At 46.6% G+C, this 69,682-nt stretch overlaps 1 protein-coding gene and 1 long non-coding RNA gene across 3 annotated transcripts; one reads left to right on the top strand and one right to left on the bottom strand.

Moving 5' to 3' along the window:
- Nucleotides 1-9,883: 9,883 nt before the first annotated feature.
- FOXF1 (forkhead box F1) lies at nt 9,884-13,950 on the bottom strand. Its single transcript, XM_061477351.1, has 2 exons — nt 12,742-13,950; nt 9,884-11,245 (listed from the first exon to the last, which is right to left on the bottom strand). Exons 1-2 carry the CDS (start codon nt 13,799-13,801, stop codon nt 11,085-11,087), a joined length of 1,221 nt encoding a protein of 406 aa, XP_061333335.1. The 5' UTR covers nt 13,802-13,950; the 3' UTR covers nt 9,884-11,084.
- A 1,096-nt stretch (nt 13,951-15,046) lies between these two features.
- LOC133281627 (uncharacterized) lies at nt 15,047-47,189 on the top strand. Of its 2 annotated transcripts, none has more exons than XR_009747556.1 (4): nt 15,047-15,209; nt 29,420-29,592; nt 31,893-32,065; nt 46,858-47,189. It is a non-coding gene; the product is annotated as an uncharacterized LOC133281627 (long non-coding RNA). The 2 variants fall into 2 exon arrangements; XR_009747557.1 differs by lacking the exon at nt 46,858-47,189 and adding an exon at nt 38,148-39,815.
- The last annotated feature ends 22,493 nt before the right edge of the window (nt 47,190-69,682 follow it).

The raw sequence follows: 69,682 nt of genomic DNA, 5'->3' as shown, positions 1-69,682 counted from the left end.
CAGAGGGTACTGTTAAGTGTATTTTGAGCGTGTTATTATGCCTCAAGGGTCAGACATTTCATACAGTATTAAATAAAAAGTTCTCATCATTATTATGTATTCTCTACACAGGGGCTCAAGGGAAGTGTTGCTTCAACTTTTTTTAAATAAAAGAAAGGTTTCTGAAAATAAATAGTGCCATGCTCTAAAATGGTCTCTTTTTCTTTAGCTCAAAATTATTTTCAGTATCACTTAAGTGTGAATTAAAACCTAAGTGCTGCAGAGTCCTCTGCTTTTTGTTTCAGTAGTTGTGCATTTCAAGGGTAAGAGTCAGAGGTTATGTTAATACTTATACATACTCATTGTAACATGAGCTTAGAAAGCAGAGGAAAGAAAGGAAAAAAATAATTATGTGTCACTGCCTTCCCCTTCCAAATGATGGCAAATTAAATAACATGATCATTTGATGTTCTTTTTGACTCTTGCAATCCTGCTTGATTGGGTGAAGACACACAGGTGACCTTCACAGTTAAGAAGTGCGTATTCTGCCAAAGAAAACTTCTAGTATCGCATACTTCCCCTGTTGCATTATAGATGGAACCAGCCTTTTCTGGTCAAATTTGTGGGAGTTTTATTCTCTACCTTATTTCATTTCTTAACAGTTGAAGTTTTAGTACAGATATATTTACATGATACGTAAATGCGTGATGTTGACTTGCTCTGCTCTCAAGGCTGTGCATAGTCAGGGGCCAGTTTTGTTCGGACAGGCATGTCTAGATAGTTTTCTGTTTGGAGCTGTGGTTCTGTGTGTAACCCACAGGGTGAGCTGCGTGAGGTCTGTATGCATTTGGGCAGATCTCCGCAGTGTTCCTCCAGCCTATCATGTATTGTAGGTTTCTATCATGTATTGTAGGTCCATTTTCACATATGCAGGGCCATGTAGGGCCATTACTATTAGCTTCCCAACAGGCAAGGTCCAAACCACTGCTGAGAAGATACTAACTAGACAGAGGTATGAGACTGTAGTTAGGCTCAGAGAAGATTCATTACTATAAGCTTAAGCTAATGTACCATTCATTAGCATTTTGAATGGAATAATAATGATGCTATGATAGTTGGATTTCCACCTCCTGGAGGCTGGAGTGAGAGCAGCCCTGTGGAGAAGGACTTGGGGGTGTTGGGTGATGAGAAACTGAACATGAGCCACTTCAGTGTGCGCTCACAGCCCAGAAAGCCAACTGTATCCTGGGCTGCATCAAAAGGAGCGTGACTGGCAGGTTGAAGGAGGTGATCCTGCCCCTCAGCTCTGCTCTCGTGAGACCCCACTTGGAGCACTGTGTGCAGTTCTGGTGTCCTTAAAATAAGAAGGACGTGGAACTGTTGGAACAAGTCCAGAGGAGACCACGAGGATGATCAGGGGACTGGAGCACCTCCTGTGTGAAGACAGGCTGAGAAAGTTGGGGCTGTTCAGCCTGGAGAAGAGAAGCTGCATTGAGACCTCAAAGTGGCTTCCAGTATCTGACGGCAGCCTGCAAGGATGCCAGGGAGGGACTCTTCATTAGGGACTGTAGCAATAGGACAAGAGGTGGTGGCTTTAAACTCAAACAGGGGAAGTTCAGGTTAGATACAAGGAAAAAGTTCTTCCCTGTGAGGGTGGTGAGGCGCTGGCACAGGGTGCCCAAAGAAGTGGTAAATGCCACATCCCTGGTAGTGTTCAAGGCCAGGTTGTACAGAGCTCTGGGCTACATGGTCTAGTGTGAGATGTCCCTTCCCATGGCAGGGGGGTTGGAACTGAATGATCTCAAGATTCCTTCCAACCCAAACCATTCTGTGATTGTATGATTCTATGACTTAAGAGTCTTGGTTGATGAGAAGCTCAACAAGACCTAGCAGTGTGTGCTTGCAGCCCAGAACCCCCACATGTGCTGGGCTGCATCTTCAGAGCAAGAGCAGCAGGTCAAGGGAGAGGATTCTCCACCTCTGCTGCACTTTGGAGAGACCCCCTTGCAGTCCTGTGTCCAGCTCTGGGGCAACAGCACAAGAGGTACATGGAGCTGTTGGAGTGAGTCAGAGGAGGCCACCAAGATCCTCCAAGAGCTGGAGCAGCTCTGTTCTGGAGACAGGGTGAGAGAGCTGGTCTGGTTCAACAGGAGTTTGTGCCTGGGCACACTGAAGTCAACACGATTTCTGTCTTGGACAGTGAGGGAAGCGGTGACAGGGGTGGAGCCCTTACTGCTGCTTGGGGAGCTGCTCATCTTTAGCTAAAGGACATTTCAATGAAAGACACTAAATTGCTCTTTAATTAAACAATGCAAGACTGCCCAAGGCGTGCTCCTGCATGGACTCCTGGTGTCTTCAGTTGTTTGATGTGGATTTCTTCTTATGGGCTGACCAAGTTTCTACTTGAGGAAACAGCAGATTTTGAAGAAAAAAGTGAATGGAGCAGTCTGTCTCTCTTAGATCTATTGTTTCAGGCTCTCTGCATGCTCAGGAAGACATCAGTTATACATGAGTCATTTCTGTCTTTAAATCCACAAAACTCCGAAGTGCAATACATTTGGGTGAATCCTTGGACACTGACCTCATAATGGACCTTGGGGAACTGAGGCCAGCTTATGTTTTAGTTTGTCCCAGACCAAGATATTTTACTGACAATCAGAACATGAAGTCTGAAGAATTTACAGGCAGAATTAACAAGTTTTATTGATGAGAAACTTTACTCAAGTAGTAGTTCTTCATTTAGTACCTGTTGTAGCTGTGGCCCTGCTGCTAGCACGTAGGTTGACCTTGGTTATGTCTACATGGACAGTTTGTGCCTCATTGAGGAGGATACCAACCCTTATGTTGTCTCTTCTTTGTTGTGACTTAAGGATTCCTGGGATTAGGAAGGAGTGAGATACTCTTCTATCTTAAGACTCATGCTGAAAACATCTACAGTGACAAAAAAGTGCCTGGATGCTGCTGAGAAGTCTGAAGCACTGGTGAAAGCTGGGGAGTCTGCTTTTAATAGGGGAACAAAATGATCCCGAACACAGGCTTGATTGCAGTTCACTTACAGCAGCAGAGGAGCTTGCACTTCACTGCTGTGTGATGAGAAGAAAAGTTCAGCAGTACAATGGGAAATACTTTACTGAGCCAACTTTGTTCAGAAGTAATTAAAAATGAGGCCTTTTTATTCTCTGTGCAGCCTGATGTCCTTGCCTGTCATGTGGTTCAGCACATTCTTTCCAGCTCCTTTCATGGCACAAACAAGTTGGGATGTTGTTATTGCACGCCCCTCTTTTTCAGGGTTCAGTGGGGAAAGATGCTGAACAGCTCCAGAGGCTGGTCAATGTGAGCAAACCCAGCTCCATGCTCCTGGCAGCAGTGTGGCATCCAGCAGCGACCACCCTAGGTGTTACATTGCAGACGTGAGCTTCCCAGGGCCATTCCATCCTTCTTCCTCCCCTCGCTTGTGGGAGAGATGCAGGGGGAAAACAATATCAGATGAACGGAGCCTCTGCCCGATCCTCCTGCCATTAGGCAGGAGAACACGGTCACTTCGGAGCGGATTTTGGAGGGGATTTTCTTTTGTTGAATATTATTCACAGCGTGGTGTGTGGCACAGTGCAGTGAGGCAACATGGTAATCTGCTAACAATAAAAGCGAGGTGGCGAAGTGCCACTCAGTGCTGAAAACTATACAGTCATTCCGGTTTTCCTTCAGACAGCTATGTCCATGCATTTCCTGGAACAAGGACAAGGCCACACAGCTTCAAATTCACCCAAGACAACAGCGAGTAAACAAGCTGTGTTGCTGTGTAGTCTTCTCCAAGTGAAGAGAGTCAGAGATTGTTTCCATAGAAAAAAGGGAGGATTAAATCTCAGCATCGGGGTGGGGAGGGAGAATAGCCCTCTTCTGGGTCACACCACCCTGTCCATATCCCCATCTCCATGCCATCAGTCCCTAGTCCCCTCCTATAAAGCAGTCTTCACAGACAGAAGCTTTATCCCATTATCTTTGGAGACCAATAGAACAGCTCAAGAAAGGGATGGTTAAATACTGTCTTCAAGTCATGTCTGCCTTTTTTTCTCATTGTCTTCTACTGCTCCTAAGGGAGAAACAAATGGTTTTTAGGGGAATGTTTCCATTGAGAAAATCTAGCACTGGGGCTGTGTTTTACTCCACAACTGCAGCCAGGGTTGAGGAAGGGGAGGGAAAGCATGTGCTGGGTTTTCTCTCATTCCTGTTCCTCAGGAGGAACAGCCCCATGTAGTTCTGGCTCTGGAGGAAACATCTGTGGCTTTGCCCATGTTACTCAGGCAAATATACCCCCTCCGTGAGGTAGGCTGTTGTGTACAAATGCTTTTATTTCCTCATTGCCATCTATTAAAGATTATCTCCCTACAAGAAAAGTGCACCATTTCCCATGTTTTCATGTGTAATGTCCGTGATGTCTGCTATAAACATCATTAAACCTTTCCCTGCCCCTACATTGACATAGGTATAAAAGTCACCGCTTTTCATCTTTCAAAGCACTGCAGAAATGTTTAGGGTCGTGTATCCTGCCATTGTTCTGGGCTGGGCATCCCACTGAAGTCACTGGGAGAAATTAGTTCAGGATACGGACCTATCTAGTCAATCGTTGCAGTGGCCCCAGAAACATCTATGTTTTACCGATGGGAAAGCTGGGAAGGCGGAGATGGCTCCTGCTAGACTGGATGCAACTGATAATTCCCAGCACTTTGGAAAACAAATGGAGAGAACAGACTAGAAAACCCATCAAAAGCCTTGGTAGCCTTTGGACTTCTCTATGCCACAGGTACGTCACGTCTCAGAAGGGCATCTTGTTGCTTCCCAGTGGGTTCTGCAGATCCCCAAGCTCTGGAGGAACCTTCCAGGCCTGGCACACAGCACCTCCCTCCAGTCCAAGGGACAAACCACAGCTGTTTTGCCCTGGGATACAAGGCACGAGAGAGAAACTGAGATACTTTCCCCTAAATGTGCCTCCTCCAGACGTCTGGCAAGTCACACAAGTGTGTTACAGTCCACCCATCCCATGCAGGAACACATGGAGCTTGAACTGGGGTGATTTTCTTTCTGTAAGGAAAAAGGCAAACATACAGGACTGTTGGGAAAAGGGAAAGGAGAGAAACATTCATGAAATGCTGCAAAAGCTTTGACATTTCTAGGCATTAGTGTATCCATTGCTGCCTCTCCGTATTTTTGAGCAACTAATTGTTCAGACAAGAGTAATACTTTAATTTTTCCAGGGGGATATCATGTTTTCAGAGCATTTCCAGGCACCTCCACTGCTCAGTCTCCAAAGTGTGGTGTTTCCATCTCTCTGAAGAGGTGATTACTCAGGTAGCTACTCTACAGAGGCTTTTCTTTACCGCCACAGAGGAACACAACTGCCATAGCAAGTTCTGCTCTAAGTGAACTCTTGGTACTGTAAGCCCCTGCAAGACTTTCCAGGCCATGTCATCTTGCTTTCCCAGGTGTGTTTGCTTATTTTTGCAGTAATTAGCCTGAAACTGAGCCACAGAACTGCACTTTCTATACCAGCCTGGCTTTTTCAACTCCTGATGGTTTAAATAAAGAAATGCCTATGTTTAAGCTCATATATGTACACAAGGGTAAGAACTACTGAAGTGGCGCTGCCAGTGTCCCCACATCTCTTTCCATGGTTAAGCAGAGATGGTTTGACCTCTAGAATTGTCAGTCACTCTCTGATGCTTGTCCCAGTGGCCTGCAGTCTTCCTGGGATCTCTCAGAGGACCTGTGGGAGGTATCCAAGAAGAGGAAATTCATGTTTATGACGCAGTGATTCACCTCAGTGAAATCTTCTGGTGGATTTTTACGAGGGCATGTGGTGACAGGACAAGAGGGAATGGCTTTAAACTGCAAGAGGGTAGATTTAGACATTAGGCAGAAGTTCTTCCCTGTGAGGGTGCTGAGGCTCTGGCACAGGGTGCCCAGAGAAGCTGTGGCTGCCCCATCCCTGGCAGTGTTCAAGGCCAGGTTGGACACAGGGGCTTGGAGCAAGCTGCTCTAGTGGAAGGGGTCCCTGCCCGTGGCAGGGGTTGGAACCGGAGGAGCTTTAAGCTCCCTTCCAACCCAAACCAGTCCGAGATTCTATTGTATGATTCTATGATCTGCATCTTCCTTGCAAAAATTTAGCTCACCTTAAGATTCCAGTTAAAATCAAGTTTATCAGAAGTTTGATGGGTCAGAGCAACCTGTAATAGTGGGAGTTGGTCTCAAAGAGCTTTTTATGAGCCTGTACAAATAGATATCCGGCCCAGCAGCTCAGAAAGGTTTATTCCTTCTGTTGTCTTTCCTTACTAATATTCTAATTTTAGTTTCTTACCAAGCAAGATGAATACTGGCAGTGAAAGTTACTTAAAGACCCAACTGAGCTGCATGCCTTTCCTCCTAATTGCTTCTATGAATATCAGCTCAGGATTGTGGAGCTGCTGCTAGTGCTTAGGACATACCCTGCTCACTGTGGGGGGGTTCTCCATTAGGCAGACACATGGTCACCTGCACCAGGTATTTCTTCCTAGAGGATGACTCCCAGTGGCAAAGATTTCTTTGGAATGTGTGAACACAAAGCCCAAAGAATGGCCTTTTCCTGCAGAGGTCGGTCTCAGGCAGCAGTTATGCTTGTAAATATGCATGGAAAGGGAACAAATGATCAGGCATGGTCTTCCAAAAGCATTGCAGTGACACAGAAATCAAAGCTCTCCTTTTAAACGTGACAAGAACTGCGGCATGAATTCCCCTAGGTACATGGGTCCCAAATTCCTTGGTTTTGAGAGAGGAGTCAGGCATCCAGTTATTTGAATGGATATGAAAATCTACCTGCTAACTAACCTACCTAACTCAGGCTTGGCTTTCCAAATATCCATTTAAGGTCCAAGGTGTCTGTTCTCACCAGTTAAGTCTCCAAGGAGCAGGTTTTCTGCTATTCTACTTAACCAGCCTCATCCAAGAGCATCATGTGCCAAACATCTGCATTCACACGCTATTTCCTCCTACCCCATGCCGAGTGTCCCTACCTGGGTGCAGAACAGCCCTGATCCAGAAGCCCCCCATGAAGCTGGCCTATTCAACCCCAAACATCACGATGCTGACTGAAGATGCGACAAAGGGACGGTCACCTTCAGGGTTCTGGATGCCGGAAGGGAACAGGAAAATAAGGAAAAGAAGAAAAGAAAGGAAAGATTTAACACACACATGCACGTAGGGATAGGGGAGGTCAGAAACCACCAGATCCAGCCGGGTTTGAAGCCCTCTTTTGGGAAGACAAGCGTCCGGGCGGGGGGGGGGGGGAGCTGTGCCGGTGCTGCCGGTCGCTGACAGCAGGTGGCGCTGCCTCCAAGGGAACGGCGCCGTCGGACCCCTCTTGGGATCCCCCCACATTCCCGAGAGGCCCCTCGACAGCAGCGCTTCCCTCCCCAGAAGGACCTCAGATTCCCCCCCATAAACGTGTCCCCACGCTGCTGGGGACCCAGCCCTGCATCGCCTGTTGCAGAGGCTCCACAGTGTTATGTCCCCGCTTCGAGGTGCCCCCATCATCCCCAAGCCGTGCCCCAAAGTGGTACCTTGCACCCCTCATAAACACACTGGGGGACACAAACTCGGCGGGGGTGGCAGCTGCCAACACGGGATCCAGCGCTGGGTGACCCTGTAGGGGTGGGAGAAGTCCCCAAAGGGGAGAAAAGGGAAGCATTGAGGCTGCCAATGCGCCCCTGCAATGGCAGGGCATGGCCCTGATCCCGGACTCCCAGTTGGAGGTACATCCTGCATCAAATCTCATTGGATGCACCAGTCCCTGTTTCTCACTATGCTCCAAAATTTCAGCCTAATTTCGTGGGCTTCCACAGGGCATCTGCAATAAGGAACTCTTTCCTAGAGTAAAAGTCCCCAAACCCCACAGAAAACCGTGTTGTTGTGTCACACACGGAATGGAAAGTGGGCGATGAGATTGCTGACACTGAACGGAGCCACAGCAGCTGACCACGGTCAGATCGGGGCCATTACATGAGAAAATACAGTGTTTCCGAGCAAGCCTATGTCTCATCTCCTTGCACAGGAGATTTCTGAGCGAGCTGACTTCTACTTGACTCCTGCTAGAGCCCCAGAAGATGTACGAGTGGAGCTTGTGCAAAGGGACTGCTGTGATAGCAGCTAGAGGTTTTTGCTATCCCTTTGGACAACATATACAAGGAAAAACTCGAGTTTGCATTGTGGAGAAGAGTTGGGGACAGGAGCTGGTAGGGTTTCATCTTCTCCTCTCTGCTGTAGGTGTCTGAGATGGAGAGCTGCCTGTTTAGACTGCGCTCACTGGCTTGAGGAATATGTGGCGTCCATGGTATGTGGTGGTTCTGTTTTTCCAGGTTTGGAAAACGACAGGAGGGAGAAAAATGAATTGTGTAAACCTTTGTTGGGAACAAACCCCTTCAAGCAGGACCTGAGGCTTGCAAGGTGCCTGCCTGACCTTTCCAGCCTGGCAACGGTGCCACACACAAATGGCCACATCCAAGATTAATCCTCGAGGATGAAGATGAACCTTAGGAGCAACAGTGATATATCAGCAAAGGAAGAACCACTTGGCAAAACCTGAACTCCTAAGCCTGGACCTTCCTCTCAGCCACACCTAGCACAGATATGTGCTTTAAGAGCAAAAAAAACCCACAGTTTTCAGCTTGGATATAAAAAGGATGGGAATGATGCGGCTTACCTCCAACAGGGATGGGCAGCAGTGCAGATGATGGAGGGATCAACCCATAAAGGCATAAAACCAGGAAAACCCCACTAAATACTGCAGGCTGATTGTTGCTGGCTTAAACAGATCTACCCTAAAAATAAAAATCCAACCAAACAATCCCAAAGTCCCCAAACCAACACCCCCCTTCCCCCATAAAAACCCCAAATAACAACAAACCCCCCACTCACTGTGAAAGGCCTCCACCAGCTCTGATAGAGCCTTTCCCACCTGCCTTAATTAAAAGAATGGTTAGACTTCTTGTTACCGGCTAACTTTGCTTTTAATTAAGCTGATTACACACAGCTGGGCTAATTACCGCGCACTAACCTAATTTCCCCATATAAAGGCAGAAACACACAGCCAACTAATCAGATTAATTTGCGTGCATCTTTCTTTTTTCAATATGAGTGTATAATATTCATAGTGTGAGCGCTGAGACAGGCGTATCGGACCACGGATCAAAGCGAAATTCCTTGGGTAGGGGAGGAACCTAAATTAGACAGAATAAACCCAAATTCTGCGGAAAAAGACTTATTTTTCTGATGAGCCAGGCTCTGTGTCCCCACTGCCTTCTCTCCTCTCGCTGAGGATTTATCTCTGCTCGGCACAGGACCGTGATTGTGCAGAACTCAATCGGTTTGAATATTTTCTTATTATTATTACTATTATTATTACTATCACTCTCCTGCGGCCGCTACCAGCGGAGGTTCCGCTGGGATGCGCGGTTCGGGCTACCCGAAAAATAACCGTGTCCCTCCCGGGATGGAGAAGGAAAGAGAAGGAGCCGCAGGCTCCATCCCCTCAGCGCCGCGCCTCGTCCCCGGATAAGAAGCAAAGAATAAGAGTCAAACCCCTCCTTTCGCTTTCTCCTTGGATGGTTGGGGGGGGGGGGGGGAAGAAGAGAATTTAATAGAGAGAGAAAAGCTTAAATCGCCTCCGGTTTTCCTGTTTTCCTCATCCTCATTCTAAGTATTTCCACGTTGGAAGCCGCCACCAAGTCTCCCCGTCCCCCCCCCAGATTCCCTTTCGAGCCCGCACCGAGGTGGGGAATCATAGCGCTTCGCGGAGCCCACGGACTCCTCAGATATAACTACGCGTGTTACACCGCATGCTCGTTTATTTGCTGCTCGTACAATCGTGAAGCTCATGTACAAGTAACATACATGTTTTATTTTGGTTCGATTTTTTTTTTTTTCCTTTAGGGACAAAACGTACAGAAAAGGGCAGGGAGAAAAAAAATAACCCCACGAAGTTACAAATTTATACAGTGCAGAAAGAATTAAAATAGGTATCACCGACTTGTATGAAGTCATGGCAAAAAGACAAAATACGGAGGGGGGGGGTGAAGGGAGGGGAATAATCCTTCATTATATATATATTTCTATAAAAACATATGGAGAATTGCCTTTACACAGAGACCACGATCAGCTTAAAATTTATAAAGGTTAACTAGAAAAAAAATCTATATGGCAAATATTGCCAACAGAGATTCACCGATTTAATACTGATCAACTGAGACTACTCGTGTCTCGATTATTAGCAACAACAACAAAAATAATGTAGAATAAATAACAGAATGAGCATGGCTGTCTCTTTTCAAAGTGCCTTTTTCTCTCTGCATAGGGTCTGATCCTGCAGTTTTTATGCAGGCAAAAAAAGTAATATTAATAGCTAAGAAAAATAATCCCTCTGAGAGATTTTTGCCCGCTGCGTGTTTGCTGGGTAAAGAAAAGGAAGATGGGGGCATTACTTTGAAGAATGGGCTCGAAATGAAGCGGGACCGAGCGGATCGAGCTGGGGGGCCCCGGGCGCTCCTCCCGCGGTGCAGGGCGGAGGGGCCGCGGGATGCGCCGGTTTTGGGGTCGGGAACGTTTACAGCCCCCCCAACCCCAGGTCGAGCCGGCTCCGCGCCCGCCAATTGCGCTGATGGCACTGCTCAATGCCAAGGATAAAATTGAATTAGTAATTGAACTATATTTTTTCCCCTTTTTCTTTTAAAAAGAAACATCAAACCCTCTTTTGTCGAATCCCTTAACGCAAACTCGCAGTCAGGGTTTTTCGCGGGGAGGGCTCTTTGCTTTCTTCTCAACCCAACCCCAAACGAAGAAGCAGAAGAAGGCAGAGACCGTCAGTGATTGAGGACCCGCATTGAAGGGTCCGGCCAATGCTCAGCTGTGGGGCAAGTTTAGCCCCTATCCCCCAACCCACTCCCGAGGAGCCGGGATCTCTCTCCCGGGCACAGTCTTTTCGCAGAGATCCCCCTTATTTCCATCGAGGGTCCGCGAGGGGGGGGGGGTCGAGGCTCGGGTCAGGCCTCGCCGCCCCCGGGAGGTGTTTTTTCCGCCCTGTATCACATAACGCACGGCTTGATGTCCTGGTATGTCACTTGTTGGTGGTAATAGGAGCCGCTGCCCGCTGAATGCATGGAGGAGGAGGCCATGGCGTTGAAAGAGAAGACGAATTCCTTTCTGTCGCACATGCTCGGAGACTGGGAGTGATACCGCGGGATGCCTGCGGAACGGAGAGGAAAGATCGTCAGCCATCGACATTATATTTAATGGGGAAGTTGAAGACGGGGAGAGTGGGGAAAAGCCGCCGTCTGGATTAAAAAACTCCAATAAAACAACCAAAGCACAAAACAACCGCAAAACCCATCCCAACCTCTCCGCAGCCCCACGGTATAGGGCGGAATTGGCTGTATTTCTGCGTTTTCACACAGATACACGAGTGCTCCAAGGGCTCCGCGGGTGCGGACAGGTGCGGTGGGGAAAACCTCCCGCCCGGCCTAAGGATGCTTCGAGCAGACGGAGTCTGGGGTCGGCTCGGGTTTGGTTTGCCCCCCATTTTACGCTCTTGAAGGTACCGGCTGCTTTTCCCATGGCTTCCGCAGGGTGCGAGGCAGGGAAGCAGGGCCGGCGGGAGGGCCGGGGTGGAGAGGCCGAAGGCGAAGGGCTGGGAGGACCGGAGCTGTTCCTGCGCTTTCTGATGCCACTTAGGGACAGAAAACCCCCGCTAAACTCGGGGTGCTCCGGGGAGGAGCGGCCGCTCGGAGCCCTGCTGCCCACCGCGCCAGCGCCCAGCGCCCGGGCGTTAAATCAGAGCGTTGCGGTTAGGGCAGCGGGCGGGCCCGGCGGCTCCTCGGGCTTGATTTTTGCTGTTTTTCCAGCAGATCCGGGTGCGATCACCGCCGGACGAGCGGCCCGGGGCTGTGCTCGGGCCAGGCCGCTCCGTCCGGCCCTGCTGATGCGCGTTTTCTCTCCTCTCCACTTCGTGGTTGTGCCCCGCTAACGCTCCCTTTCACACCCGTTTGTGCCTGGTACTTCCGCTTCCCCAAGCCCCGGGGTGATGTGCAAGGATCCCCAAACCTGCCCCTCCACCGGCCACAGCTCCCAGGCTGCCCCGTACACTGAGATTCCACCCCCGAGATGAATTTGGGCCGCAAGACAAAGCCCATCTCCTGCCTCGTCCCTCCTGAGGCCTCCTCCGGCCTAACCACCATCTCCCCGCTTCCAATAGCCGGGGCAAATCCCCTCCAGCAGCTCCACATAGGAGCTGGTGGCGATGCTGGACCGGGGATGCGGGGCACGGAGGCCCCCCGATTTCCGCATGGGCGGAGGGAAGCGATGGGCCTGGGAAACACAGCCCCGAAAGTAGCGGATGGAGGGGCTGGGAAGGTGCGGATGGCCGGCACCCTAGTGGGGAAATGCTCCCCGTTGTTCTCCCTCCGGAGCTCCCCATGTCCCCATAGAAGGGGAAAGAACCTTAACCCCGCAGCCCCACGGCTGGGTGAGCCCGGAGGCCTCGACAGCAGAGCGGCTTCCAGGGGTAGCACAGCCCCGGCCCGGCTGGTCGGAGCCGAGCAGTAGCTGGGCAAACCCGACGGCTGCCCGGGTGCGGTCGGAAGGGAAGTGAGGAGTGGATCCAGGAGGACCCACGCATGGCCATGAGCCCCCCTCCGACCCCCGCGGCGGTGGCCTCGGTAAGTCCCACGCGTGTCTGCGCCTTACCTTGGAGCTCGGCGGTGTTGTGGCTGTTCTGGTGCAGGTAGGACTGGTCAAGGGAGTGCGTGGAAAGGCTGGAGGACAGCGGGTTGGCCGTGGGGTTGCAGGGCGACAGGGGCTGCTGCTTGATGTAAGACGCGCCGGTGTTCAAGGCCGCCGAGGCGGAGGGTGCCCACGCTGAGGCCGAGCTGGAGTAAACCGAGTGAGGCTCCATCACGCCGCCGCCGGCGAGCAGCGGGGAGGCGGGCACGGAGCTCTCGTGGTGCGGGTATTCCCCAGCCGAGGAGCCGGTGCAGCCGCCCATGTAGGAGTGCCCACCGTTGGCGGGCAGGTGGGGCACGGAGTGTCCCGCGAGGCCCATCCCCTCCACGTTGCTGGACAAGTGCCCGTTCATCATCCCCAGACCCCCTTCAAGGGAGAGGCTGTTGGGGGGGCAGGAGAGCCCGCCGGCCGAGCCCTGGAAGCCGTAGCTCTCGGGGAGGTGGTTGAAGCTGAGCCCGTTCATCATGCTATACATGGGCTTCAGCGCTTGGCATTTCCTCCTGAACCCGCGGGGTCGGCGGCGAAACGAGCCCTCCTCGAACATGAACTCGCTGGCCGGGTCGATGGTCCAGTAATGGCCCTTGCCCGGGCGTCCCAGTCCCTTGGGCAACTTGATGAAGCACTCGTTGAGAGAGAGGTTGTGGCGCACCGAGTTTTTCCAGCCCTGGTAGGAGCCGCGGAAGAAAGGGAAGCGGCTCTGCAAGAACTGGTAGATCTCGCTGAGGGTCAGGCGTTTCGAGGGTGAGCTTTGGATGGCCATGACGATGAGAGCGATGTAGGAGTAAGGAGGCTTCTCCGGCCGCCGGATCCCCGCGTTGGTCTTCTTCGCTTTGGGACCGCCGCTGCCCGGGGCTCCACCGCTACCCGGGGCGCTGCCGGTCGCCCCTCCGGGCGCCGCGGAAGCGGTGTCCATGGCCGAGCTCTGCGGCTGCTTCTCGGCCACGGAGGACATGGGGCCGTAGCTGCTCTGCACCGGAGGAGGAGGGGGCTGAGAGGACAGAGCCTGCTGCGCTTCTGCAGTCATCTACGGCCGGGTCCTCGGCGGCCAGCCCCGGCCCTCCTCCGCCAACACCCCCCCCGCGCTCCCCCAAAAGGCCACGCTGCTGGGGGCTCGCCTCCACTCACCCCGCCTCCGGCCTCCTCCCGGCCCCCCGGCGGGGTTTCTTTCCACCGGGAGACTTCACCGCTCCGTGGATAAACAAATGGAAGCAACGATTCCCCCCCCCCCCCCAAGTCCCCCTTTCCCTCCTCCTCCCACTTTATCCCTAAATCCGAGCCCGGCTGCAGAAGGCGAGCGAGAGGCGGAGGGTCGGGAGGCGGGGGGCGGGCAGGGAAGCGGGATGGGGGGGCGGGTGGAAGCGAGTTGTGCTCGGCTGCTGCGAGAAAGAAGCCGGCGGCCTCCGCCTTGTCCCTCGGCGGGCCGGGCTCCCGGGGCCGCCGTCCCCGTCCCCCCCCTCCCCGTGCCCCGGCTCTAACTGGGCTGGCGCTGCCGGTGCTGCGGGGAGCTGCTTCCCATCGCGGTGGCTGTCGAGTCTGCCCCCGGCCCCGCTGCTCGCCTTTTACTCTATCTCTAGCGGCGTCGTCTGCCGCTCCTTGACAGACGTAAGAGCGGGGGGCGATCCCCGCCCCGGCCCGGCCCCCTCCGCGCCCGCTCCCAGCTGGTGGGCAGCTTTTAAAGGGCCCTTTCCACGCCACCCCTAGCGACACAAGGGCTGGGAGACACATCCCAGCCCGCTCCCGTGTGTATGTGTGTGTTTTGGAGGGGGGACTTGTCAACCGTGGCCGTGCCGCTGCGTGGGGCTCCCCCATTTCCCCCCATTTTCCCCGGCCACCCCTGCTAAAAGTCACTGGAGGGAGGTGGGAAGGGCCGTGGAAGGGGCCGGGGCGCGGCAGTGCGGGCCTGCGGGCGACGCGGAACTTCCGCGGGCGGCGCAAGGCAGCGGAGGTGCTGCCCGGCCGCGGGCTCCGCGCTGCGCGGAGTTTCACCCACTTGAAACCCCCTCTTCTTGCGCTCTTTTAAGCTCGGCGGGCCAGGGCAGGATGTTTATACTGCGCAATGTAAACACGGGCTCGGGGGTGCTTTAATAAAAAGAAATCGGCGAAAACTCCTGCTGCCTCTTGAAATGCCCTTTTCTGTCTTTGCCGCCGGGCCGGGGATTAGGAGCGGGCTTCGGACCCCTCGCCTGCTCCGAGGCTGCCTTAGGATGAGGCTGGGATGGGCTGGTTTTGAGGGAGAGTTACACAAATGTGTGCTGAAGTGTAGCAGGAGCCTTATGCTCAGCTCCGGCGGATGCCACGGGCACAAACGCGGGGTGGGGGGAAAGATAATAGGAAGGCAGGGGGGCGAGACCCCCTTATCCTCCCCAACCCCTTCAGAAATACCCCAATGCACCCTTTTGAGCATCGTCCCATCAGGAGAGGTATCACCTAAGGTAAGTCGCTTAAAACCTTTGTCACCTTCTTTTTCGGATCGCGGGTGGAAGTCTGTGCTCTGGGGGGGGGGGTGTGGGGGGTGTGAGGGTGGGTGGCAGGAGCCTGGGCTGCTAGCTGGGAGCGGAGCAGATGCTCTGCCTGCTGCTGCGTGTGCTCCCTTTCAAGACTGGGGAAAGGAAAAGAGAAAGGAATGGGGGTAAAAAAGGAGGAAGAGGAACCTTACATGCATACACCATACACCCCCTTTGCCCTTTGCAGGCCGCAGGGCTGTGGGTCTGTCCCCCTGCATCCCGTGCAGAGAGAAAGGAGGGGGAACCTTCCACAACCTCCCCCCCCACCCCCGTCTTCCAAATTCGCTTTCAAAGTTTTGCGATGATCATTTAATGCTTTTTAAAAGAACGATAGATACCGATCGGGTTGAGAAACTCCCTCCGCGTTATTCGCGGGCAGTTGTGAGCAGCCTCCGGGGCGCCTGTCACATCTGTGACACCACCGAGAGGGATTTCACATCAGGAGCTTCCCCCCCTCCTCTCCCTTCTCCTTCCCCTTTCCATCGTATGCCCCCTCCACGCAAAATGAACCTTCTGCAGAAAGCACCGGCCCTCACGTTCCCGGGGCAATCGGGGGTACGAGATGATGCGACATAGGGGACAAGCAGGGGGTAGTCGCTGCAAACAGACGCAGGCTGTGGACAGGTACATAGTGACGGGATGCAGGCAGTAATTTCTGGAGCTTCTTAAGGAGGAGGAGGGTGCCCGGGAAAAATCGTTTTTTTTCGGGAAGCGATCACCTTCCCCGGGTGTTACAGCCCCGGCGCGGCTGGTCCAGAATAAACCCCCGCTTCTCGCTGTATTTCTTTGTATTTTAGAGGGGGGAGCGCATCGCTGACCCTGATCTTTGGTCTGCACCGAATGCCCCTCCTCGGGCTGCCAAAAGGGTGTTTTTCTTTGCTTTGCATCCCTCTGTGACTGAATCTCCCCAGCGTGTCTCCAAAACACCCGGAGATGGAGCTCGAAACGCAATACAAAGAGTTCGTGTAAAAACCACGTTCAAAACCGTCCCACCAGCACCGTTTCCACCAGGAAATAAAATAGCTCCGAGCAAAAAAAATTCCAAAATAACCCAAAATAAACCAGCAAAAACACCCTCTCTGAGGAAATCAAACGGTTCCCCTTCAAAGCAAGTAAGTCCTTGCGGGAATGCCCTCTCCGTCCCTCACACTACCTTTTCGGAGTGTGAAGATTTGGTTTACGATGTATTACAGCCAGCGAACGTGAAAAATGCAAATATAATGCTCCGGGTTCGATAGGCCTAGCAGTGGGAATAGCAAAAACCTTGGAGGGTTTTAAACCGAGCCCGTGAATTGGGGAAAAGGAGAATTTTAAGGAGGAAAAGCCGGGCCGGGGGGTGTCCGATGGTGGCTGTGAGTGTGACCTGCCTGTTTGCTGGTGCTTTTTGTGCTTGAACCGATGGGGAGATGCTGGGAAGGGGGTGAGAGAAGAAGAAAACTAAAAGATGATCTAGAGCAATTAGCCCTGCAAATCCCAGCACGGTTTGGAGCCCGTTTTGCCGGCCCGATCCCGCTTATTCCCCGCGCCCACCCCCAGCCCCTCTGCGCTTCCTAACCGGCTCCTTCCCAAACCCTCTCCCCTTCTCTCCCTCCCTCCCTCCCCGAAACCCGGCAGTGTTTTGTGTAAAAATAGACAAATCCGAGCTTTCTTCCTTTTCCTGCGCCGAAGGTATTTTCACTAGCTAATTGCTTAAGTGAAGTCAACTTTGCAAAGCAGGCCGGGTGTAACCCGAGTATGGAAATGTATATAGGTGGTATTGTTATAGGCGGGCTGGGTGCTGCTCCGAGAGGGGCCGGGGTGTTCCTGCAAGCCCAGACCACCCAGGGCGAGGGGAGTGACCGCCTCATGTCCCCCTCCCCGCTGCCCCTGCTTTGCATTAACACCACCCGCAAGACCCCCCCCTCCCCTTCTTCTCCAGCACCGGCTCTTTTCCCTCGATGGGTTTTGCGTTTTAGGAGGTATTTTTTTAGCTTTGTATATATATATATATGTATTTTTTTTTTCCTTTCCTTCAGTCGCGGCCATCTCCGTGGCCTCTGGCCCCAGATCCGCAGCAAATCGATCCCTAAATATTTAAGGTTGAGGGGGTGCTTTCAAGCAAGGGGCTTAAGGCTGGGAGAGAGGAGATGTGAACGGACCGAGGTGGTATTGGGGGTTATTTAGCCCATTTTTGGGGGGGTCCACTACACTGAAAAGGCTTGCCCCAGGCGTGTGCGTGTGCCTGATGGCGGACGGGCCCTTTCCCGATGGCACCCGCGGCTCCGGGACCGAGAGGGACCTGATGGAGGTTTTGGGGGAAAAGAAGCCGAAAGCAGGAGCGGGTGCGAAGTGAAGCGCCCGAAGCGCTGGGGCGGCTGCGGGGAGGTGCGGGCTGGCTGTCAGCAGCCGTGCCTCGGGCACAAGTTCAGCCTTTGGTCAGAAACAGAAAAAAAAGGGAAAATCTTACACTTCCCCCCCCCCCCCCCGCCTTTTGTCTCCCTCCCCCCCCCGCCCCCCCGCCCGTCCAAAGACTCTCCCCACCCCCATCCCACATTTTCCATGACGTCCTTCGATGAAATATTGCAGCACAGGAATTTACAGCCCTCTTCAACACAGGATTTTTTAGGAATTTTCTGGCAGGACCCGGTCCCTGTGATACAAATCGGTTCCAGCGATAATAAGCCCCGAGTGCTACCACTTAGACACGATCGCTTCCCACAGAGATCTTCTAAATATCTCCGGGTATTTATATCCCTGCTCAGGGACGGATAGCTAGAATATTTTCCCCGGGGGGATGCTTTTTACTGGCTGGGATTATGAGTTGAGGACCTGGGTACCGAGGGAAACAGCGGTGCTGAATAGGGGCAGAGCTGGGAGCCTGCGAGTGATGCTCCCGACCACCTCTCCGCGAAGGAGCTCGCCCTTAAAGGCAGCCCGATTAATTCAGGTGTAAATCCAGTTGTAAATCCAGGCTGGTATTGCTGAGCCATCCATGCTTTCTCGGGCAAGTTTTCTTTCCTCTAGTGATGGGGCCCGGTGCTGGGAATGCCCTTACATTCTAAGCAGGACCCTCGAGAAGGGTTGCCCCCCTTTCCCAGCGCTTGGGCAGAGCACTGTGGCATGCAAACAGAATGAGTAGCCATTTCCAGCTTTTCTAGCCCCAAACTCCCCCGGGTTAGAGGTAAAACGGGGACAGCGGTGCCAGAGAAATATTTCTGTGCACTGAGTTTCGTGAAGCCAAAATCAGACCCCCTCCCCGACGTCTCCCAGAACGAAAAGCTCGGCTGGGCCGAGCAGGGCGAAGGTGGGCGAGGGGTTTCCCCGGGGTTCAGCCCTATTTCCAGGCTTAGTAACCTTTTTTCGTTGTTTTCTTCCCAGCTCTAAACCAAAACCCCGTCGAAATCGCACTGATGCTCTCTTAGTGCACGCAGGGAGGGACTTTTAGCACCAGGCAGGCGAGGGTAGCTGGCTCCCCGTTTCGGGGTATCACCTAAAATCCGTCTGCACGGAGAGGTGAGGAAAGACAAAACGGAATTGCCCACACCAAGGATTAAGGGGTTATTTCTTAACACGGGTACTGAAAGCCGAGGGGACGGCACATTGCGGGACTAAGTATTAACCAAGCTGGAGACTTCGTCTACTCCCAAATATTGCGGAGAGATGCATAAAACAAACGGATGGGTTTGGGGCATAATCCGGCCTCCCAGTGCTGTCCCTCGGTGCACAGTCCCCGGGACAACAGACCCTGGAAGGGACCGCCAGCTCCGGTGCCCTAGGCTGGGGATGCTGGCAGTAGGCTTCCCAAGAGGGGGAACTGTGGGTACCCACACGGTTTCTGCAGCCTTGCAGAGCCCCGGATAGGTGCCTGGTACTTCGGGAGCGAGTGGGCTCCGAGGAAGGAGAAACGACCTTCCCGGGACCACCGAGGCAGGAGCATCACTTCAAGGAAAGAGGGGGTGCCAGCACCCGGGTGTTCCCCAGGGCAAGTGCCCCCGGGGTGCCAGCATCGGTGTCCCCAGCAGCCACCACCGCTTGTCACCTGCAGAAAGGGGAGAAGAGATGGCAGAGCCATCCACGCAGAATACCGTGGTCCCCCGTGGGGAGGGATGCAGCGAAGGATGCTGAGGGCAAGGCTCCACTGGGAGACCCTTGACAACGACCGGCCGGGAGGCACCGACATGCTCGGGTGCCTGTACCTGACAGGGGGAGGACAGCCCTTCGGCTTACGGGAAGGTTCCAGCTGCAGCAGAGGGGATTTGTCCCTCTGGTCTCTGCCCAGGGGGCTCCCATGCCCTGGGACCGGCCAGGTCCGCACCGCTCGCAAAAGCTGGTTTTGCTGGATGGAGCCCCGCAGCATCGCTCTTGGGGTGGGTGAACTGCCCGTGGGCCTTTTCTCCAGGTCCTTTGCTGCAGGGAGTGTGGCTGCAGAAGGGCCTTGCAGTCCCCGGGCAAAGGGACAGCTCACGGCAGTCCCCCAAGGGAGAACTACCCTTCCCGGACAGAGGTCAGCCACCGCCTGGTCCCCAGAGATACCTCCTGCGTGTTTTGGGTTGCTATAATCTCTCATCTGAGCTCCATTCTCCCCTTCCCAAACACAAAGGCGGGTCGGGGCTTACGTTCACAAAAGATACCCTCAGTTCCCCTCTCCCTACTCCCCCATTTGCAGAGACCTGGGAGTGGTTTTCCTTGGAAACTCTCCCAGCAAATGCTGATTTCCATCGTTGTTGTTGTTAATATTATTACTATTACTACCACTATTGCTATTGCTATTACTATTAGTTACTTTTCTTACTATCAAACGAGTGAACTCCCGACTAAAGAAACACCGCTTTATTGGAGACCCCTAGCCACTCTCTTGTGGTCCAACGGGCTCTGGAGCAACGCTGCGGGTTGCTGCATATTCATGACACCCTTTGCTTTGCAGTTACCAGCGCAGAGAGTGAAAAGGCACCAAAAATTGGTTGATCATCTTTCCCACATCCTTAGAAAAACAGAGGAGCGCCTCGTAAAACGATCCCTTCTGTGCAAGCTGTCCCTAGTTAAATATCCTAAGCGGGGTTTAGTTTTGGAGATTTAAAACTGTTCGTCAGGAAATCGGGTTCTCGGTTGGCATTCCCAGGAAAGATGCTCAGTGGATGCCTGAAATACCCGACGCAAGGTGGGAAAGCTTTACAGATCCCTGTGGTTTATGCCCCAAAGTTGACCGATTTCTGCATTTGGGGTTTATATGTGATAATCAGGCTGATAACGGGAACGGGTCCCTACATCTTCCCATTGCGCATCTGGGATTCTGGGGAAGGAGATGTGCGTGTGTGAAAGACGGAGGGGAAAGGAGAAGAGATTGGTAAAAGAAACCCCCTAACCCTAAAACAAAATCAAACCCCCCAAAATCAAAACTTAGCGAAAAAAATAATAACCTCCCCGCAGTCAGACCACCAAAAAAACCCTTCACCAAAGCTGCACAGAACTCAGTAACAATTGCAGTAACGAACCCAGAAATGGTTTTGCTTTTCCCGTTTTCAGAACCGCTTGCTGAATTACAAAATGCCCCAGCGCGTTTCGCACAGCACCCTCAGCTCCGTGCCAGTAACCTCGCTTCAATTCTACTAATTAAAATAGACTATTTTTCATCTATTCCCTTTGTAATCGCTGAATGAGGGACATTTGTGCCCTTCCCCAAGGCACTGGGAGAAATCCCTTTTTTTCTCCAGCAGATTTTGCGGGCTACCTGTGCGGAAAGATGCTGCCCGGGGTTTATGTTGCAGCATCATCATTTTTCTTACAGGATTACCCCTTTCCCCGTTATAAACGATCGAATTTGATTGACTCTCTCAAAGCATCGCGGGGTCGAGGACTTTCCCCGCTCAGCGGTGTCCTGCACCCAAGAGCAGCCCCTGCCGGGACGGGACAGAGGCAACCCCGGTCCTTCGTGTCCTCCCAAAGGGTGAAACTAGGAGAGCCACGGGCTGTACCGTCGGGGCACGGTGCTGAGCCCTTACACCCTATCGAAATCTGCCTCGGGGAGGGAACGGGTCCTACCCACTGCGGGGTTCCGACCCTCCTCACTGAGGTTAAACGGCTGCGGTTAAGCCAAATATCGGCGTGTTGGAAAATCTTGAGCTGACAGAGCAGGAATTTTCCTTCCATCGGGAAGAGGGTTTGGCGCAGAGCTGAGCGGAGTCCTGGGTCTGGTTTGCCCCGCAGCCCCAGGAGGGGAAAGCAGAAGTGCCTCCAAATATTGAACTAGAGAAATGTGTATGGAGAGAGCCTGTCCCGGAGAGTAGAGGAGGGAGAATAGGAGTGTGCAGAAGAAGAAAGACGGAACGACGTGCAGAAATACATACAGAAAGACAGAAAAAAAAAAAAGACAATAGAGAGAAAGAGAGAAAAGAACGAGAGAAAAGAGTGTAAAGAAAGAGAGGAAGAACGAGAAAAAGAGAGAGAAGGGAAGAAATGGAGAAAGAGAAAGAAAAGGAAAGAAAGAAAAAGATATAAAGAACGAGAACTAGAAAGAAAGAGATTATGAAAAAGTGAAACAAAGAGAAAGGAGAGGGTGAAAGGTAAAAAATGAAAATAAAGTGAGAACAGGATAAAATGCACAAGAAAGAAACGGAGAAACAGGGAAACGGAGAGGCAAAATAGAGGGAAAGAAAAAAAAAGAAATAAATAAAAAGAAGGAGAAAAGTAGAAAAATTCGAAAAAGGAAAAGGTGGAAAGGAAGAAAGAAAAAAAACAGAAGAAAGAGTGAGAGGCAGAATAATACAAAGAAAGGAAATGAGAAAGAAAGGAACAGAGAAAGAAGGGAGAGAGGAAGAGAAAAAGAGAGATGGAAAGAGAAACAGGAAGAAAAAGAAAGAAATTGGAAGAAAAGAAGGAAAAAGAGGGAGAAAGGAAGAAAAAGGAAAAAAGAAAAAGGAGAATAAGACAAAGATAAAACAGGTAAAGAATAGAAAAAGAAAAAAAAAGAAAACAGAAAAGTGTAGAATGGAGGCAGAAAAAGCATACAAAAAAAAAAAAAGAAAACAACCAAAAAAAAACCAAACCCACAAAAATAGCCCCCCAAAAAATCACCAAACCCAAACATTAAAAAAAAAGAAGCAAACAAGTAAGTACGAAAAGGGAAAAATAAATTTCCTGCAAACCCAGTGCTAAGACACAGATGATCTGATTTCCCTGTCAGGCCGGGATGAGCCGGGGGGGACGCTGAGCCCCAGCCCGTACCCATGGCCGGTTCCTGCGTACCCCCGAACAGGAGGGACCCCCGGGCTGGGCAGCGGGGAGCGGGTGCTGCTCTCCCGCTTCCTTCACCCCTATCTTTCCTAGGGGTGGAAAACTTGGGGTGGGGGGTGGACGGGACACAGCCTCTGCACCCCCAGGGCAGCGACAGGAGTGAGAGCCGAGATTTAACCCCGATTTCAGCGTGGGTTTCCCACGCCGCTCCTGCCCCGCTCCGCTATAGTTAAACGCGGCTTCAAACCCGCGCTCGAAGCGGCGCGACCGGCTCCGCATTGACTTCAACCGGCTTGGTAGGTGGCCGTGTATATTTTTGTTGAAGTAGTGTTTATGTTAATGAAAAAGGCTGAGATTACAAACAGACCACTGAATGCCCGGGATGTTGCTGCCGGATTGGTCTAAGCTGTGTACTTTAAGCCTAATCAATTTTGGGGAGAAAATATGATTCAAAAGAAGAAGAAAAAATACCATTACTTTTAGCAGAAAGACATTTAGGATCTTTAGGGAGCCCCGTGCTGCTTCTGCCCTCCGGTTTGGGGCTGTATTTCAGCGTAGCGGGCAGGGATGGAGGAAGGTTGCAGTGCGAAGCGTCTCTAAGAATGATTCATAAAAAACAACGAAAACGAGCTCTGGGCTCCTGGTGGAGGGCAGGGGAAGGGGGGTGCTCTGTGAACCCCCTTTGAGTCCCTCCTACCCGCAGAGGGGCTCCCGGTGGCAAAGGGGACCGTGTCCCCCAAAGTCTTGGCTGTGCAGGGGAACCGAAGGAGCGGTGCAAATGGGTCACGCTCAGGGTCTGTTCTTGCAGCCGGAGCTCTGCAGAACCTGAAATTTGCTTCAAAGCCCAGTAATTCACCCATTTATGGTGCTTAATATACACACATGAACATATACTTCCAGTTAGAGCAGGTATAAATTAATTTACATAAAAATTAAATTTTTTTAATTTTTCTTTTTTTTTTTTTCTTTGTGGGAGCAGCAATCATCAGCCTGTCACTTTGATTTCAGAGTCTGATTTTGGGGTCAATCTCCTGGTTTGCTTAACAAAAGAAATCCACTTTTTCCTTAATTATTCCGTCCCCCATTGTTTCTATCCCTGTCTGCATTTGCAAGCCTGAAGTATTGATAGCAAAAAAAAAATCGTGTTTTTATGGATTTTAAAGACTTTTTTCCCCCTCGCTCCATAGTTTCCCAGCATGGAGGGATCCACTTCGGGTCTCAGCGAGTGGGTTTCTCCTTGCCAGGAGCTCTGCGAGCAAACAAGCGCTCAGCATTTGGCATCTCGCTCCTTTTCAACACTTTCCTTTTGTGGGCAAAAGCTCTCATCGGAGGGAGCCTCTCCGGCAGAGCCAGGCAGACCTGGAGGATTGGTGCATTCTGATGGTTTACTACTGTTACGATTCCTCATTGACTAAAGCACAAAGAAAACCGGAGCACAAACAAGTCACCATTGGAAGGGAATACTGACAAAATCTAAGCCAAACGTTAGCAGGGAAGGGATTCAAGAAAACAAAGGTAAAAAAGGGAAAATTGAGAAAACCGTAGCCAAAGTTTTCCCTGTGACGGCTGTGCTGCACTAGAGCTGCAGCAGGGATTTCCCCCCTTTGGTTGGGAGGCAGAAGAATGCTCTGAAAACAGCTTTTTCTCCCTTAAAATATCTTTAGGGGGTCAAAACATACTCCTGGAGAAAGGGGAGATTCCCAGTGTGGGGCTTAGCGCAACCATAGAGGAATTTCTTTGTTCTCTCCTCACACCTGGGATTAGCCTTTGTTACATGATGCTTTATTTTTCTCTTATTTGTTTTTTCCTTAATTTTTCGGGGGTTAGAGGAAGAGAAACCCTGTTTTTTTGTTTTTTTTTTCTTGCAGTGACATTAAGTGATTCTGTAGGAGGCATTGTCAGGGAAAAAAAAAAACCAAAACTCAATCGAAGCAGACAGTTTTAGAGAGAACATCACCAAAATCATTCCTTGCTGTTAGGGCCAGGTAGGCCCTGTGGAAGTGCTGAGGCTGGGAGGTCCCAGGGTCCCCCAAACACCCATCCCCTTGTTGATACCTGCCCTGTAGTGGAGAGAGGTCTAGTGCCGGTCACTATGGGCAGCCCCTATGCGGGGACCGGCTAAAGGACAGGCACAACGGGCTGTCCCCTGCCCTGACACACACACACACACGTGTGTGCACACACATGTACCCGTACTCATAGCTCCCTCCCTCCTGTAACCCCGCATCTGACCGTGCTGCTCCCTAGAAGCACTAATGATGCTGCAGACCAGCTATGCGGTGTGAGGCAAAAGCAGATGAAAGTGATGTCACATTAATGTCAGCTCACAACTCGAGCCCACACAGCCTTGATTGCTCTTATTAATCTTGCCAATTTGTCTGTCAGCACTTGGCTAATCCCTAAATAGCCTCCCAACAGGTGCTTTATGCTTCCGCCACATCCCTGCTCCCCGGCACCCCCCAGGAGCCCTGCTCACCCTCCCCGGTGACACTGGCTTTCTCCTGTCCATCTGGGACCGGCTCTTTTCCCCTGGGAGGGCTGGAGGGGAGAGAGGCGACTTTGCAGATGTTGTTTAGTCTGTCCAAAGAGGGGTCGGAGTTTTGGGCTTCCCAAAAGGAAGTGATGAGCGGGATGGGGGGAAGAGGAGATGCTGGGGGAACTGAGGGGTGGCAAAGAGGAATTACCTGGGGGTGAGCAAACTCTCTGTGTGAACTTAGCCTGCCATCACAGTTAAAAAACATTTAGGCACCCTCTGCCTCAGTTACCACGTAATAGCGAGTCATGTTGCTTTTATTTGTCATGGATTTGGTGGGTTTATTGAGAGGGGAGAGAAGATTAAAGCAAAAGGTCCGAACTGAAGCTACAGTGGAACATCCACATTACACCCTAAGAGGTTTCATCCTGCAGTTAAGCTGAGGGTTGATTATTTCCTTTACTATGTTACCAGAAAATTCACTGTCTTATTATAGTGTATATTTAGCCATAAAGCAACAGCCTGTATTGAGTAAAAGACTAAAATTATTGTGTTGCAAGGCTTCATCTTTCTAACGTTGTTACTTAGCACAGTAGTCTTAATCATGAAACACGGATTTTGTGTTTAAGACTGCCAAAACCAATTAACCACTAAACCCTATTAACTGCTAAAGCAGAGTCCAGGCTGCTTTCCTCTATCTGCATGAAGAGAAAAATAAGTGTTTTATTTCTGTTTGGCAACTCTGCTGTGTTAAATGGTTCATGCACACAGATTACAAGCCCTGTGTATTGCAGCGGTCTCCTGCAGTTCGCCTTGGAGATGCTCTGCTCTGGAGGGAAGAGCTGCCAAACCCAGCTTCAGTGCAGCAGGCTCCTATTTTACATCCAAAGTTGGCTCAGGCTGTTTCCAACCCTGTGCTCAGCACAGCAGGAAGGAAGAGCTTTCAGGAGCATCTTCAACCATTTCTCCTAGCGCCTGGTCCAAAGCTGCCAGAGTCACCAAGGGAAGTATATCCACTAATTGAGTTCAGGGATGTTCATCATTAACCCTTAGGTGCTTCGGATCAGATCCTAAAAGCTCTCTAAAAACACCATTCATGACTGCAAGCTGTTTCACTCCATCCTGACCTGGATTTATTATCAGGAGACAGATAGATTTTCTTTATTTCCTTTCTCCCAAGCCATTTATTTCGCCCAATAAGACCATCCATCACATTGCGCTGGAACCGACCTACAATCCAAGGATATTCTTAGAGACTCAGCATGTCAGGAAACGGCTAGCAGCCCCGTGTGATGCAAATATTTGGATGACCAAGAGGTAGGAAGGATTGTCCAAATGTTTACTGAAGGCTGTTGATAGCCTAAGGATTTATAACTGGTGTATAATGTCTGCCCCCACACAGCTCCTTTAGCAGGTGCATCCAGTTTCAACATGACACATGGTATGTGTGTGCTCTGGGAAAGGAGATTCAGAAGAAAGCCTTTTCCCAGCTCTTTGAAGCTGCTTACTGGTTTGGAGCCTATGGAGCAGCAAGACGGGAGCCCAGGATCTACTCCAGTAATTCATGCCCCCGATAGAAATTCAAACCATTGCTGACATTTAAAAACAAAACACAAGCATCAAGCATGTATAGTTGGAATTTCCTAAGTGAAACTAACTTTCTGAACTATTCAGGCCCATCAAAATATTCGTTGTCACACTCCCCCCCGTGCTGTTGTGGAGGAAATTCATGACATTGTTCTAGTTATTGTTCTTGGCATTTCATTTCCTAATTTCCACCATTGGGATTTGATCTATTCTGCCTTGCATTAAGCCCTAATTGCTGCTACAGGCATATCAGAAGTGCTAACAGATCAGTCTTAACCATTTCTGGTGTCAGATAGCTATAGCTTTCCACTGCAGACCCCATTGCCAATGCTCCATACCTACTGCCAGGGAGCCACTTCTGCCCTTCCAACCAAATGAGTAGCATGCATCCAATACAGATCAGACTGACAGACTACTGCTGGAAATACAGTCAAAGGAAGAGTTAATACCTTGCTCAAAGCCAGCTCTGTTGCCTTGATAACCCACCCTGCAAACTACTGTCCTGGTGCCACTGCTTTAACAGGTATCTACGTGATTGAGAGACCTCAGAGGGCTCCAGCCCAACCGTTTGCTCCAGTTAAGTCCATCACCAGCCACAGACTGTGTCAGTCATGGCTTTGTTTAGCTGATCCTTGAAACCCTCCAAAGACAGAGTCTAACAACCATGAATATTGATAGTCCAGGTAGCAGAGAAGCTGCCGGTGCACTTGTGTCCATCCAACCAGGTTGTCAAGCTCTGTTATCAAAGCAACAGCCGTTTTGGCTGTAAGCATTCCTGCTACCATGTTATTGAGAAACAATATCCTACCAAATGGGAGAAAGCAGCAGGGCTGAGTCACGCAAGTCTGGTAATCACCTTCCCCTCCACTATTTTGCAAGTTTTGACTTTGCTGGGAACACAAACATATGCATTTAGCATGCTGCAGACAACCAGACAACGTGCTTTTCTTAGCAACGAATAGCAATCGTATCTGCTGCCGAAAAGCCTTTAATTCATTACAGCCCTGGACTAGTGGAGTTTCCCGACGGCTCAGATGGGGAATACAATGGCTCTATTGTTTTCCAAGGGAAGATTTCTTAGTTACATGCTGTTGCATAAACTGTATGTTTTCTATTTGTTACCTGTTTCATTTCAATGCCCTCCCTCAGATAGGGTTAAGGCCATTTGTCAGCCTGTGCTGAAGCAGCAAAAGAAACTGTCACAGGCTGTGTACCAGATTATTAGTACTACCCCTTTTGGTTTGTTTAAAAAAAAATAAGAAAAGAACTTGGTATTTCTTCTAGGGGGAAGAAATTGCGTAATAAAATATATGGGGAAAAAAATAGAAGAGTGTGCTCAAATTCCAAAGTCATCTGTTGTGCTTGATGAATGTTTTTTATACATTAAAAGAATTCAGTCCTGGGTTTCATGTCACATTCTCAGTGTGACCTTAGATGCGGAGTCATAACTCAGACTAATCTGAACTTCTCCCTCCTTGAATGTATTTCTCAACAATTACCCACCAGTGCTGGAAATGTATTTCCTGGGCAAGGATCTCGAGCCATTGGCTGGCTTCAGCGCAGCAAGATACAAGGAAGAACCAGTTGCATGTGGTAAAGTGGCTGGTTAGTTTCTTCAGCTTTTCAGTGGGGCTGGTGGCATCTAGAATGTGTGATCCAGGGACCAGAACTGCAGGTGTAGAGAGATCATAGGCAAAGCATTAACTGTGGCATTGGTTTTAGCTCAAGGGTTCCTACAAATGCATGTGATGCTTATCTTGTGGCCATACTGTGCACAGTCAAAAGCTTTCCTGACAGTTATGCCACCCATGCTTATACCTCAGTATCTTCAGTTTTGATTAGCTATGAGCCTTTGGTATATATTTTCACTCCATGGGGATGTGTTATGGAGTTGGAAGAATCTTACTGCACGTGTTCCTCCATGAAGACCGCCCTATCTGCATACCAGTGTGGCTGGCTCTCCGCTTTTCCCAGACCCATGGCTGGCTGAATCAGTGGGAATGTGAGGGATTAGGTGAAGAAAATGGCAGGATGGGCTGGTGGGGACATACACACCATCCTCACACCAAGAGGAGGTGAAGAAATTCTCCCTGCAGTCATCATTATGTTTCCATACTGCTGGGCCCCTGGGTTGGGTACTCATACCCTCATTGTGTGCCAGTTGTTTTGTGGATGTATTATGAATTTTCAAATACTGTAGGTACTATAGTTTTGAGATTAAAATAAATGGCAAAAAAAGATGGGATAGAAAGCATTCCAACCTAGAACTGCAACCCTAAAACCTCACTTTGCCTGTTGTTTGAACCTAGAAACAACCACATTGCACAAGGGCAATTGCAGGGGCAAACCTCTCCAGCAAAAGAGAGAACCTGCTGCTGATTCGTTGTGTGTCTGTTCTCTAGACTCTGTGACAGAGCAGTTTTAGGAGAGAAAGGACACTGATAATCACTCTTTGAGAAGGTATTTGTGGATAGAGTCCACAATTCAGTTTTAGCATTCACAGCTTTCCTCCCTGCTGACCCAAAGCAGCTGCGCTTGGACTTGCTGGGTTTAGGTTGATGTAGGCCCACCTTGGTAAGGGAAGATCAACAGGTTTTTGAAGCTCTGATCCTCCCCAAGCCCCAAAATTTAAGCATCTCACATGGATTCTTCTTACTTGGAAGCGTTGCTGCTCTTTGTCTCACCTTTGAGCTGAGTCCCTGGTACTTTGCAGTGCGTTTGGTCTTGGAGGTTGTGAGCAATGGCTTGTGATCCAGATCACTGTGGTGCTTTTAGCTGCACAGAATTAGATGTTTCTCTAAAGCAAACCATTACTGGAAGATTGAAAGGTTTTTATTCCACAGGATTTTTTTCCTGCCTCACCTCCCAGGGAACATGCAGGACTCACTCAAACCCCACTTTCTTGGAGTAAATCACAGCCTTATCTCAACCAGAGACCCTGTGAAGGAATGTTCCAGCCCTTGGGCCGCCCACCCCTGATCCCAGGCATCAGCATCTGCTCCAGACCCAAGCTCTGACCCTTCAGAGACACATTTTTGCAAGGTCAGGAGGTTGGGTGGTAAAAGGGGAGTGGGGAATAGCTGAGAGACATTTGAGGCTGGCTCTGCAAAGAGATTTCAGGGGAGATGTTTACACTGACTGTTAAATGCAGACTTAAGCTTGCTCCCCTCTCCAGATTGGCCACCCATCTGTGCTGTTAACATGCAAACATGCATCAGGCACAGACACAGTCCCAGCTTCAAAGTCATCTGGATGAGGGTGGCCCTTAGTGTACCCTTGGTCCTTGGTCATGCAACTTGGTCCAAGTGGACCAAGGAAGTATCAGGTAAGGCAGACGGCCCTTCTAAGCATCATCTTATCCTCAGTTCCTTTGTAGGGTGATGAGGATGCTTCTAGCATAAGCTGCATCTGCGATACTGTGGTACAAGCAAAGGGAAGTATAAATAAGCAGAAAAGCCATAGAGGGGGTGATGACAGTCATAGCAGAAAGAGAGAAACAGCTCTGTCAGATGGTAGTAGATGGGTGTCAGCCTCAAACGGATGGAGATGCAGCTCTGTGCATTTGTTTCATCCATCATGGAACATTTCTTGTTGTGTCATGTGTTGGCGATCCACCACCTGCTGGCTTGTCAGCAGAAAGGATTACAGAAAATACCATTGCACTGGACAGCTGGATCCATTTTGTACACATTGATGAACAACCCCACCCCCTGCATGGAGACTTTGCCCTTTGGGATCAGGTTAAAAAATGATTTCATGTCAAGTTTCTCTGTGAAATTTCTGCTATATTTGTCTGAAAAACTCAACTAACTGGCTTCATCCAAGAACTAGCTATGTAAGGGGTCACTGAATGTGGACTGATTGTCCGTCAAAGACTTTTTCTATGCTCATCAAACCACTTTCCCAGGACGTGTTTTATTAAAGAGAAGGAAAGGGGGGAAAAATGAATTTTCCAAGTAAAATTCTGATTGTTTTAAGTTGCTAAACTGAAATCAGGTAATTATATTTGCATGACCACTGGTGTATAAATTCTTCTTGAATGAAGGGGAAAACACAATTCCCTAAGGGCTAGCCTCAACAAAGACTCTGTTGCCCAGTGAAATAAAGATTCAGGGTCCAATACAGAGAGTTGCACGGTGATTTTTTCCCTAACTACTCATTAAAATAAGTTCCTCCAATTCCTACTGAGCCTTTTAAGCAAGTGTCTCATTTTCAGAACCACTTTGCTAAGCCTGAATTGAGGGAAGTCAGCGCTGCCCATCATCCAACTGAGGCTATGCTTCTCTGTGATCCCATTCCCATCCTGCTGAAGACACTCGGGGCTGAGCTACCCACCGAAGTGTCCCTGAATTCAGTTCCCATTTCAGCCCTTGCTCTCCTCTGTGGCAGAGCATAGGAATCTCCTTCCTTTTCTCCCTCTTTCCCTCCCTTCCTCCCTCCCTTGCCATGCAGCTGCTCAGCTCTGCAAGGGAAAGGCTCCCAGATGTGCTTGGGAGGGAACAGGCAGAGCCCTGAATTCCACTCCGTGCTGGGTGGACTCTTTGTATATTTTGTTTTAAGGAGAAAATATGTAGAGAGTCCTTGGAGAAGGGCCGGGGACCCATCACATCCCTGTGAGCACACTAACCACAGGGCTAGGAGGTCCTGCAAGTCATTCACCTTTGGCTTGCCTTTGCCTGCAAGATGGACCGATGGCTGATGGGCAGGTCTTGGCATCATTGGTGGCTGAAGCCCATCTGCATCACACAACAGGTCTCTAAGCCCTTTCCTGGAGATGGCTCAAGGTGACCAGATCCTTTGAGAAAACGATGCTTTACTCCAAAGCCAGTAAGCACTTGCAACACCTAAACACCCACATTTGGTATTTTTGGCTTATAAATGATGTACCCTATCAGACCAGTAAATATTCACACAGTTGTTAAGTCTTTTGCAGAGCTGGTTTTACTGCATTTTAAGTGCATTTAGCTGTGGTACTTGGTAGCTACTTGATTATTGCGTGAGACAATACATTTATGAAGTGTTTGCCTTCATTTAATTAATCACTTCATTGATATGTAATACAAAAATGGTATGAAACTAATTGTTTCCATGGAAACAGGAACCCGACAAATGATTTCATATCACAGCTTGGCAAAAGAAGAAGAAGAAACTTCTGTAATTGTTCCCATTAACCAAGCACAAAGGATTTATGCGCAACCTCTACTACACTCTGCTTCACTTCTGTTGTGAATTAGGGGAGAAAAAGTCAGCACAGAACCACATAAAAAAGCACCAAAACAAGCTGTGCTTTATTGAGTATTTGTAGTTCTGCCACCAAAATAATTTTCCCTTCTGCTTTACAGGTTTCTGGCCAGCAACACCAATGACTGTCACAGCCAGCTGCTAATTCAGAGATGTCATGCACAGGGCCCTTAACCATGCATGAGCAGTGTGCGTGCAGGAGCAGGGAGAACATCCCCTACCATGCTGTGGGACTGAGCTATGGGTTGGAGACAGGACAATCCTCATCTCAGCGGTGAGTGCCTAGAAAGCGTAGGCAAAACCAGCTTCTGGAGCAAGTAATTGTGGCAACCCTCCACAGCCCTAGGTAACTGAGATAGGCTGCCATGCAAATAAGCCTGTGTGGGCATAAAATAACCCAAACTTCACCTTAACTGAGGTTTTCCCCTATTGTCCTATAGGATGTATAGGGGTCATCATATGACTGGGTCATCTCAAGGGCTCTGTTGCTTTAGAAACACACCATTATCACTGTATTAGGACAACTCATATTTTCCAGTTCTCCCAGTTTCACGCCAGACTGAGATTTCCTCATTGCGGGCATCTCAGTGAGGAGCAGGAGGTCCTACCAAGGTGCTTGATGGTCAGGGACCATCACGTGCAAGATCAGCCTGCCTAGTTTTCATAAGACCCAGTGGCTTTACAATGCCATGGGGTGGCCTCTAAAACACCCTCCCACCATTCACCAATTTGCCTGGGGGGGGGGGTCTGCCCCTAAACCCAGCCCCATCACACACAACAATACAAGGGAACCAGCAGCACAGACCCCATCCTGGCTACCAGGCCACTGGCTGCACAACCCCACTAGCATCTCTAGAGGCACAGAGACATGGACTTGCTTCATCCTGGGAGCCACCACATAACAGTTTCTCCCTAGGCTAATTGCTGCTAATTGTGCCACTTTGCTATCTCACCAGCCTGAACAGGGCTGATAGGGTATCAGTGAGATAAAGAGCACTCAGCACAGGTAACTGGTAAATGTTGTCAGACCTGGGGTGGGGTGAGCTGCCTTCTGGAGGGGTTATCTCTCCCTTGGAGAGTCCAAAACATGGCTTTCATACGGGAGACACTGCTGTCCTAAGGATCATTCCTACGAGAGACACCGCGGACCTAAGGATATGTGGAAGGTAGCTTCCACTGCCACGCTCCTCTAAGCTTTTTAGGAGATGCTATAAAGGATTTTGGTGAATGGGGATTTGCAAACACTAGAAAAGCAAGCTGGCATTTATTTTACAGTAATTCTTTTAAATTTACTTAACATGCAGTTTATTCTTTTGAGTGCTTTTTGCTGTTGCTAATTTAACACTGTGGAAATGATGGTTTCATAATTTCTCCCCATCTGTTTTTCCCCACAGAAAAATAAATTCTATTCATTTAACAAACACTGTATCTCTCTTTTATTTTTCACCATCTCTGCTGACATACATGGGGTAATTCAGCTCCTTCACTGGCCTGAGCACTAGGTAGGAATTACTAACACCTGCTTACCAAAGTGGAAACTTGGACCAGGTGTTATTGCTCCGCACCATTTGTTGAAGATTATTTTGAATATTATACTTGAAAATTTTGCAGCCAACTCAGAAAGAAGTCTTGAGTGTGGATGTAGATTCTGGCTATGAGTATAATCGCACATCACACATGAACGCAATGCCGGGTGGCATTAGGACCTACATTTTGTCTTGCATTCAAGTGTCTTGGTGCTTGTTAGGTTATCACTAATTTGTTAGATGGATGAGTCAATAGAGCTTGTCCATGATTGTCAAAGTCAATGGCAGTGCAACTCACACACCTGAGAAATCCTCTGGGTCCTCTAAACCAAAGCTTGGGTATTTTCCACATCAAGTATCTCCACATCTTAGAGCAATGTAGGATAGATGGATAGGCAGGCAGACAGACCGAACTTTCACTTCCTCAAAGTACCTCAATCATCTGCTTTTCCTTTTACCCTGCAAGTCTGGTCCTCTTTCAGTTTGGTTTAAGTTACCAAAGTTTCTCAGCTTGTTACAGTAAAGCTCATAACAAAGTCTGTGGCCAGCTCGCTCTTTGATAATTCCTTTCCCCCCATTTGTTTATCTCAAGTACTGAGCTTTGTTCCAGGCCCAAAACCAAAAGCCTTTCCACCCTGTTCTCTTCTTGACTTGTTGCAGATGTAACAAAATAAATCTTTAGAAAGAACAAACCTTCACTTCCTCTCTCCTGTCTGATTCAGTCACAAACCCCAGGAAAGAAAAATAAATCACAACGTGGGCTAGCTCGATCTCAAAGGATACCACATTTAGTCCTGTAGGCCACCATTCCAATCGGACATGTCCATTCCTTGGAGAAGTCAGTGATCACAGTGACTGAATGAGCTGAGCAGCCTCAACCCAGGCTATTGCACAAAACCACCCAAAGCCCCATACATTGTCATGAGAAAGATGGCCATCTTATCCATACTTCCCATTCTACATGTTATTTTTGTCCTCCATAGTCTGACAAGAGGGAAAAAGATCTGATAACCATGAGACCCTTATATTAAACATTGAAGTCGAGGGCCAGCAAACAACTTGTGATCAGCCTGAACTGAGGCTGGTATGTAATGGTGAGCAGAGGTTGTAAGCACAACCGAGCCATTGGTACCTTGCCAGAGCATGTCTCTTGGGCACTGAAGGGTGATGTGCACCTCTCGCTCTTCCCACAATCCGACTGGTGGCTCTGCCCCTCTAGTCTCTCTCCTGTTACCCACCTAAATATTTGACACTGTAATCAGAAAAATCAGCTGCAAGATAGGTTTGTTTTGCTCTACTGGCCATAGCAAAGAGATAGAAATGTGTCTCCAAATAGAGCTTCCTCTTCTAAGAGATGTCTCCATGCAAAAGCTGTGTTGCTCTCCCATCAATCATTAAAGGAAGTCTCAAATGATCTGTAATTGCAACCAAACTATAGTGGCTTACCACTCTTTTTTTTTCAGCCAACATGCCATGGATCCCATGTATGGATCTACCCAGTACCCTGTTCTAGCTCTGGGGTGAAACACATCATCCCAAAGCTCTTTCCAGTGCCCCATTTCACTATGCATTGCCTTGGACTAGGACCAGGCAGCTGTTCATGGCGTTCCCACCGTGGGAATTGCTAGTGAAGTGGGGCACAAGTTCCTAATATGAGGTTAGCTACATTTGCCTAACTGTGTCTTCAGTTGACATGGGTCTAAGCTAAAGACAGACCTAGGTTTAAGCTGGTCAGTACTGGAACTGTATAAATGGGATGATTACACCAGATAGTATCTGTCCTATTGGTTTTTACCCTTTCAAGTGTTCTTGGAATAAGAAGTACAGAACTATGAACAGTGCTGAAGTCAGAAGACATTTGGGTTATGCCTCTAGTCTCATACCTTCAATCCAGAGGGATGAATCAAGACTTTTCTTTCTTTCTTTTTTTTTTTTTTTAACTTAAACAAGAGGGTTTTTTGCACATTTGAAACAATCTGTACAGTTAGCATTGAAGAAGGTGTAATTAGACACTTTGAGAACTGGAAGAAATTAACTCCAACCACAGACCATCACTCAGACTATTACTTAATAATACTTGCCAAATGTGCAAAGTACTTAGTTTTAGAATAACAGGAAAGCAGTATAACTTCTCATCGAGAGCAAAGGCTTTGGTCTGTGAAGTGTGCACAGAAAAGTCAAAAGCCACCATTCTCCAAAGCCAGAAGATGCTTTGCCACATCCCATCACCTGAGGGGTACCAAGGCACTGGGTCAGGACAAATATGCTTGGCCATGGTGCTGGTCTTTGAAGGATGTGATTCACAGTCCGCAGCCCCACGGTGCTTGAATGGCTGGAACAGAGTCAATGGGAGCGACCAGCCTGAGGTGCAATGATCTGCGTGCGAGAAGATCGCCTTCAGTTTCCAACATGCCAAGGAAACCGCTGAGAAATTGCTGTTTTCCGTCTTCTCCAGCACCAGGCAGAGATGTTGACTCACGCCATGCTACCGAAGCCTGGCTAGAAAGGGATTATTGTGATTTCTGCCCATTTCTTTCCTCACTACAAAAGGCCCCATTCATCTGGCTAATTTTGAAGGGGAGAGCAAGGGGTATCAGTAGCATGAACTGTATCTGAGTGTCTCAACCACATTTCAGCAAGCCACGCTTGTTGGCCAGTCCAACCTGGTGAAATAGATATCTTTCATTTGGAGCTTTTTAGTGGATCGTTTCTCTGATTTTAAACAGAAGCATCTTTTCTGGCCATGGCAAGTTTAAAAAGTACTGACGAAGCAAGGACGGCCATTTCCATAGCAAAAACAAGAGGCCATTCAAAAAGTGGGGGGAGAAGTTGTTCTTGCAGCAGATACACGTTTCTGCTGCTGCAATCAGCGTTCCTACATTTGCCTACCTAAAGGTACCCTGTGTGTATGCAACAAGGCTGTGTCCAGAAGAGAGAATCTCGTGCTTTATTTCAAAGCACTGTTCAAAAATGGATTAAAAAGCCCCGAAAACGTACATGATGTCTTACATGCTTAACTGCTTGTCTTTGTGGAGCACAACTGGGACTGCCTGTGTGTGTGGGAAGAGCTACAACATAATTGCTTTCAGCAGAATATCACTGCAGTCTATAATTAAAATATATGAGGTTGCCGGTTTCAAAATCTTTAAGTGATTTCGTCTGTATTTGGGTGATTATGTCTCTCTGAGTGGCTCATTTAAGATGATGCTTCTATTTTCAGCACACAAAATGGTTGCTGGGTGAAAGAGAAGGGTAATTTTTGTCCTCTGCCTCTTACAGCTTCCAGGTATCAAGGGAAGCCTGGAGAGACAGAGATCAGACTTCAACAACATGTCCCATCACTGGGGAAATTTTCAGTGAAAGCTGCCCATGAAGTGTCATTCCAGAGATGGACTGGAAGGTGACAAGAAGGAAAAGAAAAAAAACGGGGGAAAAAATAATTAACAGAAAAATCTGGCACCTCCTAAATCACAGTGACAATTTCAGCACTGTATTTACACAGGGTAGTAAAAATAAATTGCCTGAGACTGATTATACCCACATGCCACTTGCCAAGCAACAGGGATGTCCCAGAGTATCGGAAACCAAACACAAGGAAACACGTGCCAGTGGCAATCATCATCAGTGCGACAGCATTGGTGACAGGACTGCTTTGTCCCATCCTCGGTAAGTGGAAGCAGCAGTAGGAAAAGGGATGTGTCACTCCTCCCCAGCACTCAGACACGATTGTGTGAAGGGTGACATTGGAGGCCACCACAGAAGAGAAACCCTGTAAGGACCACGGGCAAATCAGCAATGTGGTTTTAGGGTATCCTCAAGCTTTGATAAATTAAACCTGCATAGCCCCTCTGTGATTTCTGCCACAGGTGGGATCTTGTGAGATCAGCTGGGGAGTCACAACTCCATCCATGGTCCTCTCCTAAAGTCTTCATGGTCCCATCCAGTTTGCAGCCAGACCTACCCTGAACCACATGCTAAAGGGAAGGGACCTCTGTGTAACTGCATTAGGAACAGCAGCAGAGGAATATCATGGTCCCATCTTAAGGTGAATAACTCAGGGTATGCTTGCCCTTAACACATAACCCCCAAAGTGTCCCAGATTATCACAGGTGGGAGGTAACCCTTTTCGTATCCCCATCATAGTGCCCCTAAAAACCTGTCTTGCATTTCTGTCTTTAAGAAGAGTTGTTTGCCACAGGAGGCTGGATGTCTCCTCACAGTAGTACAGTCCCGTGTCAGAGGGCATGGCTAGTTTTGGTGGGTTCAATCTCCCCAGAAAGCTTGTAGCTCTAATGTTATGGCATTGCTATGGCACTGTTGTGGCATCAGTTATCTGATGCATTCTTATAGCAGTGAATGAGCATTATCCCTCATCAAAAGAAATTGCATGTACTGACATAATGGAGAAGGTAAAAAAAGAGATCAAATCACTCAGCCCATTTAACGTATGTGACCATGTACAACTGTCTCCAGCAGAACAGGGCCTCTGTAGTCAATATGGTTGTTTATTTCACCTGGTGGCAGGGCCAGAGGAGGCGATGCAGGCACTGAATTACTTTGCCAGGGCTCTCTGTTGCACTTAAGGAGAAAGGGCAAGAGAGAAAACCTCTGAAGAACAATTTTGAGCAAGAGAGGACAGTACAAGTGTGCTGACTGCAACATGCAACAGATTCAAAGGCATCCGAGCTACACAGAGATGTCATGAATGAATCTTGTGCATATTCCAGTCACTTGTGGGCTCTGGTTTTGAATATGTGTAAAATGTCTTGGCTTTGTGGCTTTCAGCAGAGCAATAAACCAGCTAGAGATGTGTTTGGGTCCTCTTGACAGATGCCAAGGCCAGCCATACCTCAGCACTGCTGGGAAGCATCCTCTTCCCAGTACAGGAGGGAAGCTGTTAAAGGTACGTCATGAGCTGTTAAAGGTATGTGTGGCATGCAGCGTTTTTGATCAAAATAAGTAATATAAGAAGGCAAAGATGATAGCATTGCTGTTATAATTGTAATGAGTCACAAATGCTATTTTGACGGTTTTCTTTGAAAGAAATACACAAAACCCAAGCGATTTAATTAAAGATCTCCAAGGCTTTGTAATCAGCATGGCCACAAATGAAGGCAAATCTACTTTCATGTGGCAGAATATATGAGTAGGTTTCCCATTAAAATAAAAAGAAAGAAGAGAAAAAGACATTTTAAAGAGTTTTGTTTATAACAATACTAGGATACAACATGAAGGATCTATATCCCCCCCTGAGAGAGAAAGACTGTGATTAGCTTAGATAATGCACAGAAGGTTTGGGGGTTTTCTAAATGGTTTCTGAATATATGAATTACATTACACATGTCTGCTGTAACACTGAGCACATCTCCAGTGGCTCCTTTGGCAAATACGTTTGGGAACAAGAAAAGGAAGAAACTCCCAAAGAGTCAAAGACAGTGACAGGTAGCTAAAAGCATTCACCAGGCTCAATTTCCGAAGCTCTTTCTGAGCTTTTCCAGATCAAATGCCCAAAACCCAGGATACAGAAGCAGCCTTTGAAGCTGCTGAGATCTTTAAACCAAAGAAGTAGGATGGGTCACTCAGTAAAAGCTTTTTATTTCTGGCAATCAGGCATAGGGAAAATGAACGTCTTTGACCTGAGTTTGCATGGTGCTCTGACCACCTGGGACTGATCTGCTTAGAAGAGCAGGAAACACTGCGAGGGTTTGATACTGATAGAAATAGCTACCATTTCCTTTCAATCGTATCACCCTTGAGCCTGTGAGATGCACAGAATCCTGCATGCATCCAAGATTTGCTGCAAAACATCAGAGAAATGGCAAGAGGGCAGATTAATCCCATTTACTCCAAAGAAGTCCATGATTAATGCAACTTGGACAGGGCTGTAGGAAGGGGGATGGCTTAAAAAGATGGAGGGAAGTCTGTGGCTGTCCTTAGTTGATACTATATATGGTATCTGGTCAGTTCTGTTTTAGAAGCTGCAGCCAGAATCACATTTTTATTGTATTTCTTTTTAAAGCAGAATAAGAGGTCAAATAACTTTACTGCTCTCAAAGAGCCCATGGTGATGGATAGTGCTGCGGGTGGCAGCTGCTAAGCTTTGAGCCCTGGGAGCAAAAGCAGGGGTTATGCCCCCGATTTGGCCTCTGCCAGACCAGTGAGCCCTTAGACTGTCTGCTCCTTTTCCCTTGGGACACCCCCAGCACAGATTTTGACCTGTGTTGACTGGCTTGGTGTGGAGTTGTATTGGGTTTGATGCATGAGCCCCCTGGACCAGAGCTGTGGTGTCTGTGGAGTGGACAGATGTGGATTAGCCAGACCCAGGGCTCCATGGTAGAAAAAGGTCTGTCTTGTGCTGTTACTGATTCCCATCATACGAGTAACACCAGAGTAGTGCTAGAACCCGTATGGGTGGTGACTGCAGATGTTTCAGGTGATCAGAGAGGTTACTCATAGGTGATAACTGATGGCCACAGACTGAGGAACATTGTGTGGGACAACAGGACAAACACAAGAAGTGAGTTTCTGTCTACCTCAGAAAGATCCCAGAAGATCACAGCTCCTTCCCTGCCCCATCCTGCTGCAAAGAAAGCCATATGCTCACCTTTATCCTCAGCCCTCAGTGCTCCTTTCAACCTGTCGAATAGGTCAGGCTTGTTTAACGGGACTGCTTTGCTAGCAGGACAGGTCCATCTTTTATTCCCATTATGAACTGCCTGCCCCATCAGGTTGATTTCTCGGGGCTAGGGCCATCTGATTGACCCATGTCCTCTCCAACAGCACTTGGTTAGGGTCCAAAGCATCTGGGGACTGCAGGCACACAGACTTTTCCCTCTCTGATTCAACCAGCACTGATAACCAACACTGCTGAACGCACAGGAACATCCCCCCTTCCCTCCACTCCCCTTTTACATCTGCTCTACATTTGCATCTCAGAAATTAGAGAACTTAGTTATGCGGCATTACATAGCTGGGGCTGGAGTATGGAACTGATTGGGTATTCAAGCTAAATAAGACGAGTTTAAAGATCTTTCCAGGAAATTGAGTGGAACACCCAAACTGACATTCGGTATTAAATATTATATTTGTGCAGTTGCTCTTTATAGCCCGTTGGCATTGAACATCTGGGAGCACGATTTATAACATACAGAAACTGAATACCTGCTCAAAATTATGCTCATCAGAGCTCAGAAATTAGAATATTACTGTGTACACTCTGAGCCAGTCCATTCCTAAAAGGTAGGGCTATTAAAATATGATTAGTTGAGCCATATCTGGTCTCAGAAATGTCATACAACATTACAACTGAAAAGACCTTGATGCAATACTGTTGGCAAAGTCCCCTGCTTGATCAGCAGCGAGATGCCAAGGAATGAACCTTGCAAATACTTGCCCCAGCACCATGAGGGAAATTAAAGAGAGAAGGGGAGTCTCAGAGCCCTTGGTTGTACCGATTGGGGTGGCTTTAGGCACTTCCTTAGGGCAAGCTGGAGCAGAAAGCTTGTAAGGGTTTTTTTTCTGATGTAGGAAGAGCTCTGCTTCCCTTTCCTGCCTCAAGCACATGTTATTTTCACCCAGGATGTGGTGGGATCATCCCCTACCACAGCCCCATCCCAAACCCCAGCAATCACAGCTCCCCATCCCCAACATGTTCACATTTCCAAGAGCTCTGCACACTCCATGGGTGGTCAGGATTGCATTTCCCCCCCTTTGCTGGAGAATAAAATCCAAACAACAACCACAGAAAACCTGCAGATTCTGGGCTCAGGTTGAGGTAATTAAGATCTTCTTGCTTCTTGCAACACAGTGTTATATATACATTTATATACATAAAAAACTCCTTTGCAATATATGATCATCTCTCCTAATGAGGTGGATTGACCTAATCAGGTCGGCATTGCACCGCATTAATCACAGTAAGTATTTCTGTGCCAAAACCTCTGCAAAGGGCAAATCACCCCTAGGGCAGGGCTCAGCCAAGGGGGGCTCAGCATTGGGTGTCCCATCCCCAGTACCCCCAGGCAGAGCCCCCCCAGGCCTGATCTTGGCTTCCCCGGCTGGCCAAGCGGCTCAAGGCAATCTCCTGCCCTGCAAAAGCCACTCCGAGGCACTGATGGGTCGGTGCAATTACAACAGCAACCAAACCCCCCAGAGCCAACCCTTGTTCTCTGTAATTGAAGACATTTCCCATAGGCGGGTGGCATATTCTGCTTTTTTAAGCGCGGCTGCTCTAAACCAAACATCTGAATAAGACTCAGTTTTGCAAAACACGAGTCAGAAATGCAGTCGGGGGTCTTTTCCTCCAGGTCTCAGTCAGGTCCCAGCCCTGGTGCCCCCACTTCGCTGTTCTGCTCACCCTACGCAGTGCAGAATCCCTCCCTAAGGCGAAGGCAGTGCTGCATACCCGGCCCGGCGGGACCTGCTGCTGCCTGGCTTTGTCAGGGCTTATTACTCCGTGTTTTCACACTTATCCCCAAGGTGTTGAACTCGCCCTGAAGGTTAATTAGTAATTTATTGCGCTGTCATCAGTTCGAGGCTACTAATGGCTTCAATTTAGCCCCAGGGCTTTGTTTTTTTTTTTTTTTTCCTCTTTTTTTTTTCTTCTTTTTCCTCCTCTCCTTTCCTCCTGCCTGCTTTGGAGGAGCTGGGAGTTGCAGCGCATGGGAAAGCAGCAGTAAAAGCACCCAGAATTAAGATCCAAAGGAATAGGTGAAGATGCCCCCTCTCTAGCTCTATACCCTGGCCTGACTTGCAGAGGAACAATGTGAAGCAATTCACAGAGAATTGCAAAGCTTGGGGTGGTTTTTGTGTGCTCCTAAACGCTCAGCTTGAAGTAACATCCTTTGGACAGCTTTTTCCAAGGCAAAGCAGCCACAGGGCATGAACCTTGGTCCAAATGGTGCTGCGTGAGCTGTCCCTGCGGTTAGCAGCATCCCCCTCTCCTCTTGCAGGACGCAAAATCATCTTGGCTGGAGAAATGTAAACCAGCTTCGTGCTCAGTGAGACATATGTGAGTGGGCAGAGGGCAGCCTGAGAGGAGGACACACCGAGCCCATCACCCCCGCGTCTGGGAGCCTGCTTTTCGCATGCATGGCTTCGAGGCTTGGCTGGCTTAGCAAAGAGCTGTGGTTTGATCCAGCAAGGGCTGGGCTTGGGGAACACTGGGATACGGAGGTATTTTGCCCTTCCTGTGATGTGCGTCCATCGTGCCTCAGTTTCCCCATTTATTTGTATGGTGGATGTGCAAAGCAACAGGCATCCTGAAAGCAAACTGTCCTTAAACCCCACAAACCTGCCCCAAACCCCTCCATCCACCCAGACAGCACTTAGATGCTGTCTGATCAGCAATCCCTCTTCATCCTGCCCTCAGATGCTGCTTCCTGGGGCTTGCCGGGTGGAGCGCCTCTTGCAGAGCAGCCACACATCAATTTTTCATTGTTTTTTGGAAAATAAGCACATTTCCTGCGTTTATACAGGCTGTTAGGTAAACTGGTCATAGGGAAGGAGGATGTGAGGTGCTAATGAGGACTGGCTGGGGTGGCTGCCGTAGCCTGTGTCCAGGGCAAGAAGGGATGGCTGGGATGGAAATGTCCCATTGGGACTGAGCCATGCAGAGTGCAGGGACAGGCAGCGCCAGTTGGCTTTGCCACCATCAGCCCTTCCCTACAGGGGACATGGGGAAGGCAAACGTGAATGATTCTGAGTGCCAGGCTCTCAGTGCATTGGGGATTCATAGGGAAGAGGGATTGGCTGAAAGGGAATTGTGATTCAGGAAAATAAACTGTGTGACCTGTCAGCCAGAAAGGGAAAAGGTATGGATGTGTCTTTGGATTTTGATTTAAAAAGAGAAAAAGACCCCAATGAACCACCTATATTTAATTTTCACCTTCAGCTGCATGAACGTGGGTTCCCTGAGTAACATCTGCTGCTCCCCTCCCCTGTTTAATTTATGGCCGTTAACTTTAGGGCTAAGGACAGTTTATGGAAAAAAACACCTGCTTTCCCCTACTCCCAGGGCAAGGGTGGAATTTTCTCTGACTCTGCATCCTAAATAAAGCTCCGTTACAGGCCCCAGTGATTCATACCATGGCTCATGCACACATGCCTTATGTTAGGAGGCCCTGTCAAGATGCTCATGCCCCTTTGGAGTTCGAGGACTCAAGCACAGGCTTTGCACAGACCTCATTTATACACATCACTGGGGCTTTCTGCAGGGCCCAGGGGAAACCTGAGCCCTGGGACTGGCTGCCCTGGTGTTGGGGTATGTGCTAACCTCTCATAGAGTGACATGGGGAGCAACGTGTATGTTATTAGGACACCAATAAAACCACCCAGTTCTGGCTATCAGCCTGTTTTTGCTCCATCCCATATTTATCTCAGCAGGCTCCATCATTCCGAGCTTTTGTCCAAATGCACCTTTTGCACGGACCAAGCTCAGGCTCTGGTTTCTCAGCAAGGCAGTATCTCAGCCCTTTGACACAGATCCCTGGCTCTGGTTCTGTCATTATAAAAGATTATCTTTCTGTGATGGAGCTTTCACTCACGAATACTTGTCAAGAAAAGGGAAAAAAAAGGGGGAAAAAGAGGCAAAAAAGAAATCAAAATGAGAAATGTTGGCAGCAAATGGATGATAAAACCTGGACGCTCATCCAAGCTTGTATTTGAAAACTGATAGCCAGCACTCAGGCAGCACGCAAAGACCCCACACATAGCAAACCACCCCTGGTCCAGAGCTCTGCACAGCACGCAGGGATATAGCATGGGGAAGCTTCAAACCCTCTGCAGCAGCCACCCCATAGACCCCACATCAGAGCAAGGGGAGGCTCGCTGGCTCTTTCCAAAGGGGAGCAAAGCAAGGTGATGGTGGTGGTGGGGGGGGGGAGAAGCCCATGACTAATCTGGTAACCTTTCCTTTTAGTGTTTAAGAGAACCCGAGTCTGTTTACAATAAAATGGAGTGATATTTTTCATCCTTCCAAATGGAACAAGGATTATATAAACAGAGCAACCTCAGACACAGCAAACACCTGTTGAAGGGAACCGGCTTGAAAAGACACGCAAAAATCTATCTGTCTATCTATCAAGGCCCCTGTCGACTTGTGGTCAAGTTCAAGTTGAAGTGCACGTCAGAGATCTGCTGATGGGGGAAAGCTGTGATAAGCAAAAGCATTAGCAGACGTCCATGGGTTTTAATCAGGAGGTTAGAGAAGGAGCAAAGAAGAGATTTCTACCTCTTGAAACCAAGGAGTTTAACTCTGCAAGTTGTAGATAATTCCTCAACCGGATCAGAGCAACTTTTCCTGTTCTCTGGCATCTCACTTCCAAGAAGAAACCCCAAACTGGGAAGTTACAGAATAACCTGTCAAAAATCTCCCTGTCTTCCTTCTACCCTTCGGCTCAGGTTTCAGTTGTGCACCGAAACATGTAGGTTTCCATTTCATCCAAACTGCTGTGGTTTTGATTTTTCCCCGAACTAATCAAATTAAACATAACCTTGTTCACATAATCCTACAGGCTGGGTCTGAAATCATTAAGTGCTTCTGCTTCAGCCATGTCTCGTGGTGGCGACTTCCAAGGATTAATTATGTATTTCTTACCACAAAATAGAGCTACATCATATCTTCCCTAATTACCGACCTAAAACAACTAAATCCGTTTTGCTGTTTTTTCGCACAGGTTTGTCAAAGCCACCCAGCTTTTCAAGCAGAGCCATGCCAGGAAAGTCCTATACCTGTAAGACAGCCATGGTTTTAGGATGAGCTCTAAAGCAACAGAGAGATGAAAGATGCTCAAGTCCTGGTTTGGTCTGTTGTGCTAGCAGCAGACCAAACTCTCTGTGTTTTGGGAGCCTGCTGGGAGGATGCACCAGGAGATGGCCTGGATTTTGGCCAGTCTGGTAGTACTTCCAGGCTAGCTAGAAGCTGCATCCCCCATGGACCACAGCAGCCCCAGCACTGGAGCCATGGAAGACCATCCTCCTGCCATCCTGCTGATGGACCAGGCCTGTAGCCTGGGGCAACCCACAGCTGAAGGATTTATTAGGGTTTGGCATATTTGACATCAGCAGTAGGTGTGCTTGATGACTCCTTTTATTGTGTTGTTTGGTTAGAACTGAAGAAATGAGCACAAACTTTTCCAAAACGGAACTGGAGGAAGATGTGTCATCCTTCAGAAGCCATTCCCCCTCTCCCTTGAGAAGTGATATTCCCCATGAGCTGCGAGAATAGGAATTTCCAAAGCTATTGTTCAAAACCGTGACAATTTCATCCTCATTATGACATTTTCCTTTTCCCACCCCTTCCAAGAGCAAGGAAAAGAAATATTACCTATTCCAGCACACCATAGAGCAGATTGCTCAGCTTGCATATATCAGCATAGCTCCACTGACGCCATGGAGGCATGCCAGCTTACACCTATCCCAGAACCTGGTCTCCTATTTTGTATATCTCAGATTTCGGCAGGTTTCCCTGAATGAGGATGAGGAGAGCTCCAGCAAAGTACAAACTACCTGTTTATCTGACATCCCATCCCAGCTGACAAACCGACACTGCAGGACCGTGCGTATCGGAAACATGGCTGATAAAGCACAAAGAAAAACTTCATCTTCCGCTGTGTGCACGCTGTTGTAATTCTCCTGAGAGCTTTGCTTAAAAAAAACCCCTATTTTTCCACCTGTAATGAGAGGGGCTGTCTTGCTTTGCCTGGGTTCTGGAAGTGCGCGTTGACAGGCTGTGTGTAATGTCATCTCCCTGTTTTAAACGCTGTTCCAAGCTCGGAAATCCAGCGGGATGTATGGAGGGCTGCTCCGGTGGAAGGAGGAGGAAGAGGGTTATTTTAGTTTTTAAGTTTTTTTAAGGGCACTGAATTTGGTCTTAACCTAACAAGTTGACACAGATGATTATTAACCAACGTGATTTAAAGTGGAGTCCTTCAGACCGGCAAATATCTGCAATCATTTGGTGCCCAGTTCACCATCTATCCACAGCAGCCTCTGCACTCATTTCACATAAAAAGCACCCAAGGTTTCTCTTCATATATATTTTATGTACACTATCAAATTAATTAATTCTCGCAACCTATTTAGGTCCAGAAATTAGAGGAATTAAAGGCTAGAAAATATCACTAAGTTGTTGTAAATTTTCTGTATGAAGTGTTGGCTCCATGCTAAGGAAATGTGCTCCCAGGGGGATGCTCACTGGATGCTCATCTGTGCCCAAGGACAGGGGCTGCTGACTCGTACCAGCTCTCCCAAGCCAAGCACATTTTGCAAACTGTACTGCTACCCTGAGCCCTATTTTCCAAGAGACACAGGTCTGAGTCAATGGGAATAATGGAGTATGGTATTCCCAGTGCTGTGAGATAGTCCTTTACTGACTTCAGTTCTAAGTCTTTACAGTCTCAGCTCTTTCCAGTTACACCATCAGATATTGGATTAGTCCTGAAGTTACGGCAATCATCCTCATGATCCTTCTTGGTTTCACACATCCTCCGCGCACCTCTTAACCTGCCTTTTTCTGTACCTATTTCTAAACCACAGCCAGGAGGAAGATCCTTGGAAATGGTGACTTATTCCAAAATCCACCTTTTTCAGCCTTGTTCCACCTCACAGACTTTTCATGAGATTGTACTGCTGTTCACCACTGCCTTTTGAGTCTGTGGTCAGTGCACATAACTGAAATGCAGTATTTTACCAAGACATTCATTGCCCTGCAATATCAAGCCTTGGCCACAAATGTCTTTTCTGAATTCATAGCTATATTTACCAAGACAGCAGTATCTAATAAGCAATTAATGGTAATTTGGTTTCCTGGCACAGCACGTGGGACTCTTTTTACCCTGTTTCTTTTTTGGGTGTTACTGGGTTTTGTTTGTTTGTTTTCTGGGCTTTCTTTTTTCAGTTCTTTCCTATGGGATTCTTCATGTTGGAAAGGAGATAGTAAATCACAGAGCTCTTAACACTTTCTCTTTGTGGAGAAATGTGGCTTTTCATTTTTGAATAATTATTCAACTTGTTCCTTAGTATAGTCTTAATATAGCTGCTTTACAGTGTTCCAGTAACAGCCAGGCGCTATCTCATATCCTTACAAAAACACACAGCTGAGCACTCTTAAATATTTATCTCATCCCCAAAAGAGAGAGGACTGGTATCAGTAGATCTGAGCCAAGGCTCACATCCAGGTTTAGAGCCCAAGTTCTTAGCTCACCCTGAGTTTTATAGAAGGGTCAAATTTGCCCACCAAAGCCTTGTTTCTTGGCTTGGCTCAGCGGTCTTCATGCTGTTTCCTGCAGATTCCCATTTTCCTGTTCCATTCTGTCTTGGGAATTTCAGCTGGATGAACTGAATAGACCAACGACACAAGGGGTGTCTAATACACTCTTTTCAGGTTCAGTCCTGTGAGAGATTCTTAGGGAACAAAAGGATGACTGAGTGCCCTTTAGTCCAACATCTTGGAACCAGCAGGAGGGAACCAGACTGCAAGTTCAGTTTTGAGTTTCTAATGTGACGTTGTAGGATTGACTTGCTCTAGATCAGTTCTGACCAAATTGTGATCCCACCACTTCCACTGATTTTGCAATATTACAAAAAGCTCTGACACTAGCCAAGTCATTCCCATATAAACAAGAACAAAATCAAGCAGATGAAACTTGGATCTGGACAACGGTGCTCAGATCCAACTTGTTGGCTTGAGCTTTCCTGTAGCTAACATCCAACTTGGGCAATGAGAGCCGTAGAGCAGAATTTGAATGACTTTCTCTCCTTTCCCAGCCTGTCCAAAGAGTCATTGCTGTACCAGGCAATGACCATTGTTTCTAACACTCAGTGCTTTCTCTATTTATACATGCACTCTCTCTCAAGGTCACCTTTTGGCTGCTGCTTTTCCACCTCCTGGAGTCCAGCATTATCTCTACCAGTTGTTTCCAACTATAACACATTCTTGATGTTTTTTTTTACTTTTCAGATAACATCAAAACTAATTCCAAGCTACTTTGCCTTCCCGCCAGTACGTTTTCAAGCTGACAGGAGATGCGTGTGTCTTGTATTTCACAAGATTGGCTTCTCACTCAAGGCATGTGGGCACAATGCGATCGTGTCAACGCATTACGTGTAACACTAAATTGGACTAATACAAAGTTAGCTTTAAATTAATAGCAGTTTAAAATGTATCTATACGTTGTCTGATTACCAGGCTGTTAGAAATCCAAACTGAAGACTAAGAAAACAGGCATAATCACATTCTGGTATTACACAGCATCTCCACAAACTGCCTCATACAAATTCCTGCTGGGTAGGTTGTCTGCCTCTGGATGGAGCTCCACAGTTTGGTGTCTTTCACTGATTTCCATTGGACTATGCAAGGAACTAGGTACTGTAACCCCAATTCAATCATTAAGGGCAGATGATGTGCCCTTACTAAGGTGGTCCCACCAAAAGCTTTGCAGACCCACAAGTCCGAACCAGATCTAGTTGGGCAGCTACAGCTATTTTATTTGCGCCAACCCAGCCATAACCCTAGCCATTACCTCATGTAATGTCTCTCTGCCTTCACCTTTCTCCTCCAATTCCTCCTCCCACCACAACAGCAGCAAGAGCCCAGCTTGGCTCTGGTTCCTGAGCCTTTGGGCCACAACAAACAGCTTTGCCTAACACTGATGAGAAATCTCAAACTGCTTTTCAATAATCCCACTCCCACCAAGGCCAGTGTGTCAGCTCCTTGGTGGCTGCACATCCCACTGAAGCCACTGAAGCCAACAGAGCTGTGCTGAAACACACCACCTGACTCACTTGGCTCTAAACCTTTGATTATTGACTTCAATGAGATGAAACTCTGGGCCTCCATGACTTTTTGTTGACCCCAGAAGAGTTTAAGCAATAAACTGTTCTCTTGTCATGTACAACTCCCATAGGATCCCTCAGTCCAACAGACCACAAGTGTTTTCAAGGTAAGCAGTCCAGCACTTGGAGAGAACAACAACGACACTATGGCTGAGAATGGTAATTGTTCTCTATTGCCTCCAGTGATTTGGACATTTCATAATTCCCCTGCTGGCTGACAGCTGGATTCTTCCCTAATTACAAACCCGTTGTAGTTGAAAAATCAGACATTTCCTGGAATTTAAATAACCAATTTTCCACCAGTCAACATCCAACAAAACAATCTTACAGTTTCATTCTAAGCCCATTGGAAGTAAAAAATATTATCAGAAAATGCTCAATAAGTGAGGGAAAAAAGGGATTTTGATGACTTCACATGATCAAATACACTAATCCTGGATCTTTGTAATCCAGTTTATTTTGTAAGTTGTTGAGGTTTTTTCTTTGCTTGTTTTTGATTCATTTTTTTAGGCAGAAATAGTACCATTCATATTCATTGAAAAAAAAACCAAAATTCAATGTTTTTAAAAGGCAGCATGCTCTTAAACACCGTGACGGTATCTTTTAAATACAGAGCTGGCATCTAACAATACAATTATTCATTTGTGCCTTAGGAAACATATCTTCATATGAACAAATATTGATTTTTCCTCAATCTGTTGGCACAGGATTTGTTCATTTCGTCTCTGCAGCAAATTGCTGTGACAGTAAGGAACAACTCTAAACTCCCAAGTCTTAGGCCATCGAGAAGACAAAAGGAAAAGCCCTTAGAGAGCTGCTGGCTTCCAGGAAACTCCATGAATGGAGAATGATGGTGCTGCATCCTAATTACATCCTTGGGGAACTATGGAAACAGCGGAGCCCCAAACACTCAACGCTGGTGCAGTCAGTAACAGCAGCACTGTTTGACAGTTCATCTCGTCTGCTATGCTCTGTTCCAGAACCCAGTTTCAGGCACATGTACTTTTTTATTTAATCAAACTCTATCTCTTGTGAGATAGAAATAACCCTTCAGCTGTAACTGATTAAAGAGGATGGTGCTTGAGTTTGCAAGCAGCATGAAATGGGAGATGGTAGAAATTTTAAGAGCCTGCTTGTCCTTGCGAATGGTGTGACATGACCTCCTGAATGGAGGTCACTTAATGGAGTCTTTGCCTTAGCTAAAAGAGGACAACTGCAAATGGGAAAAAAGCATCTCATACTTAAAATGACCTTTGAAGCTGCGACTGTGCAAAAGAAACCTGCCCCAGATTTGAAACCTTGAGGCAAGAGCTTGGAAGTTGTAGCATATGGGGCATCCATGTACCAAATACTTTCCAGAAGGAGCTATTTTATTTGGGACAGAAACTAATGGAGCTTCCAGTTCTCTTTGCATAATGGAACTCAAAGAATGTATATATTTTACATTGGGGTTTTTATTTTCCTTCCCTTGGGAGCAGCTGGGTTTTCCCCAGAATATCCAATTCTCATGGTCTTGTCTATTTTGGCATCACCTTCATGTTACTTGCTTTGCATATGGGAGGAGGGCTCCATAGACAGCTCAGCCCCTTCCATCTTCAGCCTCTGGGATGCAAACTGCCTCCTCGTGTGAACACAGTGCTGTCAGCTGGGCAACATGCTCAGGGAAGGCAACAGAGAAGCCAGGAGGTATTTGCACATGTGGGCTCATTGATTAAACCAGAGGCAGCTTAGGACTTCTCTGCTCACAGCATTTGCACAGATGAGCCTATGAAGGGATGATGCAACTGGGACCATACAGCATTGTCCCATCCCCAGGTCATTTAAAGCACAGGTGAGAAGCTGTGGCAAATGCTCTGGAAACCACAGAACTCATCATGAGGTATAATTTGTCCCTAGATAGCGTGCTAGACAATGTAGGGTTCGTCAAAGGCATTTCAAAAGCTTCTTTGGTCTTTATCAAACAAAAGGGAAACCAAGGAAAAACACCTGTTTTAAGGAATAAGAGCAATTCTGGAGAGCATATGCAGAGGCTTCCAGAGGGGTTTCAAAATGGACTTGTCAAGCAACTTAAACGGAAACGTTATTCCTGAAGTTTATTCTAAGATTTGTGCATACTTAACCCATAAACCCACAGCAAACAAACACTGTATAAAAGCCTCAAGGGTAAATAGAAAGAACAAATCCCACATAGATCATTACAGTTGTGTTGGGGGAAATCTTTGTAGAAGAGACTGTTTGACTCATTTTCAGTCTTTCTGCCAGCACTTGGCTGTATATAGCACACAGGAGAATATATTTCATCCAGTTAAATTCTGCTTAGTGGGGGTACCAAAGCCCATTGAGCAAAATTGATGATGCCAAACTAAATCTTCACCCAGTTATTAGTGCTTGAAAGGTATGTGAAAATTTTTAATAATGAGGAAGGCTAAACAGAGATGTCTGTTTTTCATAATTGCACAGTGCTCCCAAGACAGCTGCTCAGCCATCTTGAAAATCAATGTTTTGATGCCCTTTGAACCTTCTTTTCCTGTTGAGTGTCTCTCCTACAGGTTGCTCCCCAGGATGAAAACAATAAAAGCAAATATATAACAGTAAAGGCCTGAGGTTAATGTCTTTAACAAGATAATGTTACTTAAGGGAACTGTAAACCAAATCATTCCTAAATTCCATTTGTTCTTTGCAATCTAGGATATATTATGAAACCATATGTGTGCATATGGATGCATACACAGTGAGCAAGATTTTTTACAGTAATGACTGCTTTTTCACATTGCACATACCAGTATTCCCATATTGCATGGTTTCCTGAGAATTACTATTATTCTAACCGTTAATCCTTTTATTAATAACTTGCTATTGCAGCTGCGTCAAAGAATCACATCGTAACGTAGCTGGCTATGAGTCTAACGTGCAAGATCTAAACAAATTTGCACCAGGTCATTTTACCAAGAAGCATTTCTTTCTTTGGATTTAGTATCAAAAGGTAGTTCATTCCAACAAACTGGCACATGCCCTTAATGGTTTTTAATTTTCACCAGAGAAGAACTTGCTAAAATTACTTCAAGCTGCATTCCTTATGTATATATGGATTTGGGAGGAAAAAAAAAGAAAAGAAAATATGAAAGGGTAAACAGTCTCCTCATGCACACGGGCTGTTTTTATACCACTGAAAATTTATCTGAAGACATGTTCAGGTTACTCTCTCCAGAAGTTACTATTGCAGCATTCCTGGATATTCCCTGCAATTCAATTAACCTTGGGCAAATTTGATATGGAACAATACCCTGTCCCTACGTGTGTGTCTTTTCTTGATTTTCATGGAAGTGGTAGATATAAATAAGTGTAGACCAAAGGAGTGAGACTAGTTTATTTAACTTTATATTATCTACAACACTATAAATCCTGGAAATAAACCAGAAGCATAATCCTACCAAAACATTTTGGAGGTTGTCCAGAAAAAATCCAAGGACACTTGTTTCTGCTGATATCTACATAATTGAACTAATTTCCATTAAAACGAACAAATGAAAATCCCTGCCAGGGGGAATCACAGGCAATCGCATTCGCTTTACAATGATAAAAGTCTCAGCTCCTTGCGCCTTCAAATTTCAAACCTACTTAGATGCTGAGGTAAAGGGTATGAGAACTTGATGACATAGTCACCATGAAACACCCTGTTTGGAAAATTGGAAAGCCAGGAGTCTGGAAAATGTCACTTCTTTCTCCTCTTTTCTTCCTCGTGGGTCTGAGTTTTGCTACTGCCCATACATAACTCTTAGAGGGCAATGAATATTTGGGATAAGGACTGCCATAGGCATCAGGTACTAGGGTATTTGACTGCGAATCAAGAATCTCTACAAATGGTCAAGAGGGAAAAGAGAAAGCTCTTCAAGACTATTTATAGCAGTAATAGGCTTAATCATCCCTTTCAATTATCAACACCATCTAGCTATGTTCCTGCGAACCATCACAGCTCTCTGGAGAGCATCATTTTGCCTTGCAGTACAGCATTCTTCATACAGCCACACAGACTGGAGGCTTTAGAGCACGGATGAGCACAGCAGGACTGCATGGCCTTACCCAAGAGACTTTCCTTCTGGGACAGAAAATAGGTACGTATGGAAACCAGGGCAAATTGTATCTTTTGCATGCTCCCTTGGGATCATTGAGTTTCTCATTAGCCTAATAAGCTTCAGCAGTTGTTTCCTCATCTATTCTTTGTAGAAGAGCAGTAGCCTTAAGAACTCTGATGCTAGTCCAATCCACCCACTCCATGATGTGCACGCATCATCTATTAGCAAACCCTACAAGACACAACAGAACAAGACCTCCTTCCTCAAAGGGAGGTGGTCAGGGACTCTGCTTTGACATGGGCCACCAGTGTGGTGTCAGCATGGATTGTGACCTTTGTGGGCAGCAAAGCCATGGCGCTCCAACAAACTAAGGTTTAAAAGGACTTGTGCAGGGTTTCAGTGCTGCCCTGTAAAATACCTGTCAGAAATAGGAACATTACCTCTTTCTCCTTGCAGGGATTGAAGGTTTTCACACCAAAACATGTTTTAGATAGGCTCCACGTGTTTCATTTCCTCTTCTAGCATTAATTACAGATTAACTTAACCTCACCATGCTATCACAGCTGCTGGTATAACACAGCTTTAGGGCAGTGAACATGTTTATCATTAATTGTTAAAACGCTTCTTTCTGCACCCTCAGCAGAAGTATTGCTGCATAGTCCAAAACAGAAGGGATAAACCAGCACCCTTGTGTCATCCTTCCCAACTCAGGTTACATATACATTGACCCATGCAGTGTCTATAAAGGGATAGGAGATGCTGTTTAAACCAACAGATGCTTCATACTTACTTATTAAAGGAAACAGATGAGCATGCTGACAGATTTTCTTGATAGTAAGTATATTCCTGGAACTAATATCTTCTGTAAAGGATTAAAGATCCTACTGTATGAAGAAATGAAGAAATGGCAGACAAATTTCACTGTCACTCATCTTAAGCTTTTTGAAGTGGAGAAAAAAATGAATTATAGCTTGGGAAAACAGCTAAAAAGAGAGGAAGAAGATTTGACAGACATTTATCTATGAGTGGTGGACATAAGGCATAAGAAACAGTTGCTCAGTATTTCTCAGAAGCTGGAATCTTCAAATTAGATGATGAGGCAGTGGTTCTGAAACAAATGGAATCTTTCTTTCTTTAAATACCTCATCATAGTATGAGGCAGAAAACATTGCCCTAAGGATGTTTTGGGTACCAAGTGTACAAATTTGTCCAAAATTCCACTGTCCTCTCTACTGCCACTTGGAAAAGTATTACAAATTTTAGTACAGACATGAGACACTGAATAAAATCAGCTTATTCATCTCTAAAACCCTTTTAGCCCTTTTAGATCTCAGCCCTGTTTCCACTGATTGAAAGTTCCTCATGACTTGCAACCGATTTTTAAAGCCATCCAATACTGCAGCTTTTTACTGCGTGTTTACCAGTGTGAAACTTTCATTCTGGAAAGAGGAATCCCCTTAGCACACGATTTGGGATCTCTGGAGGTGGAGACATATGTATTTCTAACATTTATGCCAGAACGACAAACTGACACTCTACACTAATAAACATATTCTGAAACAACTGCAAAGAAACATTTAGCTCAACCTCCCACCAGCAGATTATTTTTAGATTATTTCTTTTTTAATAAACCAAAAAAGCCACAAAAAGCCCCCAAAATCTTTTAATCTAATCTTGGCTATATTTTCCCTTTCAATGCCTAAGGGATATGAGATTATTTATAACAGGAAACCTTTGATTTCTGAGCTTTTATGTTTCTGCAGTGTTCCAACTCACACACACACACACACACACAAAAGTGTGCTGATTCTTAAGCAAAAACACAAATTGCAGCATGCACCCAGGGCTAATTCTCCCATTCACCAACACTACCCCTGCTGCCTCCTGCTAGCATGACATGGAGCAGAATTAGGTCCATGAAAAGGGTTTGGATAATCCCACCCTTAAGCAACGCAACCTCGGGAGCAAGCAAACCCATTGGAAGAGTGCCTTACAGGAACAGCCAGAAGACACCGGTGACAGACACATTAAGGATCCCCTTGGGCATTTGCCTTCCCATTAGCACGGTCAGTACGAGGTCTGCATGCCGGGTCAAGGCAGGGAATGAACATCTCCCTGACAACAGCACAACTGTAGGGTCCCCCCCGTGTCCTGAAGGTCAGTGGAAAGTTTCTCGCTGACTTCAGAGGTTGGAATTAAGGCCATGAGAAGCTTGCATATGGCACTAAACCCATTTTTCCACATTGTACAACATGAATGTATATAACGGTAAGTGTAAAATCCCCCTTCATATCTTGGAGAGGAGCCTTATCACCTCACTATTACCCATCCTCTCCAGTCCCATCCAATGTGCCTGTGACCTTGCACTTGAATAAGTCTGTTGTAGCTCTGGCAACCTTCTTTTTAAGAGGACCTTGTTACGTTCCTCCCACCAAACTGTCCTTGATTCTTAGATTCATAAACTAGGCATCTCCAATCCCACATGAAGAAGCCAGTGCCTTTCCAAGTGACAGATCTCAGTCACTGAAAGAGATGGTAGCATAAGCACAGGGCTTTGATCCATTTTGGTGACTTGTGCAAGCACAGGTATGCTGTTATTGTCAGTTAAACTTTCCCTAAAGGGCACAACCCAATGGAAAAACTGCTGCTGACAAAATTTCAGCTGCATGGGGGCTTGTCCAGCAGAGAGTATTTCAGGATCAGGTGTTGGATCACTGTTTCCTTTTGAGTTCATCAGGGTCTGCAGTGACAGGACGAGGGGCAATAGGTTTAAACTAAAAGACGGAGGGTTCAGGTTAGATGTAAGGAAGAAGTTCTTTACTGTGAGGGCATTGAGGCACTAGAAAGGGTTGCCCAAAGCTGTAGTAAATCCTCCATCCCTGGCAGTGCTCAAGGCCAGGTTGAACAGAGCCTTGGGCGACATGGTATGATGTGTGGTGTCGCTGCCCATGGCAGAGGGTTTGGAACTGGATGATCTTAATGTCCTTTCCAATGCAAACTATTTTGTGGTTCTATAATTCTAAAAGCCTCTTTGATGTCTTGGTCATGGAATCATAGGTTGGAAGGAACCTCGAGGATCATCTGGGTCCAGCCTTTCTTGGTGAAGTGTGACCTAGTCTAGATGTCCCATCACCCTGGTCCATACAAGGGCTCAGAATAATGGTATGTTTGTTATGAGATTAATCCTTTTTTCTTGGAAATTTCTGCTTTGATTTATTTAACAGTTAATAATGTTGCTGAAAGCAAAATGAGGGCAAGAAGCTCCTCAGTGGATGAGAATTTACTGCCAGGCCCTGTCACTTCCATTGACAATTTCTTTCTAGTGATAAAATATACATTGAACAACGTGAGTAAAACTGAATGGGAATATGCTCATAGAGATTGGCATCAAAGTCTAAGCGATTGCAGACCTGGAAAAGCTAAAAAAAAAGAAAAAAATCATGTAGTGACACATTTCTTGCAAGTTTCAATGCTCAGAAAAACAGTAAAGTTTCTCCGCATGTTTTAAGGGAATATATATAAATATATATAAGTACATAAAGTTAGGTCTTTGCAGATGGTATGATGAATGGCAAACTCAGCATATGAAGGGTAAATCAGATTTCTTCACATGGAAATTTTCCTCTTCCTGCATCTGAAGTTTAAATGGGATTTTAAAGACATTTAACCAGACCCTATATAATTTCAACCCCAATAGCTTCACGTGGTCCCTTTTAATCTTGCCTTAATTATTGTTATGAAGAATGTGATAATGGTTTTCCTTTTGCTGGCAAGCTAAGAAAACTGGCTTTGTTCCTGGCTTAGCCAGTCACTTTTTTAAGCAGTTGGGCTGAGCCTAGTGCCGACTGTGGTCTGAGGCTGGTTTATCCTTTGACTTCCCCACTGATGTGATGAGGCTAGACAGAGGAGGCTTCAGAGAGGATGCTGCAGCACATCCTTGGCTGCATCAGCCAGAATCTTACCTCTGACCCAACCATTCCTGGTTGTTTCTTCACTTGTATTCACACACACACACACACACACACACACACAAAGACAGTGGCTTCTTTCAACCATGACAAAAACCGGCACCATCGCACATGTCCAGCACAGAAACCACTGATGTAGGATCAAAACTTGGTTGATCTGGTTGACTTTAAAAGAAATGAGAATATTATTAGGACAGGAATTTACTCCTCAAGCCTGGATAGAGGTTTTTCAGGGACAGAGAAAAGATGTGGCACAGATGTGACAGATAGGGATGTTATTTGTCCCATCTTATCAAAGCTGCAACCACTTTGCAACTGCACTGACTGGTCCTTACATGGGTAGAGGCTTGATCCAGTCTGGTTTACACATGTTTCAGAAGTGGTCACCTATCAGCTAGGGAGTCAAACCCACAGACTGGAATAAACCTTAGAAGATAGCTTTTAACTCACAACAGTCAGAATAATAAAAATAAAAAGGCTGCACTGAACTGTGGCAAAAACATTTTTTTCAAAGTTTAGTTCTTTTCTTTCCCCATGAAAAATGATGGCTCCCCCTAACTTTTCTTTACCTTTAATCCCTGCAATGCTGCGTTTATTCTAGCTGACCACGTTCTTTCCTTCTCCTCTCCCTCCCTCTTGCACAGGAGCATTAATGAATGGGAACATTTTTCTTACTTTCAGAGGCATTGAGAAAGGTTTCAAAGTAAATTCTCTGGAAGCCCAACAAGAGCCCACACTTCCCCCTGTAGTGTGCTCATGGCGAGGAACCCAGCGAGGAGAAATCACCGTGACCCCATCCTCATCAGGAAAAATAAATACGTTTTCTTCCATCTGAGCTGCAATTCTGCGTGGAACAATTTAAGCTTTTCCTGCCACCTCCAGGCATTGAGGTTTGTAATTGAAATCCTGAGGAACAGAGTTGGCCAGCAGACAAACAAGAAACTGTCATCCTTGTGCATCTGCTTTGCTTTTGGATGATTTAACTGGCCAATTGATCTTTGCTTTTCATTAATATTTAATTCCAACCTCTTTCCTCCTGAACAGGGCAAGGTGTTATAAGCGTTACTCTTTGGAACCAGGAATGAAAGCTTCCTTCCACCATGCCCCTCTGCTGAGCTACCTCCAACACAGCCTGGAAAGATTGCTCCAGGGGGAATAAGGAAACCATCTGGTTTCTTGGGATGCTTAAAGTGCTTGGCTTTTCTGCCAGAAAGAAACTGATCACTGCCAGCTCTAGCAGAAGGCTTTCCAGTGTGATGCCTGCCTATAAGAAATCAGGCAGACTGGTAAAACCTCGTGATCATCAAAGCTGGTCCTGTTTTGACAGCCCAGAGGACCTTCAGAAGTCTCTTCCAACCTAAGTTATTCTGTGGCTTCTTTATCATAGTCTCAATGTTCATAAGGTGATAAAGCCCAGAGGCAGGCACTGATGCACAATGCTCCAGCCCAAAAAGGAGTCAACATGTTGTGGAAAATCACTTACAAGTAAATCTTCAATCAGAAAAGGGGGGAGAGGAACTGACTCTAGAAACCTGGATGCATCGAGCTCCAAGCCTCCAGCACCCAAACCTTTTCAAGGGACCTTCCAAACACCATCTGTGACTGAAAGGAACCTAAATCCCTCCAGAGGATACTCATGTCTAAACACAAGAAGCTGGCAGGTACCAGCAGGGCTCCAGTAAACTCTTACAAACCTCCTGGCTTATTTACAAGGTGTCTTAGCTACTATAAACAGCTGCTTTTTTGTCCATGAATTGTACCAGGAAAGGAGCAGGGAGCAGGAAAAAAGCAAGGAAACTTGGCTTGAGAAAACACCCAAACACATCAAGATGAAGAAACTGTACAATGCTTGGAGCTGGCTTCCATCCTCTGCTCCCCCTTCCCTCCTAGGGTAGTTCTAGAGGCACATTAGGGATCTATACATCCGTTGTTATTTACCTTGGACTTGTGCTGATACTACTCATCCACCAGCTTTTGGTGACCCTGACATAAAACTCTAAGGAACAAAAATGGGTGATAATTCCAATTAAAATTAGCTGGAAGCTATTCAACACACATTTTCCCCTTTCCAAGACATCAAGGCTTTGACTAACTAAAGATATTTGGGAGAAGTCATTTGCTTTCTCAAGGCTTGATTTTGTATTGAGTTGTTTTTTTCTTCTTTCTATTGGTGGAATAAAAACCAATATTCCACCAATATGGAAGGCCCAGATAATTTCCACAGCACCATTTCTCTTTCTTTTGGCTTTCTCTGTCTTTTTTTTTAATGGATTTTTAACCAGTTTAGGGCTGATATTTTTGAAAGAGTGAAAACATCCCCCCCAAAACATAGTAAAAAATATTGGAATAAAAGAAAAAAGCTGTGGTCATGAGCGAGCCTAGAAAGTTCAACTGACATCAAAATACCCTTTGAATCGATGGGCTTATCTACACATTTTCACACAGAAGATACCCTAACCGGAAGAGTTTGCATGTCCTCCCACCTGTGTGCCCTGTTTTACCTTCAGAACTAGGAGCAACCCTTGTTGACAGCTATGAAAATCCTGCATACCTGCAGAAATCCCAGTCCTTTCATTAATTGACTTCTAATTAAGGTGCAGGCAACTTCTCAGGAGCAATGTTAGTGGGGGAAGATCTCTGGTTTGTCACAACGCATCACAGGGAACTGGGAGAAAATAACCAAGTTGTATTGGATAGAAAGAGTTCAGTTTGGTCCTCCCACTTTTCTAGCTCCAAAGTTCTCTGTTTTGTCTTGGACTCTGAGAGTTTTGATGCCATTTTAGGAGAAAAAAAGCCTATATCGGCACATTAAAAGAATGTGAAAAGATGATCATTTTGCTGCACTGTATATTCTACCCCAATGAGCACTCTAACAGATGTAAATAAAACCAGCTTTTCCTCTTCTGACTTGTCCCATGAAGCTCTAGCTGGGCCTCTACATAATCCACGGGATTTCTGAAGCTTTTAGTTTTAACTAAGTAATTTGTACGTCTGCCTGAGATGCTTCCAAATGTGCAGTAACTTGAGTTTGGTATGCTCCCAACCACCTAATTAAAACCATGGAATAAAATCATTTGGCTTAGGTGATTTTTAATTCTTCTTTCCTCCTCCTTTTATTTTTTAATCAAAAGAAACCTTCTGAGTCACATATCTAGGGGATTATTCTAAACAGCACTTTGGAAAGGGCACACTCTGGAAATCCTATATAGCAGCGGAGGAGAGTTGTCACGCATGTGTGTAGAGCTCATTTAGACTGAATGCCAAAGGTTATGGTACACACAGGAAAAAATCAAATTGCTTGTGATCCTTCTTTTACTGCAGCATCCCTTTCAGGATGATGTAATGAGGAAAAGAAGATTTCCTCTTCCAAAGCCTTAACGAGGATTTTGGAACAAGTGAAGAAGGAGCAGCCCTGGGGGGCCCAGTGCGGATGTCAAATGTACTTGAGGAGTATCAGGGGAATGGTGCTCTTTGGGGCACCAGCTCTGTGCACAGATCCAGAAAAACCCCATCTATTGTGGGAGAAGGGAAGAGTTTCATCCAGAGGAAACCTACAGTCTGCTACATGCTACCCTTTATGGGGAGAAACTTGAGCAACATGATGCAAAAGCTTTTCCCCTAACACACGCAGCCTATTTGGAAGCAGCAGCCTGTGAACAAGAAATGGCTTTTCTCCTTTCTGTGTTGATATAGTCAACAATCAAGATCTGTGCTTTTTGTTGTCATTGTTTGGTGCAATAACACACAGATTGAAGTTTGGTTTTCACGGTATCTGGCTAGGCATGTTGACCTGATGTGGATCAAAGACTACATGGTAGAATTAAGCAAATACAATCAGTGTAATATGATTCATTCTTGTCCTGCTCAACAGATGTTTGAACAGATGTCAGGTAAAAAAAAAAAAGTGCTGGGGAATTAGTGCATTATTCTAAATTAACGTGTTTAAGAGAAGGGAGCACCTTTATTAATCCCATTTAAGGTGAAGGAGAGTATTTGTGACTTTGGTTACTGGGAAGTTATTCTCCCTTTGCTTTTTAGTGGCCAGCAATCACTAGTTCCCCTATCAGAAACACAACAATGTTGGTGGGCTAGGATGCTTGCCTGTCAGCCTTCTCTGCTTAAATCTCCATCACCTTGGGAAGCAATATTGAAAATACAAAGTAAATAGAGGTTTGAAAGTGTTGAGTCATTATTGGCCTACAATACGAGGAAAAGGTTTGATCTGGATTGTGTTGTACAGTTTCCATCCTTACATTCTTGGGAGCTTCCTAGGTACCTTGTTTGCTGTTTGGTAAACATGGTAGAAAAACCTAGCTTTTCTTGGTATTTCTCAGTCAGCATTAAAAATGAGGGAGTCCTATTATGCACCTGATTAGCCATATAATTATAGTAACTGGATGCACATCTGGTAATTGTGGAGGTAATGTTTAGCTAAACACTCATTTAGCCGTGTATCTGCAGACTTATTAACCACACAGAGATCCTACCACCCAATTTACAGTCTATAGACATAGCTAAAGCAGACCTCTAGCTTCCACACTTTGCTTGGCCACGAATGTTTCTTCAGGATTTAAAAGCTGTGCCTCCTTTGTCAGGGAAAACTCCATAAACACTAAAAAAGAACTAAAAAGGAAAAGAAGCCGATAAAGAGCTCCTTGGAAAAGTGCCTGGAGATGACTAACCCATCTCAAATTCTAGATATTCAGAGGGAAATTGCCTGACCCACCAGGGCAGCAGTGCAAGACAGGTTGGTGGAGGTGGGAAGTGAATTTCTTACATATTCAGTGAAATTCTTGTTTGATTATACTCTAGACTGTAACCAACTGATGGGAAAAACCTCAGGTTACAGGTGGTCTTTCCTTACCAGTTCTATTTGCTGGAGAGCTGATGCTCTCCAATAACCACTCTTTAAAAAGCAGGACAAACCAAAACAAATAGATGGGAAGGTTTGGGGTGACTGTTCCTCCACACAGCACTTTTGTGTCAGAAAGGAACATCAAGCCCTTCGTCTTTGAGGGTCATTGATTTCTTCAGGGATCCTGGATGGCTTCCCTATGAAACTCTGTGGAGATCATTCTTTTTATAACTATCTCATGTCACTGGGGAACATTTCTCCAGCCAGCACATTCACTCAGCCACCAATGTTGCCTGACATTTACCCTATGATGTGGCTTAGTTAACTCTGTCTGGCTATGCAGAGGCATCCACATAAGGTCATACTTTGCAAGAACAAGGAATTCCCCAGCCGCATTATATTAAGGCATCAATGTTTGGGAAAACCATGCTTCAAACAAATTGCTTTCTCTACTACTCATTACCTTCTCCACATTTTATTTGCCATCAGAACGTTACACCTTTGTCCACTGCACACAGAGAATTTCAGACATCTTGGTAACTTTTCAACTGGTGAACATACGTAGATACGAAACACAAGACTGTTGTAGGGATATGGATCTTGCTTCAGCTATAGGGCTTGGGAGTTCAGTTAGGAGAAGAGTCTATACCAGGAGGCAGCAGCAGTCTGATGGGCAAAACTCTTCCTAATTCAGATTTGCTCTGCTGCTAAGGCACTCTGGGACCGTCATCACCTCCACATGTGCCCAATTCCTTCCCATTCATCTATTTTGCCTATTCCAGAGTCTGGTCCTAAAGCCAGCAAACAGGCTGGGTACAGGATGCAGATCCAAAAGCTCCTACCTGGGCTTATTTCCAGCAGTATATTTGTAAAAAGGTTTTGCTGAAGAACCCTTTCAAAGGGCAGACAGAGGCACAAATGCCCCCCTTTGCTGTATTTCAGAGCAAGCTGAAATAACCCCTTCAGCAAACCAGCATCCCTTCTGTGATCTGGTGACCAGCTTCTGTCCTGTTTTTACCCAGGAGGTGCATCATGACGCTGCTGGTTGACAGGGACCACAGTGGTTATTTTAATTTTCAAAACCAGAAGAGAGACAGAAAAGAAATGCTCCAGGCAAAATTCTTGCACATGAAGTGCTCTAGCCCTAAAGGTGTGATGAAAGCATAATCCTGCACATAACCCTTAGTTCTGCTGCCTAAAATAATACTCCAGGATGCTGGCAGGGGAATACTATGCTTCCTGTGAGTGTTTCAGTTCACATTCTCCCAAAAATAACACAGCGACTGTTAACACCTGCACTTTTCAACGTTTCCTTGCTAACAACAAGGAGATTAATGGGTTCCATTCAAAAAGACCTTTTCAACCTCATTTATGATGTTGAGAAACTCAGGAAATTTCTTGCTAATCCAAACCTTGATAATCCCAGTATCCTTCAAAAAAAATCTCTGCCCAGGGCATATAGCAGGAGAGCGGATTTATCAAGGTAGAAAGGGATCCACGGGGCGTCAAAGCAGGTGGATCCCTGCATTAAACAGAGATGAAAAGCTGGGGGGGGGGAAGCAGGAACAGAGATTACCCAACCTGCTGCCCAGTGGTGCAAACCCCAGGCACAACTTCATTTGACTGAGTTTTAGCTTCCATTTTGGAAAGCCTGTGAAGATGGGAGGCAGGGAGGGATTCCAGCAGTTCCCTAGGGGAGCTGCTTTAATCCAGTGCTCCCTGGCAGGATTAGACCAGGCTAATCCTGCTGACAGATGCCAGGGTGATGCTTGATCCAGCAGCTCCTGATGGCTTAGTGCCACAGCAGGCAGGGAACAGGCACGAGAACCAGAAGCTGCAGGTTAGCGGCTTCTGGGACTAGTTCAATCTGTGATTTCCAGAGGAAGTTTTCCTCCAGTTTTTCCATGTACAGTTCCAGCTTTCATCCAGTTGCTCAAATGACATCTTAATGACCAAGATTTGCTAAGCACACTCATGAACCAGAAGTGCAAGGGTCAGGACCTGTGCAACTGCAGCACAACCAGAGGGGAAACAAAGCAGAAAACCACTGCCCAGGTTCAGCACAGGATGGTCAGAGACACCAGGGTGGCAGCTGTTCACTTGCCACCTTTCAGAGGGCATGCTGAGGATGCTCTTAGAAAAGGACCAGCCTCAAAGAAGGAAGGTTTGTACAGAACTCAACTACTGCTATTGTCCTCTATATTTTCCTGCACTCCGATAGGTAAGATCAGCTATCAATTGTCCTAGAGGAGCTGCAGTTAACAGACATGTGCCTCTCCTGGAGAGGGAGATGGGTATTTCTCATGCTAAGCTGTAACATCTTCCTTTTCCCCAACAGTGAGCAAATTAACTTCTGTGCCTCTAAGATGAAGAGAACTGCTTTGCTCTGGAAAGCCCTGGTGAGTAGGGATGCTGAAATGGGTTGAGGCAAAGAGCAGCAGACAGGCGGCACAGCTCAGGATTTCTGATTGAGTAAAGCTAACTAGACCCTTCTGCTGCCAGGGGAAAAGAACACATCTAGATGGTGACTCCATCCCAGAGAGGTCTCAAAGCTTTAGGTGGCCAGACTCAGGCAATACACTCCCTGTGCTGGTGCTCCCTTCCTGCTTGCTCTGATCCCCTTGCTTTCATTCCCACCACCCATTGATCTGACACCCTTAAATGGCTACTTATGGTCTCTGTCTCACCCCCAAGACTCTGTTCAGCCCAACTGGAAGTCTTAATGAGCTCAAAAATAGTATTTTTCCAAGTCAGCATTGGGTACAAAACCTTCCGGTGTGGGAGCAGGAAATAACAATGTACCACCATTGTAAAAATTTTTACAAATTGTACTAATTGAGTTGTTTTGTAGATACCAAGCAGCTGGGGGAGGGAAACCAATGTGGTCATTTTAATCCATTCCGCTCAATAGGAAGTTTTCAGGCAGTTTCAAACAATTGGGGCTGAGAAAGTACAGCTGATGTTGTGTGTGTACACAACAGTGCGCAGCCGAAACACAGAAAGGTCAAGCCATTGAGGGCTGGTAGCTGAAACCCATTGTTCAGGAGGCCAGGTTCCCCATGGACCTGCAGGAAGCACAGGGCAAAGCTAAGGCTACCTTTGCCAAAGCTTCTGCAAATATTTTCCCAAGGCACAATTTGTATGCTGCTTGGAAAACAGAAAAAGTAGGGGGCATCGTAAACACATCAACAGGCATGGGGGAAAAATACCTTCTGTATGCGTATGTTTTCCCAGTGATGATTCACACAAAACATAGGGGTCTTGGTAGTGTCATCTTGAGTGAGAAAAGATGGTAGGTCTGAGCCTGTAAATGAAAAGAGATGCCACATCTAAGCAAAGATGTCTTCCATAAGCATAATCATCTCCTTGATCTATCTAACGAATTATTTCAGCTTGGGAGCTCTTCATAATACAGATTTAACAGTGAGAAGGATTTTATTTCAGTTCATTAGACAGTCTTCTCCTCTGGACCACTTTCTGGGTTGGACAGACTAAAATCAAAGAAATCTGGTCAAAAAGTGAGCAGAAACTTTGTTGTTTCTCTTAAGAAAATGTTGAAGCAGCCCTCTAAAACTTGTCCCCAAGTCACTGCCTTCTGATACCTTTTTTCCACGTCGCTCAGTCGTTTCATTTGCCCAGAGGTAACTTCCTTTGCCTTTATATAGGGAAAATAAGCAGACTACAAAGAAATCTTGCTTACTGACAGGTATTTGAAGAGCTTGGATTGGCTCTGGACTCAAGCTGCTGTAGGTAAGTGTCAGATCTGCTGATTTGCCAGTGTTCATATCTGACCATCCTCTAAAAAATTACTCAATTCTTTTAAACCATGAACTACATGCTGCAGTTACTGCAAATAAACTGATGATGGTCATAAAGTTTGAAATAGTCTCTCAGGCCAAGATCTCCATGCTCTTTATGTTCCCTAAATAGTGAGAACATCCCAGAACCTCTGTGTACAGCTCTCTCAGCTGTGCTGTTACCAGATCCCTTCAATCCCAGTGGTAGTAATTGCAACAGCACAAATTGCTCAGCTAAAAGGTAAGCTGGGAGATATGAGAAAAACGTAAAGGAAAAAAAGGTCTGGAAAATAGTGCAGGAAGTTGTTGATTCTGAACAGAAAAAGCAAAGTTGGCATTTTTATAGAAGGATATCAAATCAAGAAGTCTTATGAACAGAAAACTTCTGGAAGAGCAGAGTAATAGGAAGTGCTGTAGAAAAAGTAAAGGATAACATTATAATGCCCACACGTGAGATTTCTTTCAGTGCTATTGCCTGCTCTACGTGCTTACTGACTTCTATCCTGATACAGTGCTTTCCCAAAGCTGAGCACATGTTTTCATTCAGTCTCTAGAACCAGCTACAAAGTCACTAGCAAAGCATATCATGATCTCAGACTCAGTGCAAGCCCATGCACCAGCATAGCATAGAAGCATTTGTGCTTCATTGAACTGCGGTAAAGATCTTTCAAAATAGAAAAAAGATGGTGAGAAATCACCATGTTTCAAAAGCTGGAAATATTTTACCCTTCAAGAGCAATGAATGAAAGATAAAAAAAAAAGAAATAGAAGCCTGGCCAGTGCATTACTACGTTGCATAGGTTTCATATGAGTGAAACAATCCAATGTCAATTTGGGAGTCTCAGGTTTCCCTTTGTCAGAGCAACAAAATGAAATTCAAGGAAGTCTTCATATTGTGATGGTCCTAAACCTCCATTTACCCTGACTGACACGTGGCCCCAAGTCTGTTGGAAGCACAAGAGCCATTTCTGAAGAGTTCAAGAACAGTAAACAATCTTAAAGTTGCTACCTGAAGCCTTTTCTCCAATGGTGAGAAAAGTAGAATCTGAAATTCCATTCCCCCCCACCCAGGAGCTGAATTCTGATAAACCACTGAGAAGTGCCCCTGAATTGAATGATGGATTGCTGGTTTACCCCAGGATAAAAGCAGGATTAGGCTCAGGTATCTTGAATGCAACGAGTCTGAGGGTGGGCAGGCTGAACACTGTTGGGTTTCAAATGCATGAAGAGCCAGACTGCAGCAGTGGCTCTGCTCCACCATGAGTAATTAAGTGTTTTTCAGTTATTCTAAGAAATGAGATAGTAGATTCAGAGATCACGTTCCACTCGCAATCTTCATAGGATAAAGCAAATTTTCTCCTGTTCCATCCAGCCTCCTCTGCAGGGTTCCTGCTTTCTGCATTGCCTGCATGCCAAGGCAAACACAGATATTCCAAGGAACAGGAGGGATTTCAAAAACCTGCCCTATTCCAGCAGACTAACCATAAAGCTGTTCCTAGATATGCACAGATAATTTTTGTGCTAATCATAAAGCAAACTCCTCTGCAAAATATTATTCATGGGACTGAACATCTGCCAACTGCAAAAACATTTTCTTAGCTTGTGGATAAACAGTCGTGCAGTATCTGCTTAAGATAGAAAGGCCTCCACCTCCCAGCATTAGCGTAATTTCACACTTTACCAAATAAAACACCCAGAGGTTCCCGAGCTGCATGCAGGAAAATTGCAGCAAATTAAAGAGTGCAGCAATTCGGTTTTGTCCAAACTGCTCTGGTCTTTGTTTCAATTTCTTTGCCTGATTTGAGCTGAGCTTCTGAATTAGGAACAGTGGGTCTGGGATTTATTTATTTATTTAGGATACCGTTTTAGGGGAGGGTGTTATTTAGAGAGAACAGGAGAGGGGGGGAAAGGCTTACCAAGGTCAAGACAAACTAAAAGGAGCTAAATAAGGAGGCAGAGTATGCCCAACAGACCGGTTTAATCCTGCCTGTCTGCGTCCATCTGCTGTTTGGATTTGAAACACAATGGCTTGGGACCTCCTAACAAACATACAGACAGCAAACAGAGACCTCAAAGAAGTCCGAACGTCCATGCTCAGTATCAGAACTAATTAGAGATTTCTAGTACCATGTAGATGAGTTTTTGAATCAGGGCAAGTTCACCAAAGCCACACCATCTTCTCATAAAGCTTAGTAATTAGTGCCTTACCAGCCGTAAAAAAAGACGGCAAAAACTCTACCCTGGACATCAAGGACTTTACTCAGCCACAATCTCAACACAAAACCCACAGTTAATCCTTTGACTGTCCATGAAACTGAGTTCAGTTTATCCTACTGCACTATCCCCAGAAGAGGACCCCAAAGTCATTCCCTAACTTTACTGAGGCTCTGGGCAAACCCAAAGGTGTGAGCCAGGTCTGAACAGCACCATCTGTCAGAGGTGCTGGAATGTGACCTTTTAATCCTGGTCCATCCAGGAGAAAAGGAACATCTCTGTGCTGGCCTGTTGTGCACGTTTTGCCTCATTTTTCATCCTGCTCTTGACGTTCAGATCAGATACCTCAAGCCCTAGAACATTTAATTATAGCTCATGCCATCATTTACCTTGTCCACTAAGCCTTTGATTACATTAAGCAAGAAAGAAAATTTCATCTATGTTATCCATTTATTCCTTAGGCTGAAAATAAAACCAGAATTGGCTAGAAAGAGATGATATTTTTCTTTGAGACAGCTGAAGGAAGCATGAAAACCGCTATCCAGGATATCCGGAACTTGGCTGGTTCTCTTCTCTTCCCTGAGTTTGCTCACCAAATGATTTTTGTTTATTTTATAAAACGCCTGTTCCTCTTTGACAGGTGTCCTACAGGCAGAAAATGTGTCTTGGCTAGGGACACATGAGGGAATTAGCTCTGGGTTTCTTCTAGGGAGTAATGGGAGTTTCTCTGTCTGTGCATGGGCAGCAATATTCCTTTCTATGTTGAAGTTAGTGTGAGACATTCAGGCACAGAACTTCAGAAGTGATAAAATGACTGAGAATTAAGTGGCTATAACAAAAGTAGAAGTGAACTTGCAGTGGCAGGTGAAATCGGATGTTTGGAACCATGAATTAAACTGAACGGAAAAACCAAGTCAGGTTTGCCAAGGTTTGGCAATTTCAGTATGGAGTTTTGAAAATCCGAATTAAAAACATCCAAGTTCCAAATATGCAAAGTCCAAATTACAAAATTAAGAGAGCCAAATGGGCAGTTAGCCAGCATTTACCCAACTTTTACCTCTGCTTGTTTTAAAAACACTTTGTTACTATCAGTTGCATAAATTTAATTCAAGCTTAAGTATTCTGCAAGTTTCTCTAGTGAATGAAGGTGGATGAATCTGTTCTAGCTGTAAAAACCATTTACCAAGAGCAGTGCTGCTCATTTCCACTTCTGCCACAGATGGTCTGCAAAACCTTGGGTCCCTTTGGGTGAGCCCAGAGTCACTAGAGCTGAAAAATCTCAGTTCCATTGGATATGATTAAATAAAAGGCACCATCCAACAACAGGAAGATTTACTGCATGAGCCACTGTGGTTTTTTTAGTTTAAGTAATACCTGAACAGTAGTAATGAGAGGGTGGTATAAAGATACAGCCCCATTCACTTGTCCTTAGGACCAGCTTACATGCTCACCCTACAACATGATTAACCAATTTAGTAGAGAAGTGAGCCTTACAAAAATCATACAGCAGTTTCTGCTGGCTCAATCAGGTCAACAGAGTCCTAGGGCCAGAAGAAGGGAAAGGATGGAGACAACATGGCGGGGGGGGAGGAAAGTCAGAATCGCAGTGGTAGTGATGGAGACC

This window comes from Pezoporus flaviventris, unplaced genomic scaffold (assembly GCF_033815535.1).
Source record: "Pezoporus flaviventris isolate CSIRO_AGI_PZ_B2104156 unplaced genomic scaffold, CSIRO_AGI_Pfla_v1 ptg000105l, whole genome shotgun sequence".
Taxonomy (NCBI): Eukaryota; Metazoa; Chordata; class Aves; order Psittaciformes; family Psittacidae; genus Pezoporus; species Pezoporus flaviventris.
Note: the sequence above shows the minus strand (reverse complement) of the source record. Positions and strands in the feature narration are given on the sequence as shown.

What these genes read in the sequence shown, in the direction of transcription:
- FOXF1 (XM_061477351.1), bottom strand. Translation starts at nt 13,801, where the DNA reads ATGACTGCAGAAGCGCAGCAGGCTCTGTCCTCTCAGCCCCCTCCTCCT. An exon ending in CAACACCGCCGAGCTCCAAG is followed by an intron (nt 11,246 to 12,741) that starts GTAAGGCGCAGA and finishes TCCGTTCCGCAG; the next exon opens with GCATCCCGCGGTATCACTCC.